Genomic DNA, 72,089 nt, shown 5'->3' with positions numbered 1-72,089 from the left:
AAAAAATATTTGGCTAAAATCTGGTCAAAGGTACTACTTTGATCCATTTTGTAAAATACGGGATCCGAAATACCATTTAAAAAAACACAGAAGCCGATCAAGTATTCAAACAAAATACAGGGGTCAAACTGATATTTTTCTTTATTATAAAGACAACATAAAACATGTTTATATTGCCTAATTATATATATATATATTGTTTTAGAATAAAAATATATTTGATTTTATATGTGTATAAGTCAATCACTTGTATATATATATAATTTTTAGAACGTTTTTTTTTTAAAAAGTTATGTGGTTAAATGATTTATTAATTAAGTTTATCATATATAAATATAAATTATTAATTTTAAATACAAAATAAATATATAATCAAATTATAAATAACCCTATAAAAATAATATAAATATTTAAAACTATATATAAAGCGTTGTATCAAAAATATAAAAAAAAATGTATGAAAGTATTGTTCGAAAATAAAAATTATAAAAGATGCCTATAAATTGAGAAAAATATATAATCTGAAGAAAAAAAAATTAGACAGTATTTTACAAAGGAGTTAACCGCCTGTATGCCCTGGTTTTCCCACGGGCAGTTAGCGACCTGAGATACGGCCTAATCATGTCTACCACGTGGACATCCCCAGGACCGGAGCTGCCATAGAAAGATCCTACCTCCTCAGCTCGAGATAACCTAAGGGTTCACCAAGATTAGACTGAGTTTGGACTTTGAAGGCCACAGGTCGAGGAAGGTATCCAACTCGTGGTACGGGCTAGAGGTGGAGGCTGTGACCCCTTATAAAGTCAACCACGCAAGGTAAGCGTGTATATATCAGACATCACGTGTCTGATATATCCTTGACTTCTCGGGCACGCAGCATGAACGTGCGTATTCAGACACCCTCGACTGGGTTGGTCCGTGCGGCCCATTATCCCCTTACCTATTGATTAGACCACACTTATGTGTCAGGTTTTAGGAATTAATCATGAATGTCACAGAGTTGACATGATAGGTAAGAAGGTCACGGGATGACCTTCTTACCAACTCCCAGGTGCCTTCTCCTATAAATATGGAGACCCTGAGAGTATAAAGGGTTGGATTCTATTATGTAAAAAATACCCTGTAAAAGAATACCAAACATATAGCAATAATATTGACTGGTGGAGTAGAAGGATTTTAGCCTTTGAACCACCTAAAAACGTAGTTGTGTCACCAGCCCATTTCAAGAAAAAGATCATTCATCTATTTCGGTTCAACATAAGCACTAATCCCTTCCTCTTATTTTCTTAATTACATGTTGGCGAAGAACCGCGTCAACAGTTTGGTGCTTTCATTGAGAGCAAGTTAGATTGGTGCTGTCGCAAACACCCACTATGGTGACCACTCGATCCAGGCATGGTAATGAGACGGAACAACATGATGGGCAGGAGGCTCATCATATCGCCATCCCCAATGAACAAATTCCTGAGGTCCAACAGCGGCCGGACAAGCAGCCGGTGTGCGAAGACGACACCAGAAGTTCGGCGCCCCGGCCACCTAATCCGAACCCAGGTTATTACACTGCGGTGGAAATGGAGAATACTCAGCTGAGGAGCCAGCTAGCAACAGCTAATCAGCAGATCAAGAATGTGTTGGCCGAACTACCCCCTCTTACAACCGACGATAACGTCGGAAAGAGGCAAGGCGAGACTCATAAGTCCCGCCGAAGTAATCGGTCCAGACATAGCCGCTCGAACAGACCTCCGACAGCCAACTATATTCCCTCATCGCATCGTCGAGAGGCAAACTTCGAAGAAATGCCTAAAGCCAAACAACAGCAGTACAGCCATTCGGTCCGAACTTCAACTCCCAGCTCCGAACCAGCCTCGAGCGCGCCCAGGAGAGCTCGAGGAAATTCCATAAGGAGATCCAGGGAGGGCTCACAGCATCAGCCCGTCCCCACCAGCCGTCCTGCACCACGTCCAGATCGCCAGGCGCGGGACCCTCAGGTTGGCAGGGCCGAAAGGCCCCCACCTAACTTGATCCGCCCTGATGGAACCAGGATTGCATCCCCGGTCAGGCATCCTCCCTCTTCAATAAGATATCCATCTCCTCCTCAGCCCATCCGAGATATTCCAGCCTACGGAAGAAGCAGGAGAAACCCGCCATCTGCAGGGCCTTCCTGACATAGTAAGGCGCTGAGAGAAAGCACGGATCCTCACCACCAAAGGCAAACTCCGAGCTTCTCTAACGGGAGCTACTGGACCGGCAGTCGCCAGAGTGACCTGTCTGGCGGAGACCTGCGCCAGCGTTTAAGCTCGGCACAAAGTCCTCAAACCATCGAGGGGGGCGACATGCGAGATCGCCTTAACTCTCACAGAGGAGAGCCAGTAGGAGGCGACAGCCATGCCCGCTCGGAGGGAGATCTGTCCGAAGTACGTAACGGCGGGAATGCCCCAAATAACCTATCTCAAGATAGGAGGGGAAATAACCCACCAAATATGTACAATGGATCCGAAGTTATTGAGCAACCTCGGAATAACCAAGGAAATCAGGACAAAACCCTCGAGCGCCTGGCTCAGATGGAGGAGCTGATGAGGAAGCTCTTGTCGGAGAAAGAGACAGATGAATATGATTCGGGGGACGAGATGGAGCTCTTCACCCCCAGCATAACAGCAACGGCTTACCCACCCGGTTTTCGTATGCCGCACCTGTCCAAGTTCAATGGAGACGGAGATCCGTCGGATCATCTAAGAATGTTCAACACCCTGATGATGGCCCACAACATTGGCCTCGAGTTGAGGTGTCTGATATTTCCCTCCACACTGACTGGACCAGCCAGGCAGTGGTTCAAGCAAAGAAAAATACAATCAATCGGCTCCTGGAAGACTTTCTCAGGTGACTTCAAAAGGACATTCCGAGCCTCCCAGGCTGCCCGCGTCAAGGCCGACTCTCTGGCTAACGTACGGCAGTAGCCCGACGAGTCTCTGAAGGCTTACCTGAGCAGGTTCGCGAACGTTGCTGCTCGGTTAGAGACGCGGATGACAGCTCCAAGCTCATGGCCCTGAGAATTGGAATCCTCGTCGGAGGGGAACTCTGGAAAGATATACAAAGGAAGGGAGTTAGCTCAGTGAACGAATTCCTTAACAGGGCCCAGGAATGGATCAACTTGGAGGAGGTTGAAGCCTCAGCTGCAGGGACCAGCCAGGTCCCTGAGCAGCCCGCTGAAGTGGGGACGGAGGTCGTGACAGCGTCCCAGAACGTCACACATAATAACCAACTCGGTGGAAGCAAAAGAAAGGGGAACGGCGAGAACGGCTAGCACGACCCAAAGAAGAATAAGCCCGTAGACAAGTTTAAGCCCGTCTACGCAACTTATACAGAGCTCACCCACTCTAGGGAGAATATCTTCCTGGCAAATTCTACTCATCTCCCTTGGAAGAGGCCGGAGCCGTTGAAGCACCAGAAGGGGAAGAGAGACACCTCCAAGTTTTTCCGTTTTCACAATGATGTTGGCCACAATACCGATGATTGTAGGCATTTGAAAGATGAGATCAAGACTCTCATCCGAGCCAGCCCCTTGGCCCAGTACGCGCGGAACAGGGTTCCAGCAAGTCGACCTACTCCGGAAGTCCCGGTCAGTCAGCCCGGGTCTCGGGTAGATCAGGACGTCCCTCCTCCTGTGATAGGAGGAGAGATATCAACGATATCTAGAGGTCCGCATATGGCCGGCACGAGCAGGGGCTCCCATAAGAGGTACGTAAACGAACTTAAGGCGCATAATGGAGTAGAGTTCGTCCCGGAGCAGTGTCTGCCAAAGTAGCAGCGATTGGAGAGACAATCGATCATTTTTACAGAAGAAGATGCGGGCCATGTCCACTTCCCTCATAGCGACCCTCTGGCCGTAGCAGTTCAGCTCGCTAATCGGAGAGTTAGGAGGGTGCTGATCGATAATGGGAGCTCGGTAAACCTTCTATTCCGGTCCACGCTGGAGAAGATGGGTTTGACTATCGCCGAGCTGAAGGTGACCTCCATGATGCTGTATGGTTTTTCAGGAGAAGGATCAGCGGCTATAGGAACTATCGAGCTGGTGATCACCCTAGGAGAAGGACCTCGGACAGTCTCCAAACTCCTTGATTTCGTGGTCATCGACTGCTCCGCTGCATACAACACAATTTCGGGATGACCCACGCTCATAGCCTTTGAGGCCGTCACTTCCATTTGCCACCTCGCGATGAAATTCCCTTCCTCCACGGGAATATGCACTGTCCATGGCGATCAGCTCGCTGCCAGGGAATGCTACAACATTTCCATGAAGGGAAAATCGAAACCCGGGCAGCTAGCAATGGCCATCCAAGGTGGTGGAGAGGAATCTCAGGAACCCTTAGCTGATCCTGAGAGTGAAAAACCTCAGAGCGCCGAAGGGGAAAATATCGTCTTAAGTGAGGATATTGACCCCCGAATAGGCGAGGACAGGTCCGAGCTCCAGATATTGATAAAAGATATTACTTAAATCGATTGATCGTTGTTTTTCTTAAAGAGCATGAGATATTGATAAAAGATAACACGAACTAAGTTTTCAAATTAAGTCCCTAGATATAACCAGGTCATAAAACTTAGAAGTTAATTTAAATCGATTGATCGTTGCTTTTCTTAAAGAGCATGAGATATTGATAAAAGTTAACACGAACTAAGTTTTCAAATTAAGTTCCTGGAAATAACCAGGTCATAAAACTTAGAAGTTAATTTAAATCGATTGATCGTTGCTTTTCTTAAAGAGCACGAGATATTGATAAAAGTTAACACGAACTAAGTTTTCAAATTAAGTTCCTGGAAATAACCAGGTCATAAAACTTAGAAGTTAATTTAAATCGATTGATCGTTGCTTTTCTTAAAAGTGCACGAGATATTGATAAAAGTTAACACGAACTAAGTTTTCAAATTAAGTTCCTGGAAATAACCAGGTCATAAAACTTAGAAGTTAATTTAAATCGATTGATCGTTGCTTTTCTTAAAGAGCACGAGATATTGATAAAAGTTAACACGAACTAAGTTTTCAAATTAAGTTCCTGGAAATAACCAGGTCATAAAACTTAGAAGTTAATTTAAATCGATTGATCGTTGCTTTTCTTAAAAGAGCACGAGATATTGATAAAAGTTAACACGAACTAAGTTTTCAAATTAAGTCCGTGGATATAACCAGGTCATAAAACTTAGAAGCTAACTTAAATCGATTGATCGTTGTTTTTCTTAAAGAGCACGGGATATTGATAAAAGTTAACACGAACTAAGTTTTCAAATTAAGTTCCTGGAAATAACCAGGTCATAAAACTTAGAAGTTAATTTAAATCGATTGATCGTTGCTTTTCTTAAAAGTGCACGAGATATTGATAAAAGTTAACACGAACTAAGTTTTCAAATTAAGTTCCTGGAAATAACCAGGTCATAAAACTTAGAAGTTAATTTAAATCGATTAATCGTTGCTTTTCTTAAAGAGCACGAGATATTGATAAAAGTTAACACGAACTAAGTTTTCAAATTAAGTTCCTGGAAATAACCAGGTCATAAAACTTAGAAGTTAATTTAAATCGATTGATCGTTGCTTTTCTTAAAAGAGCACGAGATATTGATAAAAGTTAACACGAACTAAGTTTTCAAATTAAGTCCGTGGATATAACCAGGTCATAAAACTTAGAAGCTAACTTAAATCGATTGATCGTTGTTTTTCTTAAAGAGCACGAGATATTGATAAAAGTTAACACGAACTAAGTTTTCAAATTAAGTTCCTGGAAATAACCAGGTCATAAAACTTAGAAGTTAATTTAAATCGATTGATCGTTGCTTTTCTTAAAGAGCATGAGATATTGATAAAAGTTAACACGAACTAAGTTTTCAAATTAAGTCCCTGGATATAACCAGGTCATAAAACTTAGAAGCTAACTTAAATCGATTGATCGTTGTTTTTCTTAAAGAGCATGAGATATTGATAAAAGTTAACACAAACTAAGTTTTCAAATTAAGTTCCTGGAAATAACCAGGTCATATAACTTAGAAGTTAATTTAAATCGAATGATCGTAGTTTTTCTTAAAAAGCACGAGATATTGACAAAAATTAATGCGAACTTAAGTTTTTCAAAATAGTAACTAAAATGCGTAAAGACAAGGGAATAAATCAATTAAAAATAAAATTGATAGTTAGATTGTGTCGAGGTGGAAATACCTCATGCAAAAGTTACAACAAAAAAAAGTAAATGATATTAAAGGAAGGGGTGCAAAAGAGGAAGGCCCTAAGCTCCGCCAGGCTGCCCCGTGGAGGTCGCCGTCTCGCCCTCCTGCTCAGCTGCGCCGGAGACTTCCCCGATCTCGGAAGGTGCTTCTTTTTCGAGGCGAACTTTAAACCCCTCTAGCAAGGGTTCCCAGATGTCCGCTCCCAAGAAGGAGAAGTCACCGTCCGGGTTGTAGACCCAGCTGTGATAGAGCATGTCCTCCATGGCGGTGCTGGAGGCTGCCTTCTCGGCTTCCAGGGCGGCCTTGGCCTCCTCGGCCCCAGCCTTCACAGTGTCTAGCTCTGCCCGCGCAGCGACAAGGGCAGCTTTGGTTGCCTCGACCTCCTGAAGCTTGGGACGGGCTTCTTCCAGCTCAGCCCGCGCGGCCGCCAGGGCATCCTTAACCTCCTGCAAGGAATTCTGGTGGGTGACCACAACCGCCTGGTGCTCGCCCCTCATATCCTCGAGCTGGGCCTTGGTCCTGGCTATGCTCCTATGAAGGGCCAAAGCGCTCTGCAAAAACAAAGAAGCAACTGCCTTAAGAAAAAGAGAAGGGAGAAAGGAAAAACAGGGCAAGGCATGCTAATCAAAGATCATAAAATGATAAGGTCAACTTATCGTAAGGGCCATGCCCAATGAAGATTCCAGCACGCCCACCGGGCTCATCGTTTCGATGGCCCGTAGCTCTGTCTCTTTGAAACGGTAGAAGTGGCTGACGGCGTAGTTCGCCGTCTCGTACACCGTCCCCCTAAAGACATCTGGGATCTTCTCCAGATCCTGGGGGTCCACCGGGATGCGTACCTCGGAAGGCACAATCGCCGAAGTCCCAAACTTGGCCCCTGTGCTCCGGACGAAGGCCGGAGCTCGCGGAGGGGGTGGGGGCATGCTCCCTCCTGCAGCAGGAGGTACGATTTTCTCGACCTGGGCGGCTGGGGGCTGCTCTTTCTCCTTTGTAGGAGACTTGGTTGGGGTCCCGATGGCTTTATTCGCCATTCAGAGCTTCTTCATCTTGGGCCCAGAGGCCCCAGCTGGGGAGTTCCCCCCGGTGAACACAGCCCGCAAATTTTTTCCCCCGGACTGAGACATCTCCTCTGGCAAAACAAATATATGGTTAGTACACAAGTTAGCAATCATGCAAAAACAAAAATAAGAGCAAAAGGGAAAAAATGTGAAATTCAAGTATATATATATATGTACTAAAGGGAATCCTACCCGCCGAGCTAGAGGAAGAGTCTACGGTTACGACCATCGGCCCCGGAGCTTCTTCGGGGGAATCTAAGACATTCACTTCACGAGCTAGCGCAGGTTCTGGATCCGAGGCTGGCTCAGGGCTAGACTCTTCTATGTATTGCCTAAGTCCTGGAGCTACGGTACCCTCCCAGAGTGATGGCCATGACCGAAGGTTAGTCCCATACTCCTCGAATAGGACCGACCTAAAAGCTAGGGTGTTGTCTACAACTATGGTCCCCCTAGGGCAGCTACTTTCGTAGTCTAGCACGAGCTGGTCGACGCAGTGGAGCAGGGTTTCATCTAAGTCTGGGTCACTTCGATGGCGTTGGACGATCTGTCTGTGATTGAACCTAGCTAGCCAGGGGTCTGCAGTGGCCCTATCTAAGTTCCTAAACGTATAAGGGTTACCTTGGCCGGAGGGACCTGCAGCTGCTCCGGACCGGATCCTCTCGTCGTTCGTTCTTTGGGCGACCTCCAACGCCCGTTTCCTCGACCTCACGAGGGGCACCTCGTCCTCCTCATCTTCATCCCCCTCGACCTCCTCCACAATGATAGGCCTCGTATCGCGGGCTGGGGGAAGCACTCGGGACCTCCTCAGGTTCAGAGTCTGGCCTGGGGAGATCAGCTTACAGGCCAGCATCGTCTCGTCTGTCACGAGCTGGCGATAGTCCTTTTCACTGGGGGGCAAGCCCGCCAGTGTCTCGTACTGGCTCCCGAGGATCACAGACTTCTCTATCCTCGCGAAGATAGCTGCAGAATTAATCTAAGTCAGAAATGAATACAAGAGGAGCTAACCGATACTTTACTTACGAGCTAAGGTTGAAAGGCACTTTCGAGGACGGTTGAAGTAGTACAGCTCGCAGTTTCGGAACCCCGTCGACATAAAGAATTGATCTTTGAAGTCGTTGGGGTGGTTGGGCAGCTCGATGACCGCAGCCGTGTTGGGGAACCGGGTTAAATAATAAAACCCGTCACCTCACCCCCGCTGCTCCGGACTGGCCTTGAGGCAGAAGAAATACAGAATGTCCGCAGGAGTGGGGACCTCCCACTCCTGTTTCAAGAACATGTATCTTAACCCCGCCAACAAACGGTAAGAGTTGGGGGAAGCTGGAATGGGGCCAACCTCACGTAGTTGAGGAAGTCGGCAAAGTACTGGTCCAACGACAGGAAAGCCCCCGCCTTGAAATGTTCGTCGCTCCAGGCCGAGAACACCTCATCAAGCGGTGCGCAGCTCCGCTCGCCTTCTAAGGGAGGTCGGGCAACCACGGTTGCCCTCCCCAGCTCGATGTTGTGGGAGAGGAATATTTTGTTTACCCTCGCCTGGTCAGTTATCTTTGAGACGATCCTCTCCGCCTCAAAGAATGCATCGGGGGCCATCTCGAGCTCTCGTTCCACTGCTGGCCCGAAGTTGGGGAACGGGGATTCAGCCATCACCTCCTTTCCTTTGTCTTGTCGGGAGGACGAGCTGCCTACAGGCTTCTTGGGAGCATTCTTCTTGGGTCCCATCTGGTCGCCTAGCGAACAAAAAGAAGAAATTTTAGAAAAAGGCGACCTAAAAGGGAGGAGAATCTGAATATGTTTTGTAACGACCCAAATTCAGTGATTAGGCTTAAGGGCTTGGGGAAGTGTGCCTGGAGGGCATGATGGGATTTTGTGTGTGATTTTATTAAGTTTAATGCATCATTATGATTTATTGCACGTTATATGACTATTGGATTATTTGAGATGCATGACTATGTGAATCAGTATGCATGTAGAACTGATTGTCTTAAAATGAGCATGATTGTAACTTGGCCATGCTAGGGCATAACTGTGATAATTGTACTATGTGAATTGTGCCATGTGAGTGTGATGTTTTATCAGGATGCACGCATCGAGACGGTCCTAGAGAGCCAGTTAGTCTAAAAGTCACAACGGGATGTTGTACCCGGCTCGGGAGGAGCCCAGGGGTACTTCGGGAATCTTATAAGTCGAGTTTAGAAAGAGTGATTAGTTATTGGTATTTTGGTAACCATTTGTAACTGCTGTGAGTAACAAGTTTTAAGATAGGAAGTGGTAGAATTGAAATGAAAGTGTTAAGACTTAAGTACCCTTGAAGGTTTAGCTTAGAAGGATTAGTAAGGAGGGGTAATTTGGTCTTTTGGCAAGGCAAATAGACATTTTGCAGCTGGGATTTAGGGGGTACGGTTTGGGCATTTGGGTCACTTGTGGCTTTGATAAAATTAGAAGAGAAGGAAAAGAAGAGGAGAGAAAGGCTAGGGCAAAGAAGAAGAAAGAAGAAGAGGTGTAGAAGGGGCTGAAGTGGGAAGCTTAGAAGGAGATCAAGGGAACTTTTAGGGTGGATTCTACTCTTGAGGTAAGGATCTTATGCTTATTTAAGTTTGTTTTCTGTGTTGGTTGAGGAATTTAATGCTTGAGTTAAGATTTTCATGGGTTTTGGTTTGGGTTGTTGAATTTGAAATCAAAGGAGTGGATCTTGTGTGTATTGATGTTTTGGATTTTATTCTAGTGTTTATGGGGTGTTAGATTGTTCATATGATGTTTGGATTTGAGTTTTGGGGTTTAGGTTTTGGTTTGGGATGATTTGGAGAGGTTAAAGCTCGGGGAAAATTGCAGGAAAAACCCAGAATTCTGGGTCTGCGAAGGCGTGCCGCGGCAGGGTTTTTGTGTGCCGCGGCAAGGGAGCTTCTGGCTGATGGGTGCCGCGGCACAAGGCAATTTTCAGGGTAGCTCTTTTTGGCAATTTTAGGTCTTAGCTCCGGGGGTTCGTGGGATGCCTCCGGGGTGTTGTTTTAAGGTTTTAGAGGTCCCGAGAGTGCGGGATTGGTCCCGGGAAGTGGTTTTGGGTTTGGTTAGTATTAAAAGTGTTTTATGTGTGTTGTGACTAGGATTTCGGAGAGGCTCGTGCTAGAGGACCGTGCTCGTGACCGTGGTACTTTGGAAAGCACGGGATACAGGTAAGAAAACCGTAACACCCGAGTTTAGGGCATGGCCCCACTGTGTGATTGTAGGGCGTGGCCCCGGATTGTATTACGTGAAAATGCTTAATCTTAAATGAACCGTGATGTGTGTGAATATTTATTTTGAATGTACTATATGTGTGATTATGATGAAACGAGCGGCAGAGGCCGGGTACGGCATAGGCCGGGGCGGCCGTGGGCCGAAAGTAACACATAGCACATGGGATGCTTATATTCAGGGTGGGACCCAAGGGATACATGAGTTATCCTCGCGGTGAGAACCGGAACTCCAGGCTTTGGTAAGGCCTTGGGAGCGGCATGGCCGTACTTGTTTAGTATGATGGTTTTCCTATGTGTCAGTGAATTATTGCCAGCTATTTGTTTTGCATATGTTATGTGTTATTTGGGTTTTCTTGCTGGGCTTCGGCTCACGGGTGCTCCGTGTGGCAGGTAAAAGCAAGGAGTCAGTCAACCGGCCATGAGTATGGAGAGCGTGGGGGCGGCGCGTACATGTTCGGCCTGCCCGACTGCTTTGGTTGGGGGCATTTTGTATATGGCTGTATTTAACCATTCTTTTGATAGCTGATCAAGTGTAAATCTATTTTGAGTTGTAAATATTTTGTAAACCTTATTTTGGGATCCCAGATGTTTTATAATTAACGTTTTTAATGAAACTAAACATTTTCAAAGAGTACAGCCTTAAACTCTGGTTTATTCACACTTTTGGTTTTAGAAACCACTTGAGTCAATTAAATGCACAATTTCTGTTTTAAACTCACTTAGTAACGGCTCTAAGGTAGCAGGGCGTTACATGTTTCTTTGACACGAGCTGAGGTAAGCCCAACCCGTGGAGAGTGAGAGCACGCGGTTCTATGAACACGCGCCTGTGCTCCCAACAGATCCCCGATTACTCGGAATTCGTGTGTCAGGAGGGTCAGGATAGAATTTTTCCTTGGAGGGAAAGTTCCAGTAGGCAAGAGAAGCAAAACCGCCTGTGAAGCGTGTCCCCTAAGCTACCCGGTTTTGCACCCAAAATACTGGATATTTTGAACAAGCCTACCAAAAATCCTACCCAGAAAATTTCCCCAGAAAATGCACCCTATAAACCGTGTTCTTAAAAGGTTTCCTACCACAAACGATACCCTAACCTAAAAGGCTTTTACCCTTCATGCCCACAAAAAACCAACAAAACCCTGCATGTGGCTACAGTAAATATTTACCTAAGCTACAGTGAAAAATAATTTCAAAACATGCACGGTCAGGAGACTTACTGAGTGTTCTGGTTGAGAAGAGGATGAAGGGATCGCCTGGGTTGGGTCTTCGTCGGAATAGTTGATTCCAAAGCTTCGAAGGAGTCCTTACACCTAAACTTCTTGAGTGCTGGGAATGGCAGCCGGAAAGAAGAGGGTTTTTTCTTTTGAAAATGAAGAGAGAAGAAGAAGAAAATTTCTGAAAAATTTCAAATAAACAGGTGGCCCATGCGTAAGGTGGCCACCCCTTTTATATACGTGAGGGGCCACGTGAGGAGGACCGTTGGATTGCCCTGATGTGGGATCCAAGGCCCTCCACTCGAAAGACGAAACGACGGCTGAGTATAGGCTTGGCCATTAAATGCAGTTCTCGGAAGACGTACCGTCACCAACCACGATGTTCCACGTATTCGGCGCCTGCGTAGAATGTGGAATATGAAGAGTTCATGGGGAAGCCTAAAAGCCCCTATTGTGGCCCTATGCGACTTCGTGTACCACGAGCAGGGGCTTGGGGGGCAAGTGTACGCCCTGGTTTTCCCACGGGCTGTTAGCGACCTGAGATACGACCTAATCATGTCTACCACGTGTACATCCCCAGGATCGGAGCTTCCATAGAAAGATCCTACCTCCTCAGGTCAAGATAACCTAAGGGTTCGCCAAGATTAGACTGAGTTTGGACTTTGAAGGCCACAGGTCGAGGAAGGTATCCAACTCGTGGTACGGGCTAGAGGTGGAGGCTGTGACCCCTTATAAAGTCAACCACGCAAGGTAAACGTGCATATATCAGCCATCACGTGTCTGATATATCCCTGACTTCTCGAACACGCAGCATGAACGTGCGTATTCAGACACTTACGACTGGGTTGGGTCGTGCGGCCCATTATCCCCTTACCTATTGATTAGACCACACTTATGTGTCAGGTTTTAGGAATTAATCATGAATGTCGCAGAATTGACATGATAGGTAAGAAGGTCATGGGATGACCTTCTTACCAACTCCCAGGTGCCTTCTCCTATAAATATGGAGACCTTGGGAGTTACAAAGGGTTGGATTCTATTATGTAAAAAATACCCTGTAAAAGAATACCAAACATATAGCAATAATATTGACTGGTGGAGTAGAATGATTTTAACCTTTGAACCACCTAAAAACGTAGTTGTGTCACCAGCCCATTTCTAGAAAAAGATCATTCATCTATTTCGGTTCAACATAAGCACTAATCCCTTCCTCTTATTTTCTTAATTACCTGTTGGCGAAGAACCTCGTCAACACCGCCGTATAGCACACTTGAATACAAATATAACATACATGCATTCCTAGTATATATATTATGTACCTACTATCTTGAGCCAATTAGATTATAGAGAAAACAGCCGCATAGGTGCGGGCTTTTCGTACGCCCGCACCACAGAAAATTTTCATATATATATATTTTATCTCATAGTCATAGATTAAAATGAGAAGCTTTTTTAAATAACACTAATATTAAATAAAAGTACACGTACAATAATTAGTTTAAATTTTATTTTTGACACTTTAATTATTCAGAATTTCTCAAAAACCGAAAACTTGTAGGAGACTTGTTATATAATGAACATTATCATAAAAAAAAAACTATGGTCAAGACGTCCTTACGTATCCATGAGCATGTTGTACGAATATGATGAAAAGGAATCCCTTACACACAATCTCCCAAAAAATATCTAAAAATACATTTTTTAATCATTACAAACAACTGTGCAAAGTGCGGGTATATTTTCTAGTTTTATATAAAAGAAGAAATTGTGGTCGTCGGAGAACCTCTAATTTTTTATAATACTAGGTGGGGCACGCAGGTGTAGAAAAATTAAGTTATTGTTAATTAAAATTTTATTTAGTTAAAATTTTAATTAAAATATCATTTAATTGTATTAAAGAAAAATTGCATTCTTTTTTTCATATATATATAAAATTAAAAAATAACTAAAATAACTAAAAAAAATACATTATAATTTTTTCATCAAGTGTAATTAATAATATTATAAAATTAAAAAGCGATATATAACTAAAATTTAATATAATTTGATATATAAAAATTAAAAAATTAAAAAGCGATATATAATATAATTTGATGAAATTTAATAAACTAACTTACTATATAATTTTTTTTTAAAAAACTACTATTTTCGGATCAATTATATTTACTTTTTTATTTATCTTGACCTTAAGTGATTGGCCCAGATGATCGTAACCTGCTTAACTATTTTGGTCGTTGACTTCAGCATATTTCCTGGAAGATATGCCAAGAAAGAGACTTATGGTATTGGCTTGGTGAGTTTCTTTTATCCATTGTAGGAAAATTTTAACTTTTTATATGCTTATTTTATGTTTTCAAAGAAATAGAAATAGTGTTATGTTTGATTCCATGTTTTACCCTAGCATTTTTTGTCCCTGGTTTTTCATTAATTATTGAATTATTCAATAATTGACAACTTACTTTTTATTCTGTTTAGTTTGAGATGTTACTTTTTTTAATTGATTATTTAGAAACATAAATTAATAATATACATATATATATTGATATTTAAAATATATATCGATTAATAATATTTTTTATTGTGTTTAGAATTAATTAAATTAATTTATAAATACATAAACATCTTTATTTTGCTTCCTTAGAGAAATGTGACATTATATTTTAATTTTTATGCTATTCATTTACCTCTTTTGGGAATTACTTGAAATTTTGTGTATACTTAATTATTGTTCTTAATAAAGTTTGATCTTGATATCAATTTCATTTATTATGCATGTATTCATGATTTGGAATAAGAACTTAGATTCTGGCCGAAACTTTTCCCACAGTTATTTTGTTTAAAAACGGTTTGAAATGTTGAAAATTTATTGCTATATAGTTATGATGTACATAAATTAGTATAACTGATTATATAGTATATATAAATATCTTATATTTTTTTTCTTTATTTCATTTTTTTTATAATAACAAAACCAAAACCGTCTCCTCATGTGGTTAGTTGGAAGATCTAATTTTTATCAATTAGAATTTTTATTACTTTTTAGAATAATGATAATTTATAAGAATATGTTTGTTGGTTAAATATTTTAAAACAATAAAATATTAGTTAAATAACATGTTCAATGATAAATTTGTAAGTCATCATTCTAAAATACAATCTTATATATGAATATAGGTGTATATCTATATAGTATTGCGGTATCTTGCCAACATATATAAGTTAAATTCTAATTTAATTAGATATTTAATTAAATTATAATATAATATTATTAATAGTAAATGTTTATCTTAACAATATATATAATTTGATTTCAAAATTAATATTTAATTACGAAAAATTGTTTAATAACATCATTTTTTATTCTACTTTTCTAATTTATGTTTATTAATTAATTAATAGAAAAACTCTATATATCATCTCTTTTTTATTTTAATAATAATTATAATAGACGTTAATTGAAAAAATCTATATATAATTATAATAAATAAATAATCTATTTATTTATATTTTTAACCTTTTGACAAAACAAGAGGTCTAAAAGTCAGTTTTTAATAATAAATGATCAAAATAGGTAATCAAATAAAATACATATGGTTCAAATAATCTATATACATATTTATATGGTTAACCTTTTGACAAAACACGAGGTTCATAAGTTAATTATTTTAAATAAAGGGTCTGTTGACTGCGATTTTAGCCAACGACGTGAGAACGTCAAATACGACAAGCCTTCAAGAGAATATAAACGACAACAGACAGCTTTAATCAATGAAAATGAATAACACGAGATTTTTATAGTGGTTCAGCCCCGATAGTTGGTAATAGCCTAATCCACTTAGAGATTTTATTACTGTATTCACACTCAAGATCAGATGAACCAGTGTCAACTGAGTTTCTTCAGTCTCAATATCCCAGAATACAAAAAAGGGTTCTCTCAAGAAAAACACACTTTCTCTCTCTAGAACACAGATTCACTCTTCATTTGCCAAAAGTCCCTTTACGATCCTCCCAACTCTCTATTTATAGGCCTGGGAACCTCAACCGATATCCCCTTTAGATAGGGATATTTTATTATTCATCCTATATTTATATTATAAGAAATGTTTAAAATACAACTGATTCCTCAATTTAAGTGAGGAGTGAGAGATTCCCGGGTGTTTAGACCAATTCTTGCCAAAATCGTTCCGGGGATTTTGACGTAGTCTCACATGCATGTTGATTACTCCTTCAAGCTTTCCGTGGACCAAAGGTGGTATATGCATGGCTCTCCTCGGACCAAAGGTCATGCAAACTTGGCTCTCCTCGGACCAAGGTAGTCCGAGCCAACTTCCTTGGCACCTCACCTCCAATAGGTCCGAGGCAATTCTCTTGGCTTCTTTCCTTGAACAACTTTGAGGCAACCTTCTTCATGACATGTCCGATCGGACATGATAACCTTCTCCTCGGACCAAGGTGGTCTGAGCCAACCTTCCCCCTTCTTCTCACCTTGGACAAGCCCGAGCATACCACCTTCATGACATGTCCGATCGGACATGATGACCTTCTCCTCGGACTAAGGTGGTTCGAGCCACCCTAACTGGCACTTCACCTCGGACAAGTCCGAGGCATCTCTCCCTTTGGCATCTTCAACTATGTCCGATCGGACACTACGTGGCCTTCCCTTGACTGAAATCTAAGTCCCAATCCTTGCATGGGACCTCTTTCCCTTAGCCTTCTTACCTCGGACACATCCGAGCCAAATGCCTGAGAGGCTCCCAAGTTAAGGTTTGATCGGACCTCCTGCCTTTATCCCTTGAGCCAATATCCAAACCCCTCCTTTAATCTCCTTGGACTTTGATTCAAACCAATCACTTGGTCTTCAAACTGGGGTCTGAGCCAAGCCCTCCTTAGACCAAATATTCTCCTTGGTCGGGTGTATTTGACTTGGCTATGCATCTCTCAAGCAGCCCAACTTCTTAACTGATGTATTGGGCCACTGCTAAGCCAGATCACCCAACTAACTCATGCCATGTGTTAATTTTATTGCCAAATCATTATTTTCAAATTTTTGGGATAACATTTGCCCCCCAAAAGTTTATTATATGATACATTCACATAATAAACTTTTTCTCCAGCTGACGTCATTATAAAAAATAATAATTGTTCATCTCCATGCAGCAGACCCACGATCACTACAAAAAACCACCCATGATCGTGGAGAGAAAAATAGTCCCAGAATGCCAAAGGTCCAAAAGTAAATAAAAAAACCACTTTTTTCCCTTTAAATAACCCAACTTTATACACTTTTCTTCACACAAGCAAAAAATCACATCTTCAAAAACCTCTCATCTTCCTCCTTCCCTTTTGTTCGAAATCCCAAGAGTTTTCTTCTCCTTGTCGATTCCAAAAGCTTCAAGAGGAGCTCTTCATCTTCAAGCAATCTTCAAGCAAACCAAAGGTCCTTCATCCTTGAGTAAGTCTTCTTTTTCATGCCTTTACATTGTTAAAAATTTTCAAAAATTTTCTAAGAAAAATATGCCATGGCCGAAACTCCCCATAGCTTTGCTTGTTCTTGAAGTTCTTGTGAATGCTTTGTACAATGTGTTAGCTTGTTGTCTTGATGATGTTTGTGGCATGGGTAACCCGAAATTACCTCTAATTTCATAGAAATTTCAAGACAAATGGGCTAAGTTGACATGAATATGAATATGGGTTTTGGGGTTTTTGATAGTATAATGGGTTTTCAAGAACATAAGAAAAACCTTTCATTTCTATGCTTTGATCTTGTTTTTGTATGTGTGAATGAAGAAATGTGTTTAAAATAGGGATTTTAGGGCTTTGCCCATTTGATTTGGGTTTGAAGTAGGCAAAGTGTATAGTTAGGGGCTTTGTCTACACGGTTTTGCCAAGAAAATTCTGGGCATGTATGTGGTCCGATCGGACCACATTTTATCCTCCTTGGGAGCCCATGTCCGATCGGACATGGTGGGATGTGGCTAAGACTTGAGGCGCGCATCTCCTTGAACGAGCTGAGTGAACACTTCCGATCGGAGCATTGAAAACTCTAGGCAAGTGTGTAGTTTGATCGGACCACACTTACCTTTCTTTGCCTTGAAGTGCTCAACTCACTTGGCACCACATTTTGAACCCCCTTGGACGCCCATGTCCGATCGGACATAACAGGCTGCTGTTGGCTAGGAGCCTCGGAGGCACAAGGCGCACCAGGCGCCCGGACACTTGGACCGTGGGGTGCGCATCCTCTCGGTCGCGCCATGTTCGATCGAGCGTACCGCAGACGACTTGGTGCTGGGCTCGCACGGATGCAAGGCTGGACATCTCCTTGGACTCCCATGGCTGCTGAACGCCTCTTGGGTCATGAGCATTTGGTGGGTCTAGGCATCTGATCGGATGCACTAGGTAAGGCCATTTCCTTGAGCCCAAAACGTGGTCCGATCGGACCACACCTAATCTCTTAGGCCTCGGCCTTCTTTCCTTCCTTCCAAATGCATACCCAACCCTTTGGCATGCTCACTTACACGCATAAAGAATTTAGCCTCATAGGAAAACCTCAAAAATGTCCATTTATATAAACTTTAATAACTTTCAACACCCCAAGTACTTTTTAGGCACTCTTGGGTATTAAAATTATTATTTTTTCCATGTGCTATATTTTTATAACTTAGACAAATTTTTCTAAGTATAAAAATTACTTTTATTCTTGGTGAATTTTTTCTGTATGGTTACTCACCTCCCCATGTTTTATTCATTTTTGTAGATGAATCGCTTTGACTATAGGGGAGGTGACAATCATACGAATTCTGACACAACCGTCCCGCAATCAATCGAGACTCCTCTAAATAGCGATTCCTCACCAGACTCGTCCACCGGTTGCACTCCAGTGGACCGTCTTCGCCGCTTCAAGCAGATCCTCCCTCGCTCAGCTTTGTATCTTCTCCACGAGGAACAGTTCCTTCAACAAGTTTCTCAGTCAACGATGAGGGTGAAACAATCCAACAGACTTCCTCAAGAACACGATCCACAGGTTGCCCGCAGAGCGGTGCAGAAGGTGGTAAAGTGCAGTCACGCCCGCACTGCCACAACTTCAAACAAGCCTTCCCAGAAATTCGCTACCGCGATCCAGGACTTGGCTGTTCAGAAACCATGCAAGGAGGGAGAAGAAGAACCCTCCTGGTTCATTGCCGAATCTTCAAAGCTTAACCCCGCATTGTTCCAAAAACACATCGAAGCTTTAGGCTTGAGCGAGGCGAACGTGATATGTCCGAGCTCTCATCAAAGAGCCAATAGGCCTGGTGGAACATACTGCGCCTGGTCCAGGCACCATGTGCACGCCGGAGCAACACTTCCGCTACACCCATACTTCCGGTCTATAGCGGATTACTTCATTGTTTCCCCATTCTAGATCGCACCGAATGGGATCCAAGCACTCTCTGCGTTGTACATCCTCTACTTCTTGCATGGTTGGGACGAGCCCACCCCTCATGAGGTGCACTACTTGTTTGACCTTAGGACCAATCCTTCCCATAACAACACGGGCTTCTTCCACTTCTACCATAGGCATAGGGGGATTACATATCTCAATGGTATCTCTCACAAATCGAACCCCGGAAAGTATCACAAAGAATACTTCCTTACATCGGACATTGAGGCCAAAAACTTGGCCTTTACACGCGCGGGTCCATTCGAGCGACCATTGCCTACTAAGGGAATGTTTGAGCGGGCTAAGAAGTTGGCTAGCATGAGTCTCAGGGAGAAGGATGTGAAAAAATTGGTCACTTTGGACTTCCTTTAGATGGTGGGCCTGGTGCCGTGTGACTAAGATATGGCGGTGGAAAGTACCACCGGGGAGAATAACATGACTGATCAGTCCAACGCGGGCACGGAGCTGGTGACCGATCAGCTTTCTCCTGGACCTTCTCCGCTCTCTCGTAGACCCGGTGACCTTGTCATTAGGGAGCCTGAACCTCAGCGCATATCTACCATTCCCGCTCAGCCTGGGAAAGGAAAGGCTATCCAGGTTGAGGGGGAACTTAGCTCATCCTCGGACGACGAGGATGAGTTCCTCGATCAGATCCTCAACGCAGGTAACACATGTCTAGTGAACATAGGAATATTTTTGATAGCTTGGTGATTCGAGAGTAACAAAATTGTAGTATACACTCGTGCACATTTCATTATGTTTATATCTCTAACAACTTTGTGTTTTCCTCCTTTGCAGATTCAGACATGTTCAGAGAGTGGATTGCTTCAAAGAGGAAAATTGGTGATGGAAGTGGCTCTATGCCCCCGCAGAAGATCCAGAAGGTAGTACCGCCCAGTCAAGGGAGGCAACCTGAGGGACCGACTACACTCCTGCCACTGACTCCCTCTTCACTTCCTCCCTCTGCGAGCTTAACCCCTACCCGTCTGGGTAGCTCAAGTGAGGTCCTTCGTGCTGCTAGTGACCTAGGAAAGGGACTGCTTGAGGAGATAGACCATGATGCTTCAATGCATCAAAGCTTCGAATCCTACCCTCGGCTTAGCGTTGAAGTCGTCCTGAGGAGAGGGCTTGCCCAACTAATGAAGGTAGGTATTTTATCTTAAGACAATTTATTATTAATATTTTTGCTTGTAATAACCTTTTGTCTCCCATGCAGTCACTTGTTACCATCGGTCACGCTCAGCTCCGAGCGGTAGATTACAAGGAGTTGATCAAGGTGCTAAACGATCAACTGGTGGAGGCTAAATCCAAGCTGGAGCGGACAGAGAAAACTGTAGCTGAACGAGATGAGTCTCTCAGGAAGCTTTCTGAGGAGAATCAACAGCAGGCTCAAAACAACTCTTCCTTGACAACCCAACTGGAGAAGCTGTCCCTCTAGAACAAAGAGTTAGCTCGGGACAATGAGAGACTGATCAGCGAGAATGAAGAGCTGAAACAAGAAAAAGAGCTTGATTTGATTCGCTTTGAGGAGGCCAGCTTCGACTGCTTCTATCAAGTCTGGAAGCTGAACAAACCTCTCAATCTCAATTTTTTCTCCAAGGAGGTTCAGGCAGAAGAGCTTGCTAGATGCGAAGCAAGGGCTGCAGAAGAAGCTGCCAATCCTCCTGCACTTGCTCCCGCCTCCTCTGCTTTATCATTCCGAGCGAGAGGAGCAGCCGACGCCGAGGAGGGGGTCGACCAACCCACCAGAGAAGCACGCCAGTGACTCCTTCTCGTAGTTCATCATAGTTTGCTTTACTTTGTATATTGTTGCTCGGACTAGTGAGCTATTTTGACAATTAGCACTTTACTTTTTTCTTTGATGATAACTCTAAACTTTGAAGTTTTTATTGTACATAGAAAAGTTCTTAGATGCCTTTAAATTCACATGAGTATTTAGTTTTCTAACTTAGAAATTTTACCATTCCATAAGTCCATACTAAATATACTTCCTCATGCTCTTATTGCTCTAACTTTTTATGAGCATAAATTTTATCATCACACGAATATCTGTTTCTAACTTAAATTTTTTTTTTTAAAAAATTCTAAGTTACTTAAGCTTTGTAAAACAAGTTAGTTTAATGGCCATTTTAGACTTCCAAACTTACAAGTCAGCCTAACAACAAATATATTTGCTCGTGCCCTTATTGCCTGTGTTGAAATACACCTAGTATACCCTATGTGCCCCCCAAGTGATTGAGGGTTGATAAATCCTTATTCACTTGCTACTTGATTGAATTTGTCCGAGTAGTCGCTACTCGTGAAACACATAAAATATACTAACATATTTCAGTAGTTGACCACTACAAAAACATTATTTAAACGTTGGTCTTTCATATCATGATACCGACCAGTTGAACACTGCCCGGTATATATTTACACTTAGTTTTTAGAAGACCTGTTTTGTAAAAATTATTATGACAGTTGAACACTGCCAAGCAAGGATAATCAACACATATGCAAAATTTGTAGCAAGATTTGACCACGCTGCGCGTGGTCTCTTTTATTACTCGTAATAATAAGTGACAAAACGTGTCTAACAACAAGTTCTAAACAAAATAACATTGTTCAAAATAATGTGACTGGGTAGCAAATAACCAGTTCACAAACAAAAAACTTAAATAACAAGTTAAGCACTTGATACAAAGATACTACTCTGCAAGAAGTATTTATTGATAATATTTTCTCAAGTGCTCGCCATTCCAGTAGTTCCTGATCAGCTCTCCATTCAACCGAGCAAGCTTGTAGGTGCCGGGCGGCAAGACTTGCTCAATTTGATATGGCCCTTCCCAGTTTGGTCCTAGCACACCAGCTGCTGGGTCTCTTACAAACACCTTTCTAAGGACCAAATCTCCGACCTGGAACTTTCGATCTCGCACTCTGGAATTGAAGTAGCGTGCCACTTTTTGCTGATGAGTAGCAACTCTTAGGCTTGCCTCCTCTCTTCTCTCCTCGAGGAAGTCCAATGATTCTGCTAACAGTTGATGGTTCTCCTCTTGGTTGTACATGGTCCTTCTATGAGATGGTGGGTCTATCTCCACAGGTAACATGGCTTCATACCCATATGCTAAAGAGAATGGGGAATGACCAGTTGTCGTCCGAGCAGTAGTCCTATATGACCAAAGGACCTCTGGTAACTCTTCCGCCCAAGCACCCTTAGCTTGCTCCAGGCGCTTCTTTAGAGTGTCCTTTAATGTTTTGTTCACCGCTTCAACCTGCCCATTGGCTTGAGGATGGGCTACCGAGGAGAAACTTTTGGTGATGCCATGCCGAGTGCAAAAATCGGTAAATATGTCGCTGTCAAATTGGGTGCCATTGTCAGACACTATCTTCTTAGGCAGACCGTAGCGACATATTATGTTCTTAACAACAAAGTCCAATACTTTCTTCGATGTGATCGTGGCTAATGGCTCGACCTCAGTCCACTTAGTAAAATAATCTACCGCGACCACTGCAAACCGCACTCCTCCTTTTCCTTTGGGAAACTTCTCGATCCGATCAATGCCCCACACTGCGAAAGGCCACAGACTTTGCATTTGCTTCAAAACATTTGGGGGCGCTCTGGGCACTTTAGAAAATCTTTGGCATTTGTCACACCTCCTTACGTATTCCATAGAGTCCTTGTTCATGGCAGGCCAGAAAAATCCTTGCCTCAAGATCTTTTTAGATAGACTCTGCCCCCCAGCATGATCTCCACAAAACCCCTCATGCACCTCAGCTAATAGGTTCTTTGACTGGTCGGGTGTTATGCACCTGAGTAGAGGTAAAGAGTATCCTCTCCTATACAACACTCCATCCACCATGGTGTATCTAGCAGCTTGCCTCATAACCTTCCTTGCTTCATTACGACCATCTGGGAGGGTCCCATGCTCAAGGTAAGCAATGATGGGAGTCATCCAGGTGTCAGCTATCGTAATCGGCATGGCCTCTTGTCTATCAATGCTCGGCTCCGCCAAGTATTCTACTGGTACTATATTCAGAGTTTCGGCATCCTTTGCACTAGCAAGCTTTGCTAGAGCATCGGCATTGGAATTCTGCTCCCGTGGTACTAGCTTGATGGTATACTCCTCGAACTGGGCTAGCAAATCTTTGGTCTTGTTTAAGTATGCCACCATGCGTAGGCCCCTTGCTTGGTATTCCCCCAATACTTGATAGACCACCAGTTGGGAATCACTATTTACCTCTACCGACCGGGCACGTACGTCTCTAGCCAGTCGCAAGCCTGCTAAGAGGGCCTCATACTCCGCCTCATTGTTAGAAGCATTAAATCCGAATCTTAGTGCGCAATGAATTCGGTGCTTCTCTGGTGTGACTAGTATAATCCCAGCTCCTTAATGGTGCTCATTCGACGATCCATCAACAAAAAGTTGCCAAGTGGGAATTTCTTCTTTTTGCCCAGTAACACTCTCCTGCTGGTCGGGGACCTCAACGATTCCGGTACATTCAGCGATGAAATCTGCCAAAGCTTGACCTTTAATAGCAGTCCTCGGTTGGTACTTGATTTCAAATTGGCCTAGCTCAACCGCCCATTTAAGTAGCCGACCAGACGACTCCGACTTCTGTAAAACTTGGCGAAGAGGCTGGTCAGTAAGGACCTTGATAGGGTGTGCCTGGAAGTACGGCCGCAACTTTCATGACGCAAGTACCAAGCAGTAAGCCAACTTCTCGATCATGGGGTATCGGGACTCCGCTCCTATCAATCGCTTGCTAACATAATATACTGGGTGCTGCACCTTATCCTCCTCATGTACTAAGGCAGCACTAACAGCGTGTTCTGTGACTGCTAGATACATGAATAGGTCTTCTCCATCAACTAGCTTAGAAAGAACAGGAGGTTGGGCCAAATGTTCCTTTATCGCCTGGAAGGCTTGTTCACACTCTGCGGTCCACTCAAATTTCTTGCTTCCTTTAAGCAGGTTAAAGAACGGAACGCACTTGTCCGTTGATTTCGAAACGAACCTGCTTAGAGCTGCAATCCACCCAGTCAAGCTTTGCACATTCTTTATTTTTGTTGGAGACTTCATCTCTATGAGAGCCTTGATCTTCTCTAGGTTTGCCTCTATTCCTCAGGAGTTAACAATAAACCCAAGGAATTTTCCAGAACCCACTCCAAATGAACACTTGAGGGGGTTTAACTTCATGTTATACTTCCTCAATATTGCAAAGCACTCCTCTAAGTCTCCCACGTGCCCCTCAGCTTCCTTTGACTTCACCAGCATATTGTCTACGTATACCTCCATGCTCTTGCCGATTAAGTCACGAAACATACCATTCACCAAGCTCTGGTAGGTAGCTCCTGCATTCTTCAATCCGAAGGGCATCACTCTATAGAAATACAGCCCTATATCCGTTCGGAAGCTGGTATGCTCTTCATCAGGAGGATGCATGCTGATCTGGTTGTACCCCGAATACGCATCCATGAAGGACAAGGTCTCGTGACCAGAGGTTGCATCTACCAACTGGTCTATTCTCGGTAAAGGAAAGCAATCCTTCAGGCACGCTTTGTTTAGATCAGTAAAATCTACACAAGTCCTCCACTTTCCATTGGGTTTGGGCACCAAGACTGGGTTTGAAACCCAAGCTGGGTAGTATGCCTCTCTAATAAACCTATTCTCCTTCAATCGCTCTACCTCATCCTTAAGAGCCTTTGCTAGATCCTTGTCAAGCAACCTCCTCTTCTGCTTCACCGCTGGATATCTTTCATCCACGTTGAGCATGTGGCTGATCACAGTTGGTGAGATACCCACCATATCCTTGTGAGACCAGGCGAAGACATCTTGATTCCTTCGCAAGAATTCTATCAGCTGTACTCTCACCTCAGCTTTCAACTTCTTTCCAATCTTGACCCCTCTTGTCGGGTCATTCTCATCTATAGGGACCTCCTCTAACTCCTCGGACGGTCCCACATCACTCTCATAATCCCCAAAGCAAGGATCAATATCTCTTCCCTCGCTTTGGGCAACGCCCTATTTGGTGACTTCATCACCTGATGGGGTCTTCTGCTCTTTTAAACTAGGAGTGCTCTCCTGGCCACACACCTCTAACATCTCTTCATCGTTCGCCACTACAAGACTCTGGTCTACATCCATCTCATTCACCTCATCTCTTTCAACACATACAATCATGTTGTTCTCCTTGGCTCCTTTCTTCGCCTTAGCTATCGAGGCATTATAGCACTCTTTAGCTTCCTTTTGGTCTCCTTGGACACAGCCTATGCCAGCGCTGGTCAGGAACTTCATAGATAGGTGCCAAATTGAAACTACCGCATGCAAGTTGGTGAGTAGTGGTCGACCAATAACCACATTGTAGGCGGACGGGCAGTTAACAATCAAAAACTCAGTCATCACGATTTCATGCTTGGGGGCTTCCCCCCTTGTGACTGGTAACTTGATTGTCCCAACTGGTGACAGTCCTTCTCCAGTAAACCCATAAATGACGTGAGAGCAAGGCTTCAAGTCATTGATGGATAGCTTCATCTTTTCAAAAGATGACTTATAAATAATGTTTATGGAGCTTCCCGTATCAACTAGACATCTTTTCACCTTCATATTAGCTATTTGGACTGTCACAACAAGAGGGTCATTGTGAGGATACCTCACATGTTTAGCATCTTCTTCAGTGAAAGTGAGGGACTCACTTTCATACCTTGGGTTCTTGGATGGTCGCTCCTCCACCGTCATAACCTCGGAGGTGGATGCCGCACCCAACTCATGACGAAGGGTGCGAGCATACCTCTCTCTCGCCTTGTTGCTATCCCCAGCAAGATGTGGTCCTCCACATATAGTATCTAATGTGAAGTCCACAGGTTCAGGTTGCAAAGGTGGGGACCGTTGCCGCTTTAAACCAGGATTATTGCTGCTCCCCTCTCCCTGGGTCTTCTCTGCTTTGTACTTCTTTAGTTTTCCCGACCGGAGGAGAAACTCTATTTCATCCTTAAGGTGATTACACTCATTCGTGTCGTGACCATAGTCTCCATGGAAATGACAGAACTTATTCTTATCCCTCTTACTCATCTCCTTCTTGATTGGTGGGGGTCTACGGTAAGGGACCTCCTGATGACTGGCTAGATAGATCTTCGTTCGGGTCGCCGAAAGAGTGGTATAGTTGGTGAATCGAGGTTCATACTTCATTGGTTTGTCATTTGATCCCGACTTAGCCTTTTTCTCATTGCGGCGGTCAGACCCGTTATTCCCACGTTTCTTACTACCGCCTTGATCATTTCCGCTATCCTTCGGGGTATCCTCCGATCCACTAGGATTGTTCAACCCATTTTCTCCTTTTTCAATAGCATCATCCAGCTTCATATATTTATCTGCTCGGTCCAAAAACTGTTGTAAAGTTGAAATTGGATGGCGGTGAATGCTGTCCCACAACGGACTTTGATAAATAATACCGGAGGAGATTGCCACCATCTTCCCTTCATCTCCAACCGCGGTAGCTCGATTGGCTTGCCTCATAAACCTTTGAATGTAGTTCTTGAGAGACTCATCTTTACCCTTCCTAATATCCACCAAGTGGTTGGCATAAACAGGAGGGGTTCGGGCAGTACTAAACTGCCTGTAGAACTCCTTCCTAAAGCTCTCCCAAGAGGTGATGGAGTCTGGTTTAAACTTCCAGTACCACTCCTGGGCAGTGTCTGATAACGTGGTGGGGAAGACTCTGCAGCTGTAGTCATCACTCACTCCAAGCAGCTCCATCTAATCTTTGAACTTTCCAACGTGTCTCACTGGGTCTGCCTTTTCTGTATAAACTGGCAATACCGGTGCTTTGTATTTCCTTGGTGGTTGGGCTGCTCTTATTCTAGCACAGAAAGGGCTACCGCTTCTGTGGTCTACCGGATCAATAACTGGTTGTTTGGACAAACTTTGGACTGCCGCCGTCAAAGCATCAAGTTGGGCTTGGATGCCCGAGGCCACTGCTGGGGACGCACCTTCGGGACCGCTTGGTCGGGCACTCCTATCCGGCGTACCATCATCGAGTATTTCTACTCGACTGGTAGGACGGATTGGCTCCTGTCCTTCAACCAGAACGGTCTTCCTTCTGTCATCAATGACATCCCTCAGGTCCATCTGAGCAGTGTTCTTTCCCAACCGGTCGAACACCGTACTCTGAGTCTTCTCGGAAGGTCTGCTAGGTGGAGCGTGCTCTTTGCCATTACGCTGGTTGGGACGCCGTGGTGGCTTCCCCGTTTGAGCTGGTTGATCCTCTCCTCCTCGTCGGTTATTATTCTTCTCCTTCGACTGGTTGGTGTGGTGACTGTCAGCTTCATCACGCCCATGTCCATCTTTGAGGTGGGAAGTCTCTTTACCACGAGGAGCTTTATTGTGCTCCTGCTCAGAAGGTGTTCTCTTGCTGCCTGACTTATGACTCCCTGACCTGGAAGTCTCTGATCTGTGGCTCCTTGAGGGGGTCTTAGAGTTCCCCCTCTGGGTTGAGTCAGTGCGCGATCGGACTCCCTCCTCCTCATGACCAGGTGGGTTACCACCATTCCTGCCTGGCCTATCAGTTTTCTTACGACCAGCCTCTGTGGTCCTTGCCTCTAGGGTGGGTGTCACCCCAGGCGTAGATTGAGCATTGGCTCGGGTCAATTGCGTAGCTGCCTCCAGAGCAAGTGCAGCTTCGCGATGTCGCCTGTCGGCCTCCTCTTGCTGTCGACGGATCTCCTCGCTCCTAGCGTCCATATCCCGTCTCTGCTTGGCCATTTCCTCAGCAAAGGCCTCCTGCCTAGCATTGAACTGAGCTAGCTCCTCCTAGAATGCGCTCATGGTCTCCTGGAGTTCTTCAACTTCTGGAGTTACATCCTCGAGCACGACCCTAGGCTCATTCTCACGATCTTGAACGCTAGGACCCTCTGATCTAGCATGCTCCTTAGAGGTGCTTGCCCTCTTGGAGGCCGCGGTGGTGTTCTTAGGCGCCATATTACTTCAGGGACTGTCTGTCTTTCTCTTCAGGCTCTCAATGAAAGCACCAAAATGTTGACTGCGATTTTAGCCAACGACGTGAGAACGTCAAATACGACAAGCCTTCAAGAGAATATAAACGACAACAGACAGCTTTAATCAATGAAAATGAATAACACGATATTTTTATAGTGGTTCAGCCCCGATAGTCGGTAATAGCCTAATCCACTTAGAGATTTTATTACTGTATTCACACTCAAGATCAGATGAACCAGTGTCAACTGAGTTTCTTCAGTCTCAATATCCCAGAATACAAAAAAGGGTTCTCTCAAGAAAAACACACTTTCTCCCTCTAGAACACAGATTCACTCTTCATTTGCCAAAAGTCCCTTTACGATCCTCCCAACCCTCTATTTATAGGCCTGGGATCCTCAACCGATATCCCCTTTAGATAGGGATATTTTATTATTCATCCTATATTTATATTACAAGAAATGTTTAAAATACAACTGATTCCTCAATTTAAGTGAGGAGTGAGAGATTCTCGGGTGTTTAGACCAATTCTTGCCAAAGTCGTTCCGGGGATTTTGACGTAGTCTCACATGCATGTTGATTACTCCTTCAAGCTTTCCGTGGACCAAAGGTGGTATATGGATGGCTCTCCTCGGACCAAAGGTCATGCAAACTTGGCTCTCCTCGGACCAAGGTAGTCCGAGCCAACTTCCTTGGCACCTCACCTCCAATAGGTCCGAGGAAATTCTCTTGGCTTCTTTCCTTGGACAACTTTGAGGCAACCTTCTTCATGACATGTCTGGTCGGACATGATAACCTTCTCCTCGGACTAAGGTGGTCCGAGGCATCCTTCTCATGCTTTCTCCTCGGACCAAGGTGGTCCGAGCCAACCTTCCCCCTTCTTCTCACCTCGGACAAGCCCGAGCATACCTCCTTCATGACATGTCCGATCGGACATGATGACCTTCTCCTCGGACCAAGGTGGTCCGAGCCACCCTAGCTGGCACTTCACCTCGGACAAGTCCGAGGCATCTCTCCCTTTGGCATCTTCAACTATGTCCGATCGGACACTACGTGGCCTTCCCTTGACTGAAATCTAAGTCCCAATCCTTGCATGGGACCTCTTTCCCTTAGCCTTCTTACCTCGGGCACATCCGAGCCAAATGCTTAAGAGGCTCCCAAGCTAAGGTTCGATCGGACCTCCTGCCTTTATCGCTTGAGCCAAAATCCAAACCCCTCCTTTAATCTCCTTGGACTTTGATTCAAACCAATCACTTGGTCTTCAAACTGGGGTCTGAGCCAAGCCCTCCTTAGACCAAATATTCTCCTTGGTCGGGTGTATTTGACTTGGCTATGCATCTCTCAAGCAGCCCAACTTCTTAACTGATGTATTGGGCCACTACTAAGCCAGATCACCCAACTAACTCATGCCATGTGTTAATTTTATTGCCAAATCATTCTTTTCAAATTTTTGGGATAACAGGGTCCAAACGAGAAATTGGCTAAAATAAAATATTCAAAATGATTTGTACCCACACTATTAAGCATAAATTATATAAAAAGTACTTTTTATAAACATTATTTAAGCTTTAATTTTTAAAAATAAGAATCAAAACAGGTAATCGGCCAAAATACACTATTCAAATAATCGATTTATCTATTCTTTTTTTTATACTAATGATGAAACATGAGGTCAAAAAGTTAATTTTTAAAAATAAAGGGTACAAACAGGTAATCAGACAGAATAGTCCTTACACAAAACATAAATTTTTTTATACATAATTTAAACTTTTTATTAAAAAAACATGCAAAATATAATTATAATAGATAAATAAAAAAACGCGTAAAACAAGTTTGAATTTTTTTTGTACATTAATAATTCAGAATTTCTTTAAAACCTACACGAGGTTCCCTATATAATAAACACCATCATGAAAAAAAATTCGGTGAAGACACCCTCACGTGTCAGTGCACAAATTCTTTAATAGATTGTCTTCATATAATAATAATGTTCTTGCATAGATTCAAAGCCTTTGTGGGAAATATTTTGTTTACAAGCTGAGGTTGAATGAGTATAATTTGAACGAGAGACTTGAGAATTTTACTCCACCAAAGAAAATAAATGATTTCTGTTGACGCCGTTTTTTGTCAACTTAAATCGTAGAGCAATTAAACAATGTATACTATGAAGTGAATGAATAATGAAGAAAGACAAGAGGGGTTTTACGTGGTTCAGCAGTTAACTCTGCCTAGTCCACAAGTTGTGTTATTAAAGCTTAAAGATTTCTGGAAATTCTTCAGAGATGAATTACCCAGAAAATATTCTTCAGCCGAAAAGAAATCCATCCTTTACAAGTGGTCATTCCTCCTCTATTTATAGAGGAGGTTACAGAGTTCATTCCCACATATTTTGGGAAGATATTCCGTATATCGATTTAAATAATGACATTAAATGCAATATCTCCTACATATATGGAAACGTCCCATAAGAATCGGGAACAGATAACAGACTAAATAATATCCCTTAAATGTTGGGATTATACAATAATAAATATGTTCATACATAACGGATTATTCCAGATGACACATCGGATCTTCGAGATCATCGATCGACCCTGTGGCTGTTGAGACTTATGGTATTGCTACGAGCTTACCATCCTACTTCAGGACATGCTCGGACCAGATAAACATTGCCGAAGTTATCACACTCGAACTTACACTTCCCAAGCTCGGACTGTTTAATCCGAAGATGATCGATAATTGATGTATCCCAACGTCATGTTATTTCAAACTCAGAAAGCGTCCCGAGGTTAAACATCTTCGAGGTTGTCATTTTACTTCAGAGATCTTACAGCTGGACCATATGATGTATTTCATACATTTCGAGCTCACTCTTGAGGAGTCTAGTTTTCGAGGTCATAACCTCTGGTCTCGAAATATGGGTGTAACAGTTTGCCCCCTCAAAAGTATCAGTTCGAATCCTATGAGAAGGAAACTTTTGAACTGCCCCTATTGGAAACTGTACCATAAAAAACACTCGAGTGTGGACACGTGTCGAATGGGTATTGATCACTCAAAGTACTTGAGTACCTTGGAAACCTGCCCACGTTTATCCGCCTGCCATTCTTTGTGGTACTATCAACTCAAAGGTCCCTGGCCGATCAATCTGATGTGGAATCTGGCCAATGGCCTAGATTAATCCAGCCCTTTACACTTCCATGGGTTTATAAATAGGACTCTATTTTTCATCCCCATTTTACTTTGACGTTCGAGTCTTTTGCAGAGAAAAAAGAAGAGAAAAACCAGAGAATACTGCCCAGTTCTTGCATGTTCTCCAAACCACGAAAACAGAACAAAGTGCACGTCTTCGATTATGTAAGATCGTTTTTGTAGCCACATATTCAATCATCAATCTCTCTGTTTCCGCTGATCACATTGTGTAAGTTTTATGTTCATAGCTTCGTATGACCGTATATTTTTTATGCATGTTTACATTGCTGAACTATTTGTTCCCTTACTAGTTTTGCACATTAGATTGTTTCAGTTTATACTAGTCTTAAGGTCTGATATTATGGGTTCCAAACCCAGTTCATGCGTAGGAGACCCAGATATGGTTCTTTTACTGAACTTTTTGAATTTTGAATGGCGTATCTTGTACACCAAGATATTGGGTATAAAATTGGGGTTTTGTAAAATGCACGTTTCCCAAAAATTTCACTCTTTGGGTAACCGCCAACTTTTTCCCTGAAATATCGGGTTCTTAAAAAATAAATCCACCTTCCTTTCTTTCGGTGGAATACATGCTCCGAGAGACTAGCCTCGTCCTTTGGATCGAGTTTGCCTTGTAGCCTCGAACATTCGAGCTTAGGTCATCCCATTTTTTTCATTATTTCTTGTTCACTTGGCCCTCACCCTTTTGCTCTCTTGCTAGACGCCGCAGAACACGGGAAAGTGGTGGGGGTCAAAGCTCGCGATTCCTTATTCACCAGTAACTCTGAGTCTGGAGTCCCCTTTTACTCGGAACCAGCGCTTGATTTGAGAGCACGAACTGAGGTGTGAGCAGGAAGACATCCGAGATCATTTTCGACGTCAAATAGACGAGGTCGAAGAAGGAAAAAGGAAAAAATTAAGGGTCGCCATCTACCCAGATCTGGATTTCGAGCCTAGACCGATTCCCCTCGACCCCGTGCTCAAAGTGACAGTTGCCTTTAGGCCAGGTGATCTCCAATTCTTACTGATGGGGGAACCTTCGACCTCACAACTAACCTCCGTCCCCACCTTGAAGAGGGAATTTTTCGAGGCTGAGCATTATTGGAGCTCAATCTCTTCGTTAGGGCAGATATCTGACATTCTGACCCTCCACAATATCGGACTGTCGGGCTCGCTGAGGTGTCGAGCTCTGGCTTCCCACGAGCGAGGTTGCCACGCGCCGAGAGATGGGAACCCTAACAGCAAGCTAAGACACACAGCTTAGAGCCAGGAACATATGAAGGCAGGGGTTGTATTGCCCTTGAAGTCCTTTTTCAAGGATTTCTTGGATTTCCTTGGGCTGGCTCCTTTCCAGCTCAACACCAATTCTTATAGGGTTTTGTCCGCCCTTAGGTCGCTATATCACGAGCTAGGGTGGAAAGGACCCTCTCCATAAGAGATCTTGTATCTCTTTTGCTTAAAAAGCAATCCTTCCCGAGCTCGGGGAGGGGACGACTTCTATTACCTCTCGAGCTATCCCAAGGAGAAGAAGATCTTTGAGGATCTTCCCAACCATCCCCCAGATTTCAAGAAGGCTTTCTTCTGGACAAATGGCCTAGCTCCCTCCAGATACTATTCGTTCAGATGAATTTGTAAGCCCCCAACTAGTTTCTTCTTTTTATGCTCAAATTTTATTTGGACTCGTGCTTAGTCATAATATGTTCATTTTTCCAGCCAACTTCCATCGTCCCACCCCCTCCAAGGAGATGAAGGAGCACAAGAAGGCTCTGCTTCAACTCCCTTATGGCAGGAGGTCGCTCTCCTATCTCCTCCACGAAGATAAGCTCCTAGCCTGCGACTTCCTGGAGAAGGATCAGTCCACATTTGACTGGTCCAACAAAAAATATGCCCAGTGGGAGCTTGTGCCTCTCCCAACTGGCAGCCTTCCTCCGAGGTGAAATGCTAGGCCTCCATCTCCAGTTCAACGCCGTAGGAGCCCACAATCGGGGAACGAGGCCAATGATGAAGCCTCAAGCTCGAGCTTGAGTGACAGAGGTACAGTCATCCTTAGCTCGGATTTGTGGTCTCCTTCACTACTTAAGCATAAACCCGATAGATTAGTATTGTGCAAGGACGATAGGGACCATTTTTATGTTTGGTCCTGGGTAGATGAGAGAGTACATAGGTTTGATAGCTGGCTCGGGGAGTATGACACCATGTATAATCTGAACGAGGTGTGGAATGGAATAGTCGTTCAATACAGAAAAAATGACTATAGGGACCTTTAGAGGTTGACTTCCACTTATAGGGAAGGTACTCCCCCCGTCTCCTCTGAAGATGGGGGAATTACGTGGTCGCCGAGCACGAGCTCAGGGAAGAGTTCCAGTTAGGTTTCTCTATACTTGTCTTTTTATTCTTTGCCTGTCTGCATCATGCTAACTTTTTTGTCTCAGAATATCTCATAATGCGATGTGAATGTGCAGGTGATATGGATTCCGATCTCGACTCTGTGCTCGCTAGTGGCGAGGGAGCCCAAAGGAGTAAGCGCCCAAGGGGGTTGTGGAAATCAGACTGACCTACCAAGGTCCTTAAGAGGACCGAGAAGACACCACCCCCACCAGCTTCAGCTGTTCCGAGCCCAGCTGTGGATCCGACTCCTCAGGTCGAGGCGTCTTCTACGGTCGTTCCTCCTGTGCCTCCTCCAACCCTGGTCCATTCTGCGCTCGGTCCACCTCCGAAAAAGCCTTCGGTCTCCAAAACGCATCTGCTGTCGATTTTTACTCACGTCGATGAGTATGTAATCGACAATGCAGCCGGACCCCATGGGGCTACACTTGGCTCAAACATTCTGTCTCGAGTGGGCCAGAGTTTCGGTAGCTTCGACGTCCCTCATTGGCAGTTCTTGAACAATGCCTGAGACGGCAACACTCTTTACGAGAAGAGTATTGAGCTCACTGCTATGGTAACCTTCTTTATCTCGTTGCTAGTTGTATTTATACTTAGTTCATTTTCTAATCTGATTTCTTTGTGTGTTAAACTCTTGCTGTCTCTGCTCAACTTAACTATAAGTTGAATAATGAGGTTCATTCGAGCAAGTCTTATGCCCAGGAGTCGAAGGATCTCTAACTCAAGCATAGCGATGAGCTCAAGGCCACAAAGGCAAAGATGGAGGCTGAAGCTGAACAACTAAAAGCCAAGTCAGTCGAGCTCGAGAAGTTGAATGCCTGGCTCATGGAGCTTGAGAAGGTGAACGCCCGGGTCTTGGAGCTTGAAAAGATCAATGCCAAGCTTGAGGAGGAGAAGGCTGCCACTTTCGAGATCATGGAGGGTGAAAAGGCCCGCCTCCTTGCAGAGTTTAAGGAGAAGAAGGATCGGGCGATCGACCTGGCCATGTATAGGATCTGGGCCAGTAATGCTGATCTCGATACCAGCTTCTTAGGCTCTTTCAAGGCAGATCTAGTGGCCAAGTGGCAAGCTCGGCTCGATGAGGAGGAGGCTGCTCTGGAGGAGGCAGAGAGAGGAAAGGAGGATGCTGAGAAGGCTAAGGAGGATGCTCCTCCCTCCTAAGTCTCTACCTGGGGCTGCGTCCCTTCGAATTTTTTGTAATAGTTTTTTATCTTCTGCTTTTTATGCCCCTGGGGCTAAGACAATTTATAGCTCGTGAAAGAGCTATTTTCTTATGATATTTATGATACCATATTTGGCTTTACTTTAATATATTTGCTTTACATTTCTTAGGTCGAAATATTTCATGCATTTTATATTAAAGTGTCCTTATGTCTGTTTATTAATACAAACATGCGGTGGATTTTTAGGCTCGAGCTTCAATGCATTCATGCATAGTTTGCACGATATATCCGTATCCAATCTCGTTATTTGTCAAGGTCGAAAATTACTTTTACCATGCACCTGAAGGTACTTCTATGGCGTGTAACGTAAGTGGTTTAGTTATATCTTGCTTTTTTAGTTACTTTTCCTCGTCCTTGGGTAGCTCCCCAAGGTTATGAGGTCGAAACTATCTTTTTGCATGATATTACAGCTTCGATCTCGACTTAGCTTGAAGTAGGTTATATTCCAACTTACAGTCGATTAGTTTTAGCTGGTTTGTTCCAAACCTATTCAGGTCGTGTTTGGTTTGTAATCCATACACTTATATTCCCGTATTTGGTTACATCCAAACACTTATTTTTCCATAATTTGGTTATGTCCAAGTATTTTATTTTTAATAATTTTGTTGTCTCCAAGCTATGTTATCTCACATATTTGTTTATATCCAAATACTTTATTTTTAATAGTTTGGTTATCTTAGCTCGCATATTTGGTTATATCCAAATACTTTATTTTTAATAATTTGGTTATCTCCAAACTATCTTAACTCACATATTTGGTTATATCCGAAAACTTTATTTTTAATAATTTGGTTATCTCCAAACTATCTTAGCTCACATATTTTTTTATATCCAAATACTTTATTTTTAATAATTTGGTTATCTCCAAACTATCTTAGCTCGCATATTTGGTTGTACCCAAAAACTTTATATGTTATTTCATTTTTTCAAGCTGATGGTATATGTACCACTAATGCCCCCTTAATATCCTATGAGTGTGACCATAGGTTATTAAATTAAGAGAGAGTTTAAAAAAAAATATATAGCATATTGAAACGAAATTGAACTTTATTTATTAATAGGAACATAGTACAGTATGGTTTCAGGTGACATCATTCCTACACTATTGATAGTAAGGTCGTAGATGTTCGCCATTCCATGCTTGTGGTACCAAACTCCCATTCAATCTAGCCAACTTGTAGACACCAGGTCAAATGAAAATTTGATCTGATAAGATCCTTCCCAATTAGGCCCGAGCACGCCAGCAGCTGGATCCTGTGTTGCCAAGAACACACACCTCAGTACCAAATTACCCACACTGAATTTTCTATCTCGAACTCTTTTGTTCAAATAGCGGGTAGCTCGCTATTGATATACAACATTTTTTAGCTGAGCTTCGTCCCTTCTTTCTACAATCAGGTCCAGACTTACTTCGAGCTGGGATTGGTTTGAGGCTTGGTCATAAGCATGGGCATGAATTGTGGGTATTTTGACCTCGATTGGTAGCATAGCCTCGCATCCATATGCCAGAGAAAAGGGGGTATGTCCCGTTGAAGTACGAGTTGTGGTTCAATATGCCCACAAATCTTGGGGCAATTCTTCGGGCCATTTCCCTTTTGCTTCTTCCAACTTTTTCTTCAGAGAAGTTTTTAGGGTTTTGTTTACAGCTTTGACCTGTCCATTTGCTTGGGGATGGGCTACAGAGGAGAAGCTCTTTATTATCCCGTTTTTCTCGTAAAAGTTGGTAAACAAATCGCTATCGAATTAAGTATCGTTATCGGACACAATCTTCCTTGGCACCCCATATCGGCATATGATGTTCTTTACCACGAAGTCCAAGACTTTTTTCAAGGTAATTGTCGCTAGAGGCTCGGCCTCGGTCCACTTTGTAAAGTAATCTACTGCTACTACTACGTATTTGACTCCGCCTTTTCCAGTTGGTAGCGAGCCTATGAGGTCGATTCCCCAGACTGCAAATGGCCATGGGGAGGTCATCATAGTTAGCTCGGAGGGTGGAGCTCGAGGAATTGTGGCGAATCGCTGACACTTGTCAAATTTCTTGACGTAATCAAATGAATCTGCTTTGATAGTAGGCCAGAAGTATCCTTGGCGTATGATTTTCTTGGATAAGCTATGCCCCCAGTGTGGTCTCCATAGAATCCTTCTCAAGCTCCGCGAGCCTGGTATTCCCCTAAGATTTGGTTGACTACCAACTAGGAGTCACTGTAGCAATGTATCGCATTAGCCTTGAGCTCCTTGGCTATTCGAAGTCCTGCCAGTAGAGCTTCGTATTCAACCTCGTTGTTTGACACTTCAAAGTCAAATCTCAGAACGGAGTGAAATTGGCTTCCGACTGGGGTGATCAATATTATTCTGGCCCCCGACCCATTTTCATTGGAAGACCCATCAACGTAAAGTTTCCATAGCTCGCGGGCTGGGGTTATAACTTCGTCGTTGGTTATTCTGATGCATTCCACTATGAAGTCTGCCAGGGCCTATCCTCTTATGGTTGTCCTCGGGTGGTATGTAATTTTGAATTGTCTGAGTTCGACGGCCCATTTTAATAATCGGCCCGAGGCTTCTGGCTTGGACAAGACTTGTCTTGGTGGTTGATCAGTCAACACATGAATGGGATGCGCTTGGAAATAAGGTCGGAGCTTTCGAGATGAGTGAATTAGGCTGAAAGCTAGCTTCTCCATTAAGGGGTATCTCGATTCTTCCCCCAGTAACCTTTTGCTGACATAGTAAATAGGCTTCTGCACCTTCTGTTCTTCTTGGATGAGCATAGCGCTAATGGCGTGCTGGGTTGTAGCTAGATATAGTTACAAAATTTCCACTGTGATGGGTTTTGACAATATAAGAGGCTCCGCGAGGTGCTTCTTGAGCTCCTGCAAAGCTAACTCGCATTCTTCTGTCCACTCAAAATTTTTTGCCTCCCCTCAAAAGGTTGAAAAATGGAAGACAACGGTCTGTAGATTTCGAGATAAACCTACTTAGTGCCACCATCTGTCCAATCAAACTTTGGACATCCTTATGATTTCGAGGTGAGGGCATATCAATTAAAGCCTGGATCTTGTCTGGATTAGCTTCTATTCCCCGGGCGCTTACAATGAAGTCTAGGAATTTTCCTGACGATACTCCAAAAGAGCACTTTTGGGGGTTGAGTTTCATACCATATCTCTGTAACACGGCAAAGCATTCTTCAAGGTCGTCCACATGGTTACTGTTATGTTTAGATTTAACCAAGATATCATCAACATAAACTTCCATGTTATTACCTATCTGCTCGGAGAACATCATGTTTACGAGTCATTGGTAAGTGGCTCCAGCATTCTTCAGTCCGAATGGCATGACATTGTAGCAGTACAGTCCTTTGTCTGTCATGAAACTTGTATGCTCTTGGTCTGGGGCATGCATGGCGATCTGGTTATATCCAGAATAAGCATCCATGAATGACATAAGTCCATGCCCAGCTGTGGCATCTACAAGTTGATCGATTCGAGGTAGGGGGAAGCTATCCTTTGGACAGGCCTAATTGAGGTCGGAGTAATCAATACAGGTCTGCATGTCCTGTTAGGCTTCAAGACTAGCACTGGATTGGCAACCCAATTGGGGTAGAAGGCATCTCCAATGAATCGGTTAGCCTTAAACCTGTAGACCTCTTCTTTTAAGGCCTTCTTCCTGTCGTCATCCAGGAGTCTTTGCTTTTGCTGCTTCGGGGGAAAGCTTTTGTCAATATTTAGAGCGTGGCTGTAACACCCTGGATGACCAAGACTATTACACTGTGTGTTTATAAAGGTGCAAGACTTGCTAATCAAGTCATTTAATTCAAAATGTGTTACTGAAACTATAGTTGAACTAGGGTTAAAAGATTTTGGTCTCAAAAGCTGCATTTCTTATAAATAAACAGTATTCGTTTTACATGGGATCCCAAAAGTAATAAGCTAAAGACTAGTTACAAAAGATTCAAGACTTAGATATAGTGATTAGCCATTCTAAGGCAAAACAGACAGTTAGACATTTCTCGTCCTGTTCCACTCCTCGACCGTGACGGTCGAACAGCTGACTATGTACATTCAGCTCTGTAGCTCTCCATCTTAGGATTGGTCCAACTTTCCTTTGCCTTTACCTGCACCACGAAGCACCCGTGAGCCAAGGCCTAGCAAGAAAACACAATAACAGAGCACAACCATTCAGTAGACAATCAGATAACTCATATCGCATAAGCATGTACTCAATAGTTTAAGCATTCATGTTATTCAAGTATTCAACATACCAAGTGTTTACCGAGTTTTTCGGAAACGAATAACTAACAGAATAATAAAAAGATAAGAACTGTAGAAATGCTGAAATGTAACTAAACAAACAGTGTTTTTACGTGGTTCAGGCGTTAACAAGCCCTAGTCCACGAGTCGATGTTATTATACTTGGAAAAGGTTACAGTAAGATGGCTGGTGCACAAGAACTTCACACACTCACAGTGTTTCTCTCGGGTTCTCTTGAAGAAGATGAAGCTAGAGAGATTTTAGTAGAGTTTTTGCTATGTGATTTGTTCGTCCCTCTTCTTGTAAAATGAAGGGGTCTTTATAGCTAGGGTTTCGGATTAGGGTTTTTCTCTACGTACATGAGTCTTAATTACACCAGCCATAAATAGGGGATACAATTACTGTAGTAGCATGGCTACAAGACTCTATGTGGGTATATTTACGTGAAAGTATGGGGAACACACAAAGTCAGCCGTCTTTTCCAAGTTGTCAGCGGAACAGTAGGCGAAAAGGTACCCTTAGGCGTGCTGGGATGTGTGCGGCTTTGACCTGACGGGCGTGTCAGGCGGGATCCTGTGTCAGACGGATATCGTTCCAAATATGCCTTCTCCCGGACTCGACCGTTCGGTTTTGTTCTGTGCGAGGCACGGAACTGTTTCCGCGGGGACCACTCGAAGAGCCTCTCCTGGAAGGGGCTTCCCCGAGGGGTATCCTTCGGGAGTCCGGGAGAGTCGACGAGTTTCCGTGTTGTGCTTGCTTGGAAGAGTAATCCGGATACTAAACAGGAGAGGCGAAGCCTTTCTGTCCATCCGCGAACTCTGGTCACCTACCGTGAAAGACATCGATAATTCTGCTTCCCCGAGGACATCAATCTAAACGCTATCCGGAAATCTGGATAACACCAAGTATATCATTCCATAACAATAATCAATCCACATAAGATAACTAGGGTGAACGCCCTTAGGCCGCACCCTTTATTTATCCCACTAACTCCGGCCCGCTTAAACCGAGCTCAGTGAATATTAAGCTGTCCTCGGCTACCAGTGGCCGAGCTATGCCTTGTGCGCAAGTATAATCTATGGCACCCTTAGGCAGTTTACCACATGTCCCATGGCATAATACCATCTATGACATCATGCAGATATAGGGAGCTCTTCGTCCCATCACAAGCACAAACCTGGTGCAGTTTTCTTACCTTTAGATTCGCTATCTTTGTTCAATTGATCCTCAAGCACGATCTCGTTCGAGCCCTAGCGTACACCTAGTCACAGCCATAAATCAGAATCATCACCAAACCTCAAGTCCAAAACCTAACCTCGGGACCAATCCCGAGCCCTCGGGAAGCCCTAATTCCACCAAAAGGGGTGGTGGAATCGAACCTCGAACCCCGAGCGAAAACCCTTGAAATTAATCCAAAAACCCCTTTCTGGAAATAGGGTAGCACTACAACTCTCTAAGGAGAGCGCTACAGCGCTACAAACAGAGCCAAAAGGCTCAGAAACTTTAGGGCCTAGCGCTACAACGCCCAGTGACTAGCGCTGTAGCGCTAGTCACAGCACAGCCCTGCACAACATTTTCTCCTTCGAATTTTCCCGAGTCAAACCTACTCAAAACCCCACCAAACTTCAAAGCAAGCCTTCCAACATCCTCCACTCATCCCAAACATCCCAAACACACATAACTCAAACACATGCACCCCAAATTAAGGAAATCACCATGGCTGAACCTAAAGCTCAGAAACTCAACGAAACCACAGAATTCACAAAGCTTAAGGATAGAGTTTCTTACCTTTGATGGATGAGCTTAGCCTAGGTTGTCACCCACTCTTACTTAGACTTCTCCTCCTCAAATCTCCAGCCTCAACTCCCTAGAATTCCCACAGAACTTTGCTTAGAAAAACCAGCTCATCACCAATACCAGAAATTCAAATATTAACCTCAAAGTCTTACCTCAACTGATGAACAACCTCAGCTAGTTTCCCCAACTTAATCAAGACCTCAAGTATACAATCTCAGCCTTAAGCTCCTTTGGATTCTAGCCTCAAACCTCCAGAATAAAATGGTGAGGAAGTACTAAACCGACCTTAGAAATTGCCCTGTTTTTCTTTCCCTTTTTCCTTCTCTTGTTTCTTTTCTTTCCTTTCTTTCCTTCAAAATTCCAGCCCTTTCTACACAATCCACTAAGTATAAAGCCTAATAACATTTATCCCTTATAAGCCAAATGACCACAATACCCTCCCATAATTCCTAAGCCTTTTAATCCACCTAGGGGCATTTTGGTCATTTCACCAAATTCCCGCTAATTCCTCAAGTGTTTCTAATATTTACCACTTACTTCCCAACACCTAACTAATCACCAATTATATTCCTCAATGTCAAGATAGACTCCAATATATTCTCTAAATTCCTAGAAATACCCTCAGGCTCGCCCCGAGCCAGGTATATATCCCCGCCGTGACTTTTTCGCTAAACCGCTCACTGGGATCGTCTCGAGTCACAGATTACAAAAACATCCACATAATAATGGGGTCTCAACAGTTTATCACATATATATACAATTATGCCCTCAACGGGCCAAAATTACAATTATGCCCTACTAACCTAATCAGGGCCTACATGCATACTAATACACATACTCATGCATCACATATATTCAAATAGTCATATAACATGCGTTTAATCATTAAATCACATATAATCCAGTTATGCCCTCCCGGCACACTAATCAAGGACCTTAAGCCTTATTAGTAAATTTGGGTCGTTACAATGGCTTACCACATTCGGATTTATCCCCACCATATCCGAATGTGACCATGCGAAAACATCCTGGTTCTTTTTCAAAAAGCAAATTAATTGCTATTTTGTATCTTCTGGAAGGTTTTTCCCTACCTTCACTGTCTTCGAGGAGTCTACTTCTTCGAGCCTGACCTCTTCGAGCTCTTCTAATGGATTGAGGTCAGTCCTATCCTCTATTCTCGGATCAATTTCTTCGTCTATCTCGAAGATTGTTCCGTCCTTATTCTGAACTATGACAAGGGTTTGTGCGCTTGTCTGTTTCTTTCCTCTAATGGAAATGCTATACCATTCCCTCCCTGCTAGCTGGTCTCCCTTCAGTGTCCCGATGCCACTAGAAGTCGGGAACTTGATGGCCAAGTGCCTCACAGACGAAACTGCCCCCAGCCCTACTAGGGCGGGTCTCCCGAGCAGCACGTTGTAGGCCGATGGTAGATCCACTACTACGAATTCCATCATCTTGGTTGTTGAGACCAAGAAGTCTCCCAAGGTCACAGGGAGTTCAATGAATCCCATACAGGTAATCCCTTCTCCTGAAAAAGCCGTACAATGTCGTTGCACAGGCCTTTAGGTCACGTAGCACGAGTCTCATATTTTCTAAGGTGGCCTTATAGAGGATATTCACTAAGCTCCGGTTATTTATCAGGACTCGGTGAACTCTCTTATTCGCTAGCTGAAGGGTGATGACTAGCGGGTCGTTGTGAGGAAACTACACATGAGATACATCATCCTCAGTAAAAGTTATAGGTTGAGATTCAACCCTGTAACGCCCTACTGCCTTAGAGTCGTTACTAAGTGAGTTTAAAATGTGCAATTAACTCGCTAACCGAGGTTTTAAGACTAAAGTGTAACTAAATCATAATCAGAGTCATAAACTTGAGAATAAACCTTTCATTGAAAAATTATAAAACATTTAACATTTGGGATCCCAAAAACATTGTTTAGAAATTTTTACAACTCAAAATATAACCAAAGTCGACTAAACGACAAAATTCAAGTTTAGTACAATCATCTCCCAAAAACACCCCTGGTCGTGGCAGCCAGGCAGACCAGACATGTACGCCCCGCTCGTCACGCTCACCATACTCAAAGTTAGTCGACTTTCCCCTTGCCTCTACCTGCACCATAGAGCACCCGTGAATTGAAGCTCAACAAGAAAACCCTCACAAGCAAATAACATATGCATAACAAACACTTAACATAAACAACATACCATCATCAGGCTATACATGTACGGCCATGCAGACCCAGGTGCTTTACCAGGCCCTGGGTTCGCGGTCTATACCGTAAGGATATCCCAGGTATCCCTTGGGGTCTCGCCCTGGCAACTCGCACTCCGTGTGCTAAACACTTCTCCCGGCCCCTTGTCGCTCTCGGCCTTTGCAGTTCCCGGCCTTCGCTGTTCCCGGCCATCGCCGTTCACTCATTTACATGTACACATAATATAGCTAAACAGATACTTAAACAAATACAAATTCAACCAAAGGGACATGCCCTACAACACAGTCATATAGGGCCGGGCCCTGCAACTCAATCATATAGGGCCTAGCCCTGCAACACAAGCTCTATGGGAACAGTAGTTTTCTCACCTGTGTCCCGAGCTTTCCAAGCACATATGTCTCGAGCACAGTTCCCTAGTCCGAGCCTCGCCGAAACCCTAGTCACAATGCATTAACAATTTCCACCCATCAAGTTCCAATCCATTAAATAGCTTTGGGTCATAATTCTATTCTCCGGAACATTGAATTCTATCAATCCGGGTGATAGAATCCATCCCGGGCTATCACTATTGAATTCCCGAGCCTAAAACCTCTTAAAAAACCCAAAAATGCACTATGAGTCGCGACCCCCAGATCAACCCAAGGCCCTACCTCAAAACAGCCTACACGCGCTGCATGCCTTCCTAAAGGGCGCCACGCCTTCAATTCCAAACACCCCAAGTTCTAAGGGGTCGCGGCCCGACCCCTCGAGTCCAGAAAAACTCACCATTTTCAACCCAAAAACCAATCTTATTAACCCCAAAATCAAGCCAACAATCCAAACTAATCATCACAGAGGTTATACTATAGATTCAGCAACAAAACCTAGCCAGAATTCTAGTTCAAAGCCTCATCAAACTCAAAGTTGAATGTTCATCTCTCCATCTTAACACACCAGCAGAAATTTCAAGCACAATTCAAATAATTTAAAGGCTTACCCTTGCTTAATTGGGCCTCTGAGCTGATCTCCTAAGCCCCGAGCTCCAAGCCTCAAGCTCCCCAAAATCCCAGCTCCAATTCCTTAGTTTTTTACTAGTTTCCTCCAAGATGTCACTAGGCCTCCAAGCTACCAAGGAAAAAGATGAGAGTGGGAGATAGAATGAGTGGGTAGGTTCCTATATTCTGAGTGTTTCCTTAACTTTGTTTTATTCAACTTAAGCTTCTAAGGTTACCTCAAAGCTCGGGGTACCAAAAACATCCCCGAGGGAAAAATGGTAAATTTCCCCAATATTCCCTCCTAGACATTCTAACCTCAAATATATCTCCAAATATTTATTTCCATAACCCAATAACTCCATAAAGCGTCTAATACCCAAAATACCCCTCAACTCGCCCCGAGTCAGATTTTGGACCCCGTTATGACTTTCTAGCTAACCGCTTCCTAGAACTGTCTCGGATCGTGCAACACAGATATATCACAAATATACCACAATTATCATGTTTATACCCTCAACAGGATAAAATTACAATCATGCCCCTAATAACGAGATGGGGCCCACATGCATATTTAATTCACCTAAACATGCATCACTAACCACATATTCACACAAATCCACATATTAAACAATAATTCACATATTGCCCTCCAGGCATGCTAATCAAGGCCCTAAGACTTATTAGCAAATTTGGGTCATTACAACTATCCCCTCCTTACAGAAATTTCATCCTCGAAATTACCTGAATAACTCAGGATACCGTCCCCGCATCTCTGATTCCAGTTCCCAAGTCGCCTCCTCAATCTTGTTGTTCCTCCACAGCACTTTCACCAAGGCGATGGTCTTGCTCCGCAAGACTTTGTCCTTCCGGTCGAGAATCTGAACTGGCTTCTCTTCATATGACAAGTCCTGATCTAGCTCCAAGTTCTCATAACTCAACACGTGCGTAGAATTTGATACATACTTCCGGAGCATGGATACATGAAATACATCATGAACCCTTGATAAGGCTGGAGGCATTGCCAATCTGTAAGCTACCTCCCCAACCCGCTCCAAAACCTCGAAGGGGCCAACAAACCTAGGGCTCAGTTTGCCCCGAACGCCAAACCATTTCACTCCTCTCAGAGGTGAAACCCTAAGGAATACATGGTCACCAACCTGGAATTCTACGCTCCTGCATTTCAGGTCTGAGTAACTCTTCTAGCGACTCTGGGAGGCGAGCATTCGAGCTCTAATCTTCTTTTATCGCCTCATTGGTCCTCTGGACCATCTCAGGACCCAGATAACTCCTTTCACCCATCTCATCCCAATGGATAGGTGATCTACACTTCCTTCCATAAAGCATCTCATATGGAGCCACTCCGATAGTCGTTTGATAACTGTTGTTGTACGAGAACTCAATCAAAGGAAGATACTTACTCCAAGATCCCCTAAAATCCAGCACACAGGCTCGTAGCATGTCCTCCAATATCTGAATCGTCCTCTCAGTCTGTCCATCTGTCTGAGGATGATAAGCGGTACTAAACCGTAACTGTGTGCCCATAGCCTTTTGTAGGCTTTCCCAGAACTTGGAAGTGAAGGTGGGGTCCCTGTCGGATACTATCGACCAGAGTCCCATGTAGTCGAACAATCTCCTTCACATATAGCTCAGCATACTGCTCCATAGTATAAGTCGTCCTGACTGGTAAAAGTGGGCGGACTTGGTATACCTATCCACAATCACCCACATCGAGTCATGTTGTCCCACGGTCTGCGGCAAGCCAACCACGAAGTCCATGGTAATATCCTCCCACTTCCACTCTGGAATCCCTAGAGGCTGCAGCAATCTTGCTGGCCTCTGATGTTCAGCCTTGACCTACTGACAAGTTAATCACTTGGCCACATAATCCACCACATCCCTCTTCATGCCTGTCCACCAGTACAAAGCTCTTAGATCCTGGTACATCTTCGTCATACACAAAAGTAAGGAATAGGGAGTGGTATGCAGTTCATCTAAGATCTCTCGCCGGATATCTGAATCCATCGGAACACAAATCCAACCCTTATACTTTAGTAACCCCATCTCCGAGATAGAAAAGTCCTTAGTCGCTCCGACTAAGACGTTCTCCCTGTAACCCCTCAACTGGGAATCCTTCCCCTGCGCCTCCTTGACCCTTTCAAGGAGCGTAGACTGAAGAGTGATGTTGGCTAATTGACCAACCACCAACTCTATAACCGCTCTAGTCATCTCCTCCGCTAGCTTATCGGATATCTGTCTCGTACTGAACAACTGTCCTGGGCCCTTCCGGCTCAATGCATCAGCAACTACATTAGCCTTCCCAAGATGGTATAGGATATCATAGTCATAATCCTTAACTAACTCTAGCCACTGTCTCTGGTGCATATTCAGATCCTTCTGAGTAAAGAAGTACTTCAAACTCTTATGGTCGGTGTATATCTTGCACTTCTCACCATATAGATGATGTCTCCAAATCTTAAGTGCGAACAACACCACTGCAAATTCTAGATCATGCGTGGGATATCTCTGCTCACACTCCTTTAACTGTCTCGATGCGTAGGCTATCACTTTCCTAGCTTGCATCAACACACACCCTAAACCCTGTCTGGAAGCATCACAATAAACCACGAATTTCTCATTGTCCATCGGCAGACTCAACACTGGCGCGGTGATCAGTCGCCGCTTCAACTCTTTGAAACTATTCTCACATCTATCTGTCCAAACATACTTCGTCTTCTTCTTTGTCAACTCTGTTAATGGCGTAGCTATCCTGGAGAACCTTTCAACAAACCGCCGATAATACCCTGCCAAACCCAGAAAACTCCTCACTTCAGGAACACTGCTCGGTCTAGGTCAGTCTCTCACTGCCTCAATCTTATTTGGGTCGACCAGAATCCCCTCCTTATTGACGATATGGCCCAGAAATGTAACTTGTGGTAACCAGAACTCGCACTTGCTGAACTTAGCATATAACTTATGCTCCCTTAGCCGCTATAAGACCAGACGTATATGTTGCTCATGCTCTGTCTCTGACTGAGGGTACACTAGAATGTCGTCAATGAACACAATCACGAACTTATCTAAATAATCCTTGAAAACTCTATTCATCATGTCCATAAAAGCTGATGGGGCATTATATAATCCAAAGGACATAACCAGGAATTCATAGTGTCCATACCTTGTGCGGAAAGCGGTCTTTGGTATGTCTTCCTCTTTGATCCTTAACTGATGATAACCTGTCTAGAGATCTATCTTAGAAAGCACCATCTTTCCCTGCAGCTGGTCAAACAAATCATCAATCCTAGGTAGTGGATACTTATTCTTAATGGCCAACTTGTTCAGCTCCCTGTAGTCAATACACATCCTAAGAGATCCATCCTTCTTCTTGACAAACAACACTGGAGCACCCCTGTGACGCCCCAAACTCCAGGGACCGTTACAGTGTGCCTTGTAAACAGTGATAAACTCACTAATTGAGTCATTTGGCAAAAATCGTGTATTTAAGTATGATTAGCGGTTTAGGGATTGAAAATTTTGGTTAAGATATAACGTTTCATTAGAATGTTTACTGTATACATTGGGATCCCAAAAATATAATTTAAAGGTCTATTACAAGAAAATATTTACAACCAGCCGATCTAAGCGGCAAAACAGGGTTTAACCCTAGTTCCTCTTCAAACCTCGGCCGTGGTGGTTGAGCAGCTGCATATGTACACATCGTCACCTAAGCTCTCCAACTCAAGGATGGTCCAGTTTTCTTTTGCCTTTACTTGAACCACATAGCACCCGTGAGTCGAAGCCCAGCAAGAAAACTTAATATGCTCATGAACAGTAATAACATGTCATCAAATCATAAGGCACACGCCTAGCAGATATAGCCCTAGTCAAGTAGGCAAATGAATTCATGTATTGTTGAGTATATCACATCAACCAATGATCATAATAATCATCCAAGGCTTTTAGCTCCAAGTAGAAGAGTGACAGTTGTAATAGTCACTAAGGTGGGTTTATTCCCAATAGCCATGTGACGATAGGGTCACCGGGGCTTTATATATAAGTGAGCCTTTCACTAGCTTAAACAGGATAGGTGCATGATGACTAGTCACCAACATAACCTTCCTCATGACCATAGAGTCATAACCATGGAACTCTGTTCCCTAGCCAAGTGACAAGCAGTCACCTAGGCCTTAGGCCCTGGCTCTAGTAACTAGTCTTAGACTAGGCAAGTGCTTATAAGATTCATCGATCTTAGGGTCGGTCCAGCGTTAATGCCTTAGAGTCATTCAACGCTGATATCGATTAGATCAAATCTTCATTCGGCCCTGCGTTCAGGACGCTTATGCCGTTTCTGACTCTTAGGTCAGTATCCCTGACTAGTCAATACCATATACAAGTAAGCAATGCCACCAAACATATATCATATGTCAAATATCCAAATACAGGGCATTCAACATGCTTACTCAATAATTACTAGCACAATTAAGATCATGCATAAACACAGAGGCTCAAGCTCTGAAAAATCTCATACTCAATATTCATAGCATGCCCTAATCACATGTTTCTCGTGCATTACATGCATCACATTTAGACATCCAACATGCAACAAGAATAACCATGCATGTCATATATACACAGGGTGCAGTTTTCTTACGTCAGGTTCGAGCAAGAATTAGTAAAAGAACAACCCTTGAGAACGATCAATCCTTTGATCCTTTAGCGGTCACCTAGTCATAACCAAATATGGAATCCCATCAATAAAATAAATCATAAAAATGTTTATAATCTAAAACCACACTCCCGGGATCCATCCCGCACGCTCGGGACTCTTAATCTACCCAAACGGGGTAAAGGAACCAACCCCCTGTTAAGTCTAGTTTTTGTCATGTTTGGGTGATGTTTTAAGTAGTCTTTTATTTCGTTTTTCTTTCATTTAGTGCGGGTTTATGCTTTTGTTTGTTTGTCTTTGTGAATATCAGGAAGAATTGAGTACTTGGAGGAAAATTTCAAAGAAAGGGAAGAAATAACCAAGTTTTTCTACATATTTTGAGAAAGAATGGATCTCAACATGATTTGGGAGTGTTGGTGAATTTTTGGGATGAAAACTTGAAAAATTGAGAAATCCCTTAAGAGCCACGGCGTGAGCAAAGTAGAGTCGCGGCTAGGTGGTGAAACAAAACCACTGTTTTGAAGGAGATCCACGGGCCGCGGCATGGCTAGAGAAGGCCGCGGCATAGATGGGCATCAACCTAGAAATCGTCGACACGGGCCGCGGCATGGCTGACTAGGGCTGCGGCATGGAGAGAACAATTCGCCCAGAATTTAGACACGGGCCGCGGCATGGTGCATGTAATGCCGCGGCCCGCCTCTTTTAAAAAATTGAATCCTAGGTTTTTATAAGGCGAAAAATAGAGAAGAAATGGATGTACGGACTAGGGGAGAAGTTCTTGCTTGAAGACTGAAGGCTTGGAGTATTCTATTTACATGTTTTTCTTCTACTTTCTGATGTTATCTTTAATTTTTGTTGTGATTAGTATTATGATTATGAACTAATTTTCTATTTAGGATGTTTAATTGAATCACTTGAATCCCTATTATGAACTAATGCAATTGCAATTCTCTTCTTCTTCAATCTTCTTCAATTCCATATAACCTGTTCTTGTAGACTGATTATTGATTGGCCATCTATAGTCATATATATATGTTTTTAAGTCAAAATCTGAGAAGTGAGATTTGAATCTGCTGTGGTTATATTGGACATAATTCTAATTTGGAATGAAAGTATCCAAATTAATTGTGTAACTGTTTATTAAGTTGTCAAGATTAATGCTACCTTTGTGGTTAAATTTACCATAGAAATATAGGAAATTGTCACTTAGGTTGAGTTTATAATTCATAGTATGATTATAGGCTGTTGTATCAACTTGTCAATTGAATTAGGCAAAAAGAAGAAGAACTCAGTACTTTGCATTAGGGAATAATAGGGAGGATAGTTGATGAGATTAAACATCCTAATTGTTTCTTCAGTGGTTAAATCAAAAGTTTTACTATTAGTTGTTATTCCATTTAATTTTCAATTATTGTTTCTGAACTTTATAGTTTCTTTTGCTGTGTCTACAAAAAAATCAAGAATTTTAATTTATCAAATAGAAAGAGAAATTAATTAACTGGTAATTGATAATTCAATCCTTGAGGACGATACTTGGTTTCTTTACCATTTTATTACAAATTGCGACTGGGTGCACTTGCATAGGAAAAATATCGCAACAAGTTTTTGGCGCCGTTGCCGGGGACTGAAAATAATTATCAATATTAGTCTAATTAATTTTTATTCTAATTTGATTTTAATTTCTCTTGTTTCTAATCTGTTTAGTTGCTTAATTTATCTATCTCAGGTGAACTGTGTTATATGCGTAGCAGAAGAGGAGCGGACAAACTTCTTCCTTTGAATCCTGAGATTGAAAAGTCTTGCAAGCAAAACAGAAAGAACAAGAGGGAGGCCCAAAAATCTGTGAAGATGGCACAAAATGATGGGGATGGCAGGAATGTTTTAATTCCTGGAATTGTACAAGGGGGTCAGGCTCATAACAATGTTGAGAGGAGCTTGAGAGATTATGTACTGCCCACTCTGACGGGAGTACAAAATAGTATACGCCCACCAGCTGTAGAGGCTAACAATTTTGAAATCAAGCCAGATATTCTACAAATGGTGCAATCCTCTGTTCAATTTAATGGGTTTCCTTCTGAAGATCCTCACACCCATTTGTCTAATTTTTTGGAGCTGTGTGGAACTTTTAGATACAAGGGGGTGAGTGATGACGCAATTAAACTGAGGCTTTTCCCATTTTCTCTGAGGGACATAGCTAAAAGTTGGCTGAACTCGTCGCAACCAAACTCTATTGTCACCTGGCAAGATCTAGCTCAGAAGTTTTTGTCAAAATTCTTCCCTCCGTCCAAAGCTGCTAAATTGAGGGGAGAGATCAATAATTTTTGCCAGAATGATGGAGAGTCTTTGTATGAAGCTTGGGAACGGTTCAAGGAACTCTTGAGAAGATGTCCTCATCATGGCATTGAACAGTGGATGTTAGTACAGAATTTTTACAATGGTTTATGTCCTACAACCAGAACCATTATTGATGCTGCAGCGGGTGGTACTTTTATGAGCAAGAGTGCAACTGGTGCTTATGAGCTGCTGGAGGACATGGCCACAAATAATCATCAGTGATCGGAGGAAAGATCATCGGGGGTCAGAAAGGTAGCTGGGGTGCATGAGCTGGATGCAATCACTGCTCTAACAACACAAGTAGCCTCCTTGATAAAACAGTTACAACAGAGCACTGTATATGCTAATGCAGTTCAAATGGCAGTTAGGTGTGAAATTTTTGGTGGTTCTCACTCTATCGATCAGTGCCCTATCAGTATGAATAATAACACTCCAATGGATCACGCTCAGGTTCAAGCGGTGGGAAACTTTCAAAGGCCACTCAATAATCCATTCTCCAATACTTACAATCCTGGGTGGCGAAATCACCCCAATTTTTCTTGGAAGAATAATCAGGGCCAGCAACCTCAGTTTCAGGGCCAATTTCATAATAACATGCCTCAGCCACCTATGCATCAAGCTTCTTCATCACAACAGCCTAGGCCTCAACAATCAATGAATCAAGCTCAACCTGAAAGGCCTAATGAATTGCAAGCTGCATTATTGACCCTCACCAACACTCAAACTCAGTTTATGACAGAAACTCGCTCATCCATCAGGAATCTTGAGATGCAAGTTGGCCAATTGGCAAATATGTTACAAAGTAAGCCTCAAGGAAATTTTCCAAGTAATACAGAGGTGAATCCTAAAGAGCAGTGCAATGCAATCTCTTTGAGGAGTGGGAAGAAGTTGGAAGAGCCAGTCAAGAAGTCTATACCTGCACCAAAAGTTGAAGTTGAGAATGAGGGTAAGGTAGAAGAAGAGGTTATTGAAGACCTTGAGAAGAATCAGTCACCAGTGAGTTATGAGCACCACATCAAGATTCCATATCCTCAGCGACTTCAAAAGAAGACACTTGACAAACAATTTTCTAAGTTTCTAGATATTTTTCGAAAACTTCACATTAACATACCTTTTGCCGAGGCACTTGAACAAATGCCAAGTTATGTGAAGTTTATGAAGGAGATACTGTCCAAGAAGAGGAAGATGGAGGATTATGAGACGGTGGCACTCACTAAAGAGTGCAGTGCCATTCTGCAAAGGAAGCTTCCTCAGAAACTGAGAGATCCTGGGAGTTTCACAATACCCTGCACTATTGGGAATTTTGAGAGCATGAATACTCTATGTGATTTGGGGGCGAGCATTAATCTAATGCCGCTTTCTGTGTTCAAAAGATTGAAGCTTGGGGAAGCAAGACCTACAACAGTGACTCTTCTGTTGGCAGACAGATCAATAGCACATCCTCGGGGTATTATTGAAGATGTTTTGGTAAAAGTGGACAAGTTCATCTTCCCAGCAGACTTTATTGTACTTGATATGGAGGAGGATGCCAACGTCCCAATCATTCTTGGAAGACCATTCTTAGCCACAGGACGAGCTTTAATCGACGTACAAAAGGGGGAGTTAAGGTTGCGAGTCCAAAATGAGGAAATAAGTTTTAATGTTTTTACAGCAACTGAAATTCCTACCTGTTGTAGAGTTGACGTGGTGAATGATCGTCAAGATTCAATTGGTAAAAAGAAGAAGAAGACCAAAGAACGATTTCGAACAGTTTGACGTCGTATGAAAAGATTATTGTGTGGCAAGTTTGAAGGTTTTGATGACATTGGGGATAGTTTCAATATTCTCAACAGTAGAAGGGAATTCCCCTCGTATGACACGATGGCTCTCAAGGATGCAAGGGGTGGACTTGACCCAAGTTAAAGGTGTAGAGAGTTCAACGTCCGGCTAAATGACGTTAACGGCAGCACTTTTGGGAGACATCCCATTCTTTTAGTTGTTTTTCATTAGTTTTGAACAATTTTTAAGTGTTGTTTTGGTTTTTATTATTTTGGACAATTTTTGGATTATTTTTGTAAGTTAAACCGTGAAAAGCGTGAGAATTACTTCACTCCTCCGCCGCAGTACTCTCCATACCAGTGGCCACCTCCGCCACCTCCTCCGCCATACTGATGTGGCGTCAGGTAAGTTCTCTTCCTCTGTTCTTTTCTTTATCACATTGGGGACAATGTGCATCTTAAGTTTGGGGGGGGGGGGGGGGGAGCTTATTTTGTTTTATTTTTATTTTGTGTGTTGTTTAGTTTAGCTTTTAGTCTCTTGTGTTATTTTCTGTGGTTGTTTAGTGTAACTGTTAAGCCATCATTCTTGTTTGTTGTTGCTTTGTCTTTGTCCGTGAAAAGGAAATTAAATTCAACTGTGTGCTTGATTCAATTGTTTTAGAGTTTAATTTAAAGGTTTTGTGGGAAATTTTTAAAATGTTTTGAAAATGCAACATTTTGGATTTTATTATATATGTTTGACTAGGGTTGGTGGTATGACAATTTGAATTTGATAGAACTTGCATTATTTGGCCTTTGAGGCGAAATCCTTGATGACATGTGTTTTGAAAAGTGATTTAGGCAATTTTATTGGATCGATTGTGCCTTTCAAGCCAACCTTGATTTAATTTTCCCTAGATACCCTCTTTGAGCCTAAAAGTCTACCTTTTATTGTTAAACACTTGTTTTGAGCTTAACCGAATACTTTATTATTTTTCAGTTCCTAGATTTGTACCATGAGCTTATAAAATATAAAAGGGGATTGATTTATAATGGGTGTTACTCTTGTGTATTGGTGTTGGCAATAGAAAAATTCAAGAAAAGATTGAATAAAAAAAGAAAAAAAAATGAGATTTGAGAGAAACTACTTTTCTTTTGATGTTCCCATTAAAATGCATAAGTTTGGGGGAAATATAGTATAAAAAAAAATCTAGTATTTAAATTTCTCAATCTTTGGAAATAAAGAGGATCTTTGGGTTGTGTTAAATTGTGTTGTGAATATCAAGATTGGGTGTAAAGTTTATATGCTTATGGTAACCTTGAACCTAAATGAAAATTTCATCTACCCTTGCCTAAGCCTAACGCTATAACCCGTGAAAGTCCTTTTGATTTCAAAACACGTGTTATTGACATTAGTGAAGAAGGTTAAGTAATGCAAGCTTATTGAAAAAATTGGTTTGTGGAATTGTCTGGAATGAGTAGAGCATATATGATAGAGTCCAAGTGTTGTAGTCAATTTCGTGATATATTATTGTTTTCCCTAATTGAACTTTACAAATTGAACTTTAAGGCAATTGAGCTGAAATTCTGGTTATTAATATTGCAATTGAGATTTCATGAGTTTTGGCAAAGCAGTGTAGATGGTAATGATGGTTTAGCTTGTTCGTTCTTTGTTTGTTTCTTTTTGTTAGTTTAACTTGGTTTTTACTCGAGGGCGAGTAAAGGTTAAGTTTAGGGGAGTTTGTTGAGTCTAGTATTTGTCATGTTTGGGTGATGTTTTAAGTAGTCTTTTATTTCGTTTTTCTTTCATTTAGTGCGGGTTTATGCTTTGTTTGTTTGTCTTTGTGAATATCAGGAAGAATTGAGTACTTGGAGGAAAATGTCAAAGAAAGGGAAGAAATAACCAAGTTTTTCTACATATTTTGAGAAAGAATGGATCTCAACATGATTTGGGAGTGTTGGTGAATTTTTGGGATGAAAACTTGAAAATTTGAGAAATCCCTTAAGAGCCACGGCGTGAGCAAAGTAGAGTCGCGGCTAGGTGGTGAAACAGAACCACTGTTTTGAAGGAGATCCACGGGCTGCGGCATGGCTAGAGAAGGCCGCGGCATAGATGGGCATCAACCTAGAAATCGTCGACACGGGCAGCGGCATGGCTGACTAGGGCCGCGGCATGGAGAGAACAATTCACCCAGAATTTAGACACGGGCCGCGGCATGGTGCATGTAATGCCGCGGCCCGCCTCTTTTAAAAAATTGAATCCTAGGTTTTTATAAGGCGAAAAATAGAGAAGAAATGGACGTACGGACTGGGGGAGAAGTTCTTGCTTGAAAGCTGAAGGCTTGGAGTATTCTATCTACATGTTTTTCTTCTACTTTCTGATGTTATCTTTAATTTTTTTTGTGATTAGTATTATGATTATGAACTAATTTTCTATTTAGGATGTTTAATTGAATCACTTGAATCCCTATTATGAACTAATGCAATTGCAATTCTCTTCTTCTTCAATCCTCTTCAATTCCATATAACCTGTTCTTGTAGACTGATTATTGATTGGCCATCTATAGTCATATATATATGTTCTTAAGTCAAAATCTGAGAAGTGAGATTTGAATCTGTTGTGGTTATATTGGACATAATTCTAATTTGGAATGAAAGTATCCAAATTAATTGTGTAACTGTTTATTAAGTTGTCAAGATTAATGCTACCTTTGTGGTTCAATTTACCATAGAAATATAGGAAATTGTCACTTAGGTTGAGTTTATAATTCATAGTATGATTATAGGCTGTTGTATCAACTTGTCAATTGAATTAGGCAAAAAGAAGAAGAACTCAGTACTTTGCATTAGGGAATAATAGGGAGGATAGTTGATGAGATTAAGCATTCTAATTGTTTCTTCAGTGGTTAAATCAAAAGTTTTACTATTAGTTGTTATTCCATTTAATTTTCAATTATTGTTTCTGAACTTTATAGTTTCTTTTGCTGTGTCTACAAAAAAAAATCAAGAATTTTAATTTATCAAATAGAAAGAGAAATTAATTAACTGGTAATTGATAATTCAATCCTTGAGGACGATACTTGGTTTCTTTACCATTTTATTACAAATTGCGACTGTGTGCACTTGCATAGCAAAAATATCGCAACACCCCCGAGCCTTAAAAGTCATCTCGAGCCCTAAAAATAGGTTGCTGGAAAATTCACTAGCGCTGGGGCGCTGCCCCAAAGTCAGAGAAGCCCCAAAACCTGCCCTGCCTAGCGCTGGGGCGCCATTAGCAAACCAGAGAAAAATCTGGTCTTCTCCCCTGCGATTTCCCTTGAAAAACAAACCTCCAAACCAATCCCAAACATCATCAAAACATAAAATTCAACCCCCAAACCTCATCTACATCACACCCTCATCAAAACCCAAGCAACCAAACTCAAGAACTTCCATTAATTCCCAACTAACACATCAAAATCCTCAACTGGAAACTTATTAGAAAAAACAGGGTATAGCTTAAATTCATAGATGTAATCTTACCTCAAGCTTGATTTAGACCCCCTTCAATGATTGAACCCAAAGTCCTAAGCCCTCAAGCCTTGCTCTCCTAGCTTGGTTCTTCAATTTGAGGTCAAAAATCAGAAAAGGAAAAGAAGAGAAGGAGAGGTACGGGAGAGAAAGATGAGGATGATAATGCTTGGTTTTTAACAATTCCACAGCCTTCTAAACTCAAAAGGGCTGATATATATCTTAGTGGTGAAAAGACCATTTTGCCACTAGGTCAAATAAAGGCTTCTAAAGACTCCCAAGGGTAAAATCATCATTTTCCGCCTATCTCGTTAATTATAATTAACACCCTCCAATTCCCGCTATTCTCGATATTCTCAAATACCAATAATTCATATCCCATTACCCTTTAATTCCCGACAACGTTCTAATCACCAAATTACCCCGAGACTCACTCTGAGCCCCGAACTTAATCCCGTTATGACTAGACCGAAAACTTGCATTCCATGATCGTCTCATGCCGAATGGCTCGAACCAATCCACATATAATGTGGTATTATTTATAATTCACCCACATGCATGAAAATACACAATCACGCCCTCAACGGGCCAAATTACCAAAATGCCCTTATAATTAAATGTGGACCCATATGCATGCAATTACCATTATATAATAATATAATTCACATAACACATGCAAATATTCATTAAATATCATAATAAATCAATTATGGCCCTCCCGGCCTCCTAATTAAGGTCCTAAACCTTATTAGGAAATTTGGGGCATTACAACCCCATGGCGAGAAACTCGGTCTGATGAACACCAAATCCAGTAACTCTTGCAACTGAATCTTCAACTCCTTCAACTCCGTCGGAGCCATTCTGTAAGGTGTCCTATATACTGGTTCCGCTCCTGGTACCAACTCTATAACAAAATCAATCTCCAGCTGCGGCGGCAGCCCTGACAAATCTACTGGAAATAAAACTGGAAACTCGCATACCAGCCTGGTCTCCCCCGGTCCAACCGACACAACCTTAGAGGTATCCACAACACTCGCTAGGAATCCTATGCAACCGCCCGGCATCAGGTCTCTAGCCTTCAATGCTGAAATCATAGGTACCTGCGGTCCACTAGTTGTTCCCACAAATACAAAGGGCACCTCCCCTTCTGGTTCAAAAGTCACCATCCTGCGCTTGCATTCAATTGTCGCCCCATACTTTGATAACCAATCCATCCCTAGGATCATATCGAAGTCATCCATCGCAACCTCAATCAGATCAGCAAACAATTCCCTACCATCTACCTCTACTCTTAAAGCTCTATTCCACCTCCTAGAGACTACCAGTTCCCCAGTCGGCAACAAAGTCTGAAAACCCCTAGCATACAGAACACTAGGTCTACACAGCTGATCTATCACTCTAGCAGACACAAACGAATGGGTAGCTCCCGTATCAAACAATGCAGTATAAGAAGAACCAGCACTAGAGATCTGACCTATCACAACCGAGGGGCTAGCCTCTGCCTCAATTTGAGTCAAAGTAAACACCCTGGTAGGAGCGAGATTGTCGCCCTGCTTTGGCTCATCCTTCCTAGCTTGTGGGCAGTCCTTCTTTAGATGATTGGCACTCCCACAGAAAAAACAGACCCTAATCCTGCACTCACCCTGATGTCGTCGTCTGCACCGAGGACACACTGGGAAACTCCTCCAGTTGTCACTTCCGCCCTGACGGCCACTAAAACCACCCCGTGCCCTCCTATCTGAACTAGGAGGAACAAAAGAATCTAGGGCCTTCCTCTTCTCCTCACTGGAGCCACCACCCAGACTGGATCCAATAAAAGGAGGCACTGTCCTCCTGACATCGCGCCTGGCAGCGGTCTCTCTCCAAATCTGTTCCTCGGCCCCCTCAGCTATAACAGCCTTGTCTACAACCTAAGCATAGGTAGTAGTCTCTGGATCCAAGGTGATCTTCACATCACGGGTGATCATAACATTCAATCCCCGTACGAACCTATCTCTTCTTGCCTCATTTTTCGGCACTAAATCTAGCACAAACTTCGCCAATCGGTCAAATTTTAGAGCATACTCTGTCACGGTCATCTGGTTCTGAGTCAGGTTGATAAACTCATTAACCTTCGCAGCTCGGACTGCAACACTATAATACTTCTCGTTGAAAATGTTCCTGAACTCTTCCCAGGTCATAACTGTCACAATTCTTCTCTGAACTACTACATCCCACCAAATACGGGTATCCTCTCTGAACATGTAGCTTGCACAAGCTACCCTCTCGCTTCCATCAACCCTCATAAAATCAAGAATAGAGGAGATCATATTCATCCACTTCTCTGCCCACAGTGGGTCTGGTCCACCCTCAAAGGTGGGAGGATGATGTTTCCTGAACCTCTCATACAAAGGTTCCCACTTGTTCTCCACAACAGGTTGGATTGGCACTGGCGCCATAACTTGCTGAATTGGCAACCTAGTGATCTGTGGAGGGGCCTGTTTCCTCAACTAGTGGAATTCTTCCTCTGTTCGTTGCAGTCTTGCTTCCATTTCGGCAAACATCTGTTGCCAATTCTGTGGGGGAGGTGAAGGGTCCTGACCCTAGTTATCATCCTCGGCCCGACTGCAGCGGAGTCTAGATGATTGATGAGGCATCTCAACAGATATGCCTGCAATCAATGACGCCACTCATCAAGCATGAGAACAACATCCAAAACCACCTCCCAATCACATTAGTCAACCATGAGCAACAATCCACATAACACACAGATGGCATATAGCACACAACGGGCCATGCCCTGACATCATGCATACACTAAATCATTCATCATGCTCTATATGCAAAAAGCAGGCAAACAGGGCATTTAAGCACATAATCAGACATACAATTCAATTATTACCAACCATCTCTGAGTCGAGATTGCCACGGATAGCGAGCGTACATGTTCGGTCATTCTCTAGAAACCATAAACCTTGGCTCGCTCTGATACCAAGTTGTAACGCCTTACTGCCTTGGAGTCGTTACTAAGTGAGTTTAAAATGTGCAATTAACTTGCTAACCGAGGTTTTAGGACTAAAGTGTAACTAAACCAAAATCAGAGTCATAAACTTGAGAATAAACCTTTCATTAAAAAATTATAAAACATTTAACATTTGGGATCCCAAAACATTGTTTAGAATTTTTACAACTCAAAATATAACCAAAGTTGACTAAACGACAAAATTCAAGTTTAGTACAATCATCTCCCAAAAATACCCTTGGTCGTGGCAGCCAGGCAGACCAGACATGTACGCGCCGCTCATCACACTCACCATACTCAAGGTTGGTTGACTTTTCTCTTACCTCTACCTGTACCATAGAGCACCCGTGAGCCGAAGCCCATCAAGAAAACCCTCACAAGAAGATAACATATGCATAACAAACACTTAACATAAAAACATGCCATCATCAGGCTATACATGTACGACCATGCTGACCCAGGCGCTTTACTAGGCCCTGGGTTCGTAGTCTATACCGTAAGGATATCCCAGGTATCCCTTGGGGTCTCGCCCTGGAAACTCGCACTCCGCGTGCTAAACGTTGCTCCCAGACCCTTGCCGTTCTCGGCCTTTGCCATTCTCGGTCTTCGCCGTTCCCTTCCATCACCGTTCACTCATTTATATGTACACATAATATAGCTAAAAAAATACTTAAACACATACAAATTCAATCAAAGGGCCCCACCCTACAACACAAGCTCTATGGGAATAGTAGTTTTCTCACCTGTGTCCCGACCTTTCCAAGCACCGATGTCCCGAGCACAGTTCCCTAGTCCAAGCCTCACCGAAACCCTAGTCACAACGCATTAACAATTTCCACCCATCAATTTCCAATCCATTAAATAGCTTTGGGTGATAATTCTATTCTCTGGAACGTTGAATTCTATCAATCCGGGTGATAGAATCTATCCCGAGCCTTACCTATTGAATTCCCGAGCCTAAAACCTCTTAAAAAAACCCAAAAATGCACTAAGCGTCACGGCCCTAAGGACTCATGCCACGACCCCCAGCTTAACCCAAGGCCCTACCTCAAAATAGCCTACATGTGCCATGGCCCTACCTGAAGGGCGCCGCGGCACGACTTCAATTCTAGACGCCCCAAGTTCTAAGGGGTCGCGGCTCAGCAAGAACAGCACCGCGGCCCGACCCCTCGAGCCCAGAAAAACTCACCATTTTCATCCCGAAAACCAATCTTATTAACCCCAAAATCAAGCCAACAATACAAACTAATCATCACAAAGGTTATACTATAGATTCAGCAAAAAAACCTAGCCATAATTCTAGTTCAAAGCCTCATCAAACTCAAAGTTGAATCTTCATCTCTCCAACATGCAAAACTCTTAACACACCAGCAGAAATTTCAAGCACAATTCAAATAATTTAAAGGCTTACCCTTGCTTAATTGGGTCTCTAAGATGATCTCCTAAGCTCCAAGCCTCAAGCTCCCCAAAATCCCAGCTCCAATTCCTTAGTTTTTTACTAGTTTCCTCCAAGATGTCACTAGGCCTCCAAGCTACCAAGGAAAAAGATGAGAGTGGGAGATAGAATGAGTGGGTAGGTTCCTATATTCTGAGTGTTTCCTTAACTTTGTTTTATTCAACTTAAGCTTCTAAGATTACCTCAAAGCTCGGGGTACCAAAAACGTCCCCGAGGGAAAAATGGTAAATTTCCCCAATATTCCCTCCTAGACATTCTAACTTCAAATATATCTCCAAATATTTATTTCCATAACCCAATAACCCCATAAAGCGTCTAATACCCAAAATACCCCTCGACTCGCCCTGAGTCAGATTTTCGACCCTGTTGTGACTTTCTAGCTAACCGCTCCCTAGAACTGTCTCGGATCGTGCAACACAAATATATCACAATTATCATGTTTATACCCTCAACAGGCTAAAATTACAATCATGCCCCTAATAACCAGACGGGGCCCACATGCATATTTTAATTGACCTAAACATGCATCACTAATCACATATTCACACAAATCCACATATTAAACAATAATTCACATATTTCCCTCCAGGCACGCTAATCAAGGCTCTAAGCCTTATTAGCAAATTTGGGTCATTACAAACCCTCTGGTGTTTCAGAGCCCTGGGTTCAGGTTCGTAAGGGGACCCGTCATCAGTTGTCAGCTTATTCACATATATTTTTTTAGGTGTTCCTGTCCAATCCTGCGAGATGAGGTCCCCCCGAGATGGTTACGACATCTTCTTCATCAATCGGAAGGGGTTTCTCGTCTTCCCTTGCTCGGGAGTTATTGTTTTGGGCAGGCGGTGGTGTAGCTGCCCTCTGACTTATAGAAGCCTGATTGGGATTTTGTTTTCTTACATATTGCCTGAAATATCCTCTCAAGATCAGGCCTTCTATCCCGTCTTTTAGTTGCCTGCATTCATCGATTGTATGCCCGATATCCCTGTGGAATCTGCAGTATTTACTAGAATCTCCCTTTGCTTTTTGGTTCCTCATGGGGTCCGGACGCCTGAAAAGGACTTGGTTTTCATTAGCCAGGTAGATATTCTCCCAAGACTCATTCAGCTCGGTATACACTTTGTACACGGAGAAATATCTTTCCCCTTTTTTCTTCTTTCCCCCTTCCGCCTCAGGGTTACTCCCTTCAGTCTTCTTTCTTTTGGAAGGGTTGTCTGCAGAGGGCTTCGAGGCCGATGGGTCCACTGAGGTCGAGGCAGATTTTATGTTTGTCGTTGTAGTTATGGGCTAGGAGGCCATATTCCGTGCTGACCTTGCCTCCTCTACATTGACAAACCTCTGAGCTCGTCGATTGAACTCAGTTAAGGACCTCACAGGCTTTCTCTGCATGTCTTCCCAAAGAGGGTTCCAGGCATTACCCCAGCTCAAACAGCCATCAGATGACCATTGTCATCAACGTCCCGAGCTCGGGCGACTTCCAAATTGAACCTTGTGAGGTAACTTTTTAATGTTTCATTCGGCTGTTGTCGAATGTTGGTCAAGACAGACACCTCGGGCCTTATTCCGATCATGGCTCTGAATTGCTTCTTGAAGTCTTTAGATAATTGATCCCAAGAAGCAATTGAATGCCTCTTATATTTTTCGAACCAGTTTTTCGATGGTCCTGTGAGCGAAGCCGGAAACAGCATGCATCTGAGCTCGTAGCCCACATTACTTGCTCTCATAATGGTGTTAAATGTACTTAAGTGACTGTATGGATCAGAATTCCCATCAAACGGTGGGACATGAGGAATCTGAAATCCTTGAGGAAACGGGTGCTGGAAATATGGGGGGCGAAGGGTTCGAGTTCCTCGTCAAACTCTTCGTCCCGATCCCGACCTCGTTCATTTTGCAAGAGCCTGAATGCTCTTTCCAGTTGATCAATCCTTTCTTGGACTGGGTCCGTGGGGGTTCTGACCTGAAATTGGTTATCAGTGATCACAATTCCAGCTCTGCGCCTCCGAATGGGATCCTTGCGCCCATTTAGGTGATCCCTTAGGTCTGGGTTCGAGGGGTTATCATTACCCCGATTCTGGTTCAAGTGTTCCCATAAATCTGGGTGATCCCTTCGATTCCCAGTATTTTTACATCCTCGGTCATACATACTGACCGACCTGGTGTCTCCTGAGCCTTCGCTGGTAAGGCTCGCTGCGTGGTTGTTTCGAGATGGGTTTCTTTCTGGTTGTCTCGTCTCAATAGTGTGAGATCGAGACATTTGACTTCTCATAGGATGGGTGCCTCTACGTTCTCTAGCAGTCTCCCCATTCCCATGTTTCCGCCCAACTCGCCGTTCCCTATACCCTGCGTCGTGATAACTCTACAAAATAGAGTTATTTTACCACTTTTTATATGCTAATTGTTGCTTAATTCTTGAGTATGTAATTGATTTATTAAGTTTTTAAGTAATTTTGAATTTATTAGTCTTATCATGATTTTATATGTTTTTGTGTGTTTTTATAGTTAAAATGTTGTAGTTAATTATTTGAATTATTATTGTTAAGTTAGTGGTAAAAAAATGTTGTATTATTGAACTTAAATGTAAAATATAAATTAAGTTATAATTAATATTTTCAATGAATTAAATTGATTTATTTTATAGATTGAAAAAATTGTATTATGATTTATTTTATACTTATTTTGTAGGGAATTTATGCTCTTGAAAAGTAAGGAAAAAGAAAGAAAGGAAAATGGCATTTTTAAAAATGCCATGGATCAAGTTGCAAAGGCCCAAACGCCAAGCCCACGAAGCTTCTCCACCAAAGAAGCCATGGCCCAAGCCCAACAGCTCCTCTCCAACCTGCCACATTACCCACCTCCTGAAGCCCCTCAAATCAGCTGCATCAACTCATCCCTTCCTTCAGCCAATGCTAATGCGCCTGCCACCTCAAGCACCAAGCCACCTTCAGCAATTAAACCACCAAGGCCCACGAAGCCCATTCCAGGTGCCACTTGATGCACCCACGCCCAATGCCATTCCAGCTGCCAACACAACTATGCAACAACCACAAAGCAATTATTTTGAGCCCAACAAAGGCCTATTTTTGTACCTTTGTCCCTTTGCCAAAAATACCACATTTTTACCCTACTTTCTACACATTTTACCCCAAAACATCATTATTACACTCTATGTTTTACCCCTATTTGCCATATTATAATTAATTAAATTAATTTAATCAATTTAATTAATTTAAATTGATTATTTTAATACCTCATTTTTAGCTATAAATAAGGGATTTGGGGTGTCCATTTTTTGGAGGGAGGAGGTTACCATACCAAAATCTCTACACATTTCAAAACCTCTCTATTCTCTTCATCTTCTTCTTCTTTTTATTTTTTTCTATGTATTTTTAGAGGAACAATTTGGGGGTTCATCCTCCAAATTTTCCTATTTATGTTTGTAATTTTTAGTTTGTATTTGTTATTCTAGTTATGTGTTTCTAATCTTTTTAAGATTATTAAGGTGATGATGAAACATTATGTAACTAGATAGTATTTATTTTGTATGTTGATTTCCCATTTTGTGCAACAAAGTTTATGGAATTTTCTTCTTCAAATATCTTCTTTCATCTTAAATATCATGTATTTTGGATTGTTAGCATATATTTAAACTTTGTTCTTCATTAGTGCAAATACATAATATTCTTTGTGTAAGATGTGTCATTAAATTGTACACATCCATGCTTAGAACAAAAATATTATGTTTTGCCTTATAAATAATGTTCATTGATTTATTTGTTATTTCATTAGATTGATTTACACTAAATGCTTTGAAATTATAATTTTGAAAAGTGAAGAAAAATCCTATCTTTTTATAAGAAATTTGTGCTTAAAATTATAAATCTTTTTGGAAAATGATAGTTTAAATTATTTTAACTATCATTAAAACTTGAGAATCAATATACTAATAAATATTATTAAACTTACATTTTGTGGATTATAGTATCTTAATAATCTTTTCTTTTAACACTTATTTTCAACTCATTATTGCTTTATTTTTATTCTCTTAAATAGCTTTATTTTTCAATCTTTTATTTTATGTTCATGATATTAAAACTCATCAATCTTTGGAGCTAGGTTAGAATTTATTACTTTTGATTTAAAATAGTTTTCTCTTTTCGATTTTAGACAACTCCTTTGGGTTCGACATCCTTGCTTACACGATCACTATTCTATATGAACGATTCATGCGCTTGCGATTTATAAATTTTTAAACATACCCGTTTTGGGTCCATCACGTCGGTTGCGTGTTTCTCCGAGGCAGTGAGGGATATCTTATCGGCGATGGTGGGTGCCTTATGGGTGATGGTGGCTGCCATCCATTACGGGGCCTAGAAGGTCACGAGTTTGCCTGTGCCGGTTCAGGGATGTTCTGCGTGTTACCAGGATTTTGGGTCTGAGCCGTCGCGGGGGCTCGGTTATTCCCAGACTCGGCTAGTATCTCAACAGTTGAGTTGACAGGAGCTCCAGCCCGGGTATTTCTCCGGGGCCTTGAGGGAGCAGGTTGTTCTGCCGATGGCAAAGGTTGTTCTGTTCTTCGTGTGGCAGCGTTTTTGCGAGGTCGCCCACGAGGCCTGCGTGGTGGAACATGAACATCTCGCGGAGGTGGATCTTGGGTCTCAGGCAGAGGCGGGGGTTGAGCCGCCTGCGCCTTAGCAGCCAATTTGGCCAGCTCCTCGTTACGTTTCTTGGCCTCCGCCAACTACTTTCGCAGTTGACGATTTTCAAGGTCCACAATAGGGACATATCGCTCAGGGTTGTAGTACATGTCCTCGTCGTCCCTGGGGAGCGGTGGTGCAGGTGGTCCTCGAGAGTCAGAGGATCCACTCCTCTCATCTGGGTCCGAATTCATCATCGGCTGCTTCTCAGGGTGCCGGGGATAGTCAACTTCCTCTAGGATTTCCTCCTCAGGAATATTGGGATCATTCGCGGCCATAGTTGATTTAGGGAGGCTTCTTCGACTGAATAGACTCGCGTACGTATTGCTTAATGCTCTCAATGAAAGCACCAAACTGTTGACGTCGTTTTTCGTCAACTTAAATTGTAGAGCAATTAAACAATGTATACTATGAAGCGAATGAATAATGAAGAAAGACAAGAGGGTTTTTACGTGGTTCAGCAGTTAACTCTGCCTAGTCCACGAGTCTGTGTTATTAAAGCTTAAAGATTTTTGGAAATTCTTCAGAGATGAATTACCCAGAAAATATTCTTCAGCCGAAAAGAAATCCATCCTTTACAAGTGGTCATTCCTCCTCTATTTATAGAGGAGGTTACAGAGTTCATTCCCACATATTTCGGGAAGATATTCTGTATATCGATTTAAATAATGACAATAAATGTAATATCTCCTACATATATGGAAACGTCCCATAAGAATTGGGAACGGATAACAGACTAAATAATATCCCTTAAATGTTGGGATTATACAACAATAAATATGTTTATACATAACAGATTATTCTAGATGACTCATCGGATCTTCGAGATCAGCGATCAACCCTGTGGCTGTTGAGACTTATGGTATTGCTACGAGCTTCCATCCTACTTCAGGACATGCTCGGACCAGATAAACACTGCCGAAGCTATCACACTCGAACTTGCACTTCCCAAGCTCGGACTGTTTAATCCGAAGACGATCGATAACTGATGTATCCCAACGTCATGTTCTTTCGAGCTCAGAAAGCGTCCCGAGGTTAAACTTCTTCGAGGTCGTCATTTTACTTCGGAGATCTTACAGCTGGATCATATGATGTATTTCATAATTTTCGAGCTCACTCTTGACAAGTCTAGTTTTCGAGGTCATAACCTCTGGTCTCGAAATCTGGGTGTAACAATTTCCAAAGAGCAAAATGTCATGATTCATATTATGTTGTTTATTCAGTGAAAATGTTAACAACTTCTTTAGGTACAATTTTTTTACCGAAAAAATATAAAACTCTTAAAAAGTTTACAAGAAAAACCAAAATTATATTTTTCTGGAAATAAATATAATATTAATTAGTATAAACACCGCGCTAGACGCCATTATATTGCCTAGTATATTATATAAATGAGAACTTCAAGGAGATTATGTGGTACTCTAAAATTGTTCAAAAACACTTTATCTATTTTCTCCTTTAATCTAATTTTTTATTCATTTTATAGATTATAATAATATAGTAATTTTAAAAAAATGTAAGTAGTTACATATTTTTTTAATTTAAATAAGATATTTACAAGATATTATTTATATTATATAAATGAGAGCTTAAAAGAGATTACGTGGCATTCTATCTATTTTCTCCTTTAAACTATTTTTTTATTCACTTTATAGATTATATTAATATAGTAATTTAAAAAAATTAAGTAGTTACATGTTTTTTAAATTTAAATAAGATATTTACAAGAAATTATTATTTACTCTATCTATTTTATACGTTTGCAAAAATAAAATTGCTCCAAAGCACTTTATCTATTTTCTCATTCAATCTATTTTTTTATTCATTTTATAGATTATAATAATGTAGTAATTTAAAAAAAATTAAGTAGTACATGTTTTTTTTAATTTAAATAAGATATTTACAAGATATTATTATTTACTTTATCTATTTTATTTAAAAAACTAAAATTGCTCCAAAGCACTTTATCTATTTTCTCATTCAATCTAACTTAATTAAGTAGTTACATGTTTCTTAAATTTAAATAAGATATTTACAAGATATTATTATTTACTCTAACTAATTTATTTACAAAACTAAAATTGCTCCAAAGCACTATATTTATTTTCTCCTTTAATCTAATTTTTTATTCATTTTATAGATTATAATAATGTAGTAATTTTAAAAAAATGTATCACACACGTTTAAAAAAATATGTAGTTACATGTTTTTTAAATTTATTATTATTTACTCTATCTATTTTATACGTTTACAAAACTAAAATCGCTCAAAAACATTTTATTTATTTTCTCCTTTAATCTATTTTGTATTCATTTTATAAATTATAATAATGTAGTAATTTAAAAAAAAATGTACCATACACGTTTTAAAAAAAATGTAGTTACATGTTTTTTAAATGTAAATAAGATATTTACAAGATGTTACACCCAGATTTCGAGACCTGAGATTGTGACCTCAAAAACTGGATTCGTCAGTTGTGAGCTCGTGATATCTAAAGTGCATGTTCGTGGTCTGGATGTCAAACCCTCGAAGCAAGGCGGCAACCTCGAAGATATGTAACCTCGAAGTTCTTTCTAAGCTCAAAAGAACTTAGCATTGGGATATATCCGATGTCGGGTGTCTTCGGATCAAGTAGCCCGAGCTTGGCATGAGTATAAGCTTGGAGTGTAAGAGCCTCGGTGGTATTTACCCGCTCCGAGTTGGTCTTGGGGTAAGGTGGCTAGCTCATAACTTATCTATAGACCTGGACTGACATGATGATGATTGCCGACCTCGAACGACTTAATGGGTCATCTGATGAGACGTGTTCCATGCATTTAAAGATATTTATTGTTGTAACATCCCAACATTAAAGGGATATTAACAAGTCTGTTATACGCCCCCTGGTCTTCAGGGGACGTTTCCTTGTATATAGGAGTTACAGAATTTAATATCATTATTTTCATTAATAAATAGGAGTATCTTCCCGAAATATGTGGGAATGAACTCTGAGAACCCTCTATAAATAGAGAGGTCATGAAGATTTGTAGATGACGAATCTTTTGATATCTTGAGAGAATTTCTGGAGAATTCATCCCTCAAGGATATCCAGAAAACTCCAAAGTCTTAATAAAATAGACTCGTGGACTAGGCAGAGTTAACTGCTGAACCACGTAAAATTATTGTTGTTCTACTGTATTATTCATCTACGTCATAGTTCCTGTTGTTTAATTGCTCTACATTTTAAGTTGACAAAAAACGGCATCAACACAAGATATTATTAATTACTCTATCTATTTTTCACGTTTAAAAAAATGTAGTAATTATAATAAAAAAAACGTAACTACTAATTACGCCTATATATATATTAATACATTCAAAAAATATATTTTATAAATTAATGTAGTAATGTATTTTACGTAAATGTTGTTTTATTTTAGATATATGTGTTTAAAAAATATAGTTTAAAAATAGCATCTATATATAGAGAAAAAAAAACGTGAAGATCTATTAATTAATACTTAAAAATGTAACTTTTAAAAAAAACAAAAAAACAAAAAGGTAAAAAATTTCAAATTCCAAACCAAAATATCTTAACATTTAAAAATATCAATATATGTACACATCAATATATATACACATAATATTAATTTGATTAAAAATGTATTTAAAGAGCTATTAAAACGTAAAAAATTTCAAATTCAAAATATCTAGATTGTAATTTAGTAGTCATTTCAGCAGCAACAAAAGATGCAGACATTGATGTGAAGCACAAAAAATCTTTTTCAGAAACAAGGGACATATTTTGGAAAGTATATAATTATGACAATTGATGTTAATATTGTTTGTTACCTTAATTTTTTCACATCTCTTACTTTTCAAATGCTATTATACATTCTATTAATTTCTTGAAATGAGAGAAAAACTAATAATTTATTAATTACATACTTTTAATATAATTTTACTATTAGAACATAACTTTAAAAAAAAATGGAGGAATTACAAAAGGTATAAATTTCTCACTCACATTATACAAATTATAAAATCAATCAAACAGGTATAGAATTACGTTAAATATATATAGTTGAATTACAAAATGTATAAATTCAAATTATAATATTTATCAAACATATATAAAATTACCTTAAAAATATATTTAAAATTATTATAAAAAAAATTTACGCAAAGGCGGGTATATTTTCTAATATATTTATATGATGTGACACTCTAAAATTGCTCCAAATCACCATTTTTATTTTCTTCTTTTTCACATTTTTTAATTTGAATTCAAATTTGATTAGATATTTAATTACGACATCTGTTTAATTAAATTATAAATATAAATAACTGTGAATTTTTCTAATTTTTTATTTTAATTTTCTAATTTATGGCTATTAATTAATTAAGAAAAAAATCTATCCATTTTCTCTTTTTTCTTATTTTAATAATAATAATAATAGATGTCAATTAAAAATATCTATATATAATAATAAATAAATAAATAATCTATTTATTTGTATTTTTAAATTTTGACAAAATACGGGATCCAAATGTTAATTTTTAACAATAAATGATCCAAACGGGTAATCAACATTTTGACAAAGCACAAGATCCACAAGTTACTTTTAAAAAATGAAGGGTCCAAACGAGTAATGAGCTAAAATATAAAGTTCAAAATGATGTGAACCCTTATAGAAAACATAAATTACATATATTTATATAATTTACATTTTATACAGAATTTTTAACACTTTGAATAAATACATGGTCCAAATGTTAATTTTTAAAAATAAAGAGTCAAAACAAGTAATCGGCCAAAATATAGTGTTCAAATAATCGATCTATCTATTTATATTTTTAACATTTTGACAAAACATGAGGTCTATAAGTTAATTCTTAAAAATAAAGGTCCCAACGGGTAATCAACTAAAATGCAGGGTTCAAAATGGTGTGAACCCTTACAGAAAACATAAATTATATATAATATAATTTTTATAAATAATTTTAAACCTTTTGAATAAATACATAGTCCAAAGGTTAATTTATAAAAATAAAAGGTCAAAACGGTTAATCGACCAAAATACAATGCTCAAATAATCGATCTATACATTCCTATATTTAACCTTTTGACAAAACACGAGGTCTAAAAGTTAATTTTTAAAAATAAAGGGTTCAAACGGGTAATCGGCCAAAATAAGTCTTACACAAAACATAAATATTCTTATACATAATTTAGACTTTTTATAAAATAAAAATCACGCAAAGCGTATAATAATGATAATAATAATAAAATAAATAAATAAATAAAAGCACACGTACAACAAGCTTTTCTAACTTTGTTTTCGTTTAATTATTCAGAATTTCTCAAAAACATGCAAGAGGTTTGCTATATAATAAACACCATTATGAAAAAAAAAATTGTGGTCAAGACGTCCTTACGTGTCCACATAAAGAGCATATTGTATGAGTAGAGTGAAAATAAATCCCTACCCTACAATCTCCCAAAAAATATTTTAAAAAATATATTTTTTAATAATTACAAAAGACTGCGCAAAGCACGCTTATGTTTTCTAGTTTTTAGTATATTAGACAAATTTTTTGTGTAATAAAATATTTTATATAATAACAACTTATACTTTTTATATGGAAATACTTACAAGTGAATATTTCAATTTATGTTAACTTTACATTTATTTTGCTCTTAGAAGAATATGTATTTATTAATTAAAATTTTAATCACAACTTTTTTAATTAAAAAAAGGAAATTAGAGTAATTTTTATGATTTAAAATTTTATAAGGATTTATACATTTTTAGACCCTGTGTTTTAGCTTATTACCTGTTTGGACCCTGTGTGTTACACCCAGATTTCAAGACCAGAGGTTATGACCTCGAAAAATGGACTCATCAAGTGTGAGCTCGAAATGTATAAAAACTTTGTATGGTCCAGCCGTAAGATCTTTGAAGTAAAACAACGACCTCGAAGATGTGTAACCTCGGGATGCTTTCTGAGTTCTAAATGACATGATGTCGGGATACATCCATTATTGATTGTCTTCGAATGAAACAGTCTGAGCTTGGGAAGTGCAGGATCGAGTATGATAGCTTCGATAATGTCAATATACTCCGAGCATGTCCTGAAGTAGGGTGGCAAGCTCGTAGCAGTACCATAAGTCTCGATAGCCACAGGGTCGATCGCTGATCTCGAAGACCCGATGAGCCATCTGGGATAGCCCGTTACGTATGAACATATTTATTGTTGTATAATCCAAACATTTAAGGGATATTATTTAGTCTTTTATCTGTTCCCGATTCTTATAGGACGTTTCCATATATGTAGGAGATATTGTATTTAATGTCATTATTTAAATTGATATACAGAATATCTTCCCGAGATATGTGGGAATGAACTCTATAAGCTCCCCTATAAATAGAGGAGAAATGACCACTTGTAAAGGATCGATTTCTTTTGGGCTGTAGAATAAGCTCTGGGTAATTCATCTCTGAGGAATTTCCAGAAATCTTTAAGCCTTAATAAAATAGACTCGTGGACTAGGCAGAGTTAACTGCTGAACCACGTAAAAACCCTCTTGTCTTTCT

The 72,089-nt window shown here is 41.4% G+C and overlaps 1 protein-coding gene and 1 non-coding gene across 2 annotated transcripts; one reads left to right on the top strand and one right to left on the bottom strand.

The window, feature by feature from the left end:
* Window positions 1-51,078: 51,078 nt before the first annotated feature.
* LOC133827697 (small nucleolar RNA R71) lies at window positions 51,079-51,185 on the bottom strand. The gene has a single exon (XR_009890348.1). It is a non-coding gene; the product is annotated as a small nucleolar RNA R71 (small nucleolar RNA).
* Window positions 51,186-51,849: 664 nt separating this feature from the next.
* Window positions 51,850-53,268, top strand: LOC133825404 (uncharacterized). Its single transcript, XM_062258355.1, has 3 exons — window positions 51,850-52,113; window positions 52,297-52,866; window positions 53,176-53,268. Exons 1-3 carry the CDS (start codon window positions 51,850-51,852, stop codon window positions 53,266-53,268), a joined length of 927 nt encoding a protein of 308 aa, XP_062114339.1.
* Window positions 53,269-72,089: the final 18,821 nt, after the last annotated feature.

Source organism: Humulus lupulus, chromosome 3 (assembly GCF_963169125.1).
Source record: "Humulus lupulus chromosome 3, drHumLupu1.1, whole genome shotgun sequence".
Lineage (NCBI taxonomy): Eukaryota > Viridiplantae > Streptophyta > Magnoliopsida > Rosales > Cannabaceae > Humulus > Humulus lupulus.
Note: the sequence above shows the minus strand (reverse complement) of the source record. Positions and strands in the feature narration are given on the sequence as shown.

What these genes read in the sequence shown, in the direction of transcription:
- LOC133825404 (XM_062258355.1), top strand. Translation starts at nt 51,850, where the DNA reads ATGACAGAAACTCGCTCATCCATCAGGAATCTTGAGATGCAAGTTGGC. An exon ending in TTGAGAAGAATCAGTCACCA is followed by an intron (nt 52,114 to 52,296) that starts GTGAGTTATGAG and finishes CTGTCCAAGAAG; the next exon opens with AGGAAGATGGAGGATTATGA. An exon ending in CCAAAGAACGATTTCGAACA is followed by an intron (nt 52,867 to 53,175) that starts GTTTGACGTCGT and finishes TATTTTTGTAAG; the next exon opens with TTAAACCGTGAAAAGCGTGA.